At 39.3% G+C, this 72,089-nt stretch overlaps 2 protein-coding genes across 3 annotated transcripts; one reads left to right on the plus strand and one right to left on the minus strand.

Moving 5' to 3' along the window:
* Window positions 1–777: 777 nt before the first annotated feature.
* Window positions 778–57,581, minus strand: ZMPSTE24 (zinc metallopeptidase STE24). The gene is made up of 10 exons (XM_044668025.1): window positions 57,313–57,581; window positions 50,744–50,890; window positions 37,248–37,334; window positions 33,348–33,464; window positions 31,519–31,671; window positions 26,443–26,584; window positions 16,968–17,152; window positions 12,151–12,255; window positions 4,985–5,128; window positions 778–2,547 (listed from the first exon to the last, which is right to left on the minus strand). Exons 1-10 carry the CDS (start codon window positions 57,430–57,432, stop codon window positions 2,323–2,325), a joined length of 1,425 nt encoding a protein of 474 aa, XP_044523960.1. The 5' UTR covers window positions 57,433–57,581; the 3' UTR covers window positions 778–2,322.
* A 9,750-nt stretch (window positions 57,582–67,331) lies between these two features.
* Window positions 67,332–68,268, plus strand: LOC123243239 (ubiquitin carboxyl-terminal hydrolase isozyme L3-like). 2 transcript variants are annotated; one of them, XM_044671456.1, is made up of 2 exons: window positions 67,332–68,069; window positions 68,182–68,213. In XM_044671456.1, exon 1 carries the CDS (start codon window positions 67,332–67,334, stop codon window positions 68,022–68,024), a length of 693 nt encoding a protein of 230 aa, XP_044527391.1. In that variant the 3' UTR covers window positions 68,025–68,069; window positions 68,182–68,213. The 2 variants fall into 2 exon arrangements, 1 of the variants encoding a protein (XP_044527391.1); XR_006505851.1 differs by having other exon boundaries at window positions 67,332–68,078; window positions 68,191–68,268.
* Window positions 68,269–72,089: the final 3,821 nt, after the last annotated feature.

Below are 72,089 nucleotides of genomic sequence, written 5' to 3' on the forward strand. Positions count from 1 at the left end.
AACCCACTGTGATGGGTAAGGTTGAGATGCAGAAGGGATACCAGGACTTAGTTGGTTGAATGCAGCAGCAGATCAATGTGCCGGGGAAGAATGGCCCAGTTTTAAACACCTTGCTTGGTGTGGGCAGCTCAGGCCCATACTGTAATCATGGGCCAAATGAGGCCAAAAGTCTAGAGATCAACCTTTCCCTGGATTGAGGGAGGGATAGAGATGTTGAGAGGAGCAGTCAAAGACATAAAAAAGACAGAAGGGCTGGCACTTGGTTGAAGTGACATAACACATTTGATGTTTTCCTCAACCTCCTTCCCCCATTTCTTAAACCTGAACCCCATTCACCCCCTCTCTTCTCATCACAGGATATTTCTAACTACACACTAAAGCTAATCTCTTTGCCTGAAACCATTGGTCTCATCTCCCTTACTACCACCACCTCCCCAAAGCTCTGCTCTGGCTGTCATCGCTCTGTCTCATGATTATTTAATCCTTCTATCTACTGTTAGTAACTTTGATGTTTTAAATAGTCAGGCCCATGATCATATGAGCTGCATAAAAGCGGAAATAATACAGTCAAAACAGATCAAAAAGAAGTTACAGAGCAAGAAAGGGGCTAGGGACAACCTCAAGTTTGTAAAACCAGAAGGAATAATATTTTCTCCTTAAAAATCAGAGCCACCTCTTTACATACCATTAGCCAGTCCCTCTGGTGTTCAGAGAATGAGTCCAAGAAGTGGATAAAACATATATCCTATCCAACAAATTAAAGACAGAATAGACAACTTTCCATTGGCAATTTTTTAATGATTTGACTTGTGCTGGATTTAAATGTGAGTTTAAAGGCACAGGAGGAAGGGAAGGCCATCTCAGCAAGAAGGAAGAGATATGGGATAAGGGAGGCTGGAGGAATAAAACTGTAAAACTCACCCTCTCTCATTCTGCCTAAGAAAATAAATAAAGCATTACAACAGATATTGACTTTGATCCTATTTTCATGAGGAGAAGTCACCCCAAACCTCAACTGTGCCAAGTTTTACCTGCAGAAATCTGCAGGATGGTTCTGTTCCTGTTTGGAGCAGATACCCAAAACGCAAATGTAGCAAAAGGGACACCAGACACAAAAACTTCTCAGGCATTGTACGTAATTATAAGGCAATCATGTGCCCATTTCTTTTAAAATGTCAAAAGGAACCTCAGGGTAGAGGACTGCTTTGTAATAAAAGTAGCATAACCATTGACAACTACTACAACTGGTCTAAGTGGATGCTACTATGGGCTTGATTCATAGCATTGGTCATTTCTTGGAGGAGTGGGCAAAAATCTAAATTAAGGTTTTCTCAAAACAGGAATTTTTTTTTTATTTTTTTTATTTTTACTTATTTCGCCTAAGTGTGAAAAGAAACCTGTCATCTTGGGGTCTCTAAAAATTATGTTCTATTCATCCTTTTTCAAATTTCCCCCTTGTATAGATATAGAAGCCTACATAATATGGCTATTTCTGGCAGAAAAAGGAATCCATACTTCCTTTATTGAAGGCCTGGCTGAAATCAGGGATAGAAAGGGATTGCAAATTCAAAAAAACTAACGGTACTATTGATTTGCCTAATATGGTCAGTCACACAGGAAGTAAATGGCTTTGCCCAAATGCCATTAAATCTTTTATGATTTTCTTTATCATGGAACAGATCCTAAAGAATAAAATCCAATAAAAACACAATGAACAAAAGTCTTCAATTACTCATCTAAATGTAGAGACGGGGGCAGGGTCAAAAGCACATTTATAACCATATTTCATCAGAATACCAGCTGTAATGGCAAGTACCTTCCTCCCCTTTTAAAACACTGATTGGCTGGTCAGATTAAACATGAAAAATTTAACTACTTAAAGATTAAATTTGGTATGAGCACAATGATTCAGGACAATGGTCTTAGCCTTATAGAAAGGTCTCAGAGGATGAGATGCTCCCTCCAAAGATGTGCCCAAAGAACCCGATGAACAGATTAAATTATGGGTATGCAAATGAATACTTTTGTGTTTTTTCAAATAAGTCAGGGGTAAATTATATCATCAAAAATAAAGTAAAAATACCTTTATATACAATGGTTTCTAAAGCTCATCCAGTGTTTTCCTTTTTCAAAAAATGGATTGCTCCAATCAATTTTAAAATGGGAAATTAAGTGCATTCAAATCTGGGCACCCATCTGCACTTAATTTTTCTTTTCCAAAAAAAAAAAAAAAAAAAAAAAAGAAGGTAAAAACATCAAGAGCTAAAACATGCTGCCAGGATGGAAACTTTCCGAAAGTGTCTTTGAGCAGTCCCAGATGGTTCAGTCTTGTTTTGAATCCTGCAAAGCTTGGAGTCTCTCTAATAGTGGAGGATGGGAATAATGCCACATTGAAAATAGCCAGTCAGAAACAGGAAATCCCAAGTTATCTTTGTTAAGTTTGATCAGAGCAGAGTATAAGTCTTTAGCCTTCCCAAGTTTCTTGGCAAATGCATCTGCTTGGAACTCAAATCTTCGGCTCAGGACTGTGAGACAAAAAGAAAGTACCTAAGGGAGGGGAAAGGAAAAAAAGTTACTGAAAAGAAGTACTTTTGTTCTCACCAAAGGTTTAGTGAAGCTGAGACCAAGAAGGAAGTATAGAAGTGGGGACTGGGCATAAGGAAACAGGCCAGAAATAAAAGTAAAGTTCAAATTCAATGGGATTTTAGTGGATATCATCATCGCTGTTTTTTAAACCCTTACCCTTCTGTCTTAATATCAACTTTAAGGCAGGAGAGTGGCAAGACCTAGGCAATCAATTAAGTGACTTGCTCAGGGTCACACAGATAGGAAGTGTCTGAGGCCAGATCTGAACCAGGCCTGGAAAGGGAGGTCCTGGGTTCATCTGCAAAACATCTTGATTGTCCTAAAATCTTGCCAATAGACTGTCGGACATGACATTTTTGCCTTCTGGAATGCTTCAGTTATGTGGAGAGTTTTATACAAGCCATTTGTTTTTCCTGATGTTATCTGGCTAAAACTACGTTTTTAATATCATCTGAATGCCCAGCAGGCATATGGGCTATATGAGAACCTCATATTCACATCTTGTTCTAAGTTCTACCAATCTATGTAGAAATGAGTGAAATATCTAATATTACTCAAGCTTGCTTTGAAATTCTTTATCTTTTTAACATTTCCAGCTTATTATCCTTATCATAATCAAGTTGCCTAGATTTTTGATATTATTATTATTATAAACCCCTACAACACTGTATATTGGTTCCAAGGCAGAAAAGTGCTAAGGGCTAGGCAATGAGGATTAAGTGACTTGTCTAGGGTCACAGCTAAGAAGTGTCTGAAGCTAGATTTGAACTACCTTTTCTAAGCCTGGTTCTCCTCCATCCACTGAGCCACCTAGTCGCCCCTGATCTCATTTATTAAGTATGAGATTACATATTACTATTAAATCATGATGTGAATAAAACCCCAATGGGCTCTTGAAGGCTATGCCAGTCATTCTAAGTTCTGGCAGGTTCCTATCTGGTAAGAAAGTCTATAAGTATGAGACTGTGTATCTGTCCTGAGAAGTAGCCTAGTAAAGTGTGGAGAAGCTTAATCACTAGAAGGTTACCTATCATATAATTTCTTTGGGGGGGAGGAGTAACAGAACCACTTATGAAAAGTATATACCTACCACACTGGGGCCTATGTTGGTGAAGGCAGTGTAGACTCTGAGGAAATCAAAAATATGTACAGGGCTGAATGGTATCCCACTTTTGTGTCTAGCCCATAGTACTGCCTGTGACCAATAATAATTCCAGATGACTGTTCATTGTATTGTGTGCCTCACATTCATTACTCCCTCACCAATCCCCATCCTTATACCCTTGCCAGTGCTATTTCTCCTTGTGACTTTCCACTAAATTCCTGGGATGCCAGTCCCATTAGGATCTGTATTCATTGTATGTTCCCCAATTCATTCAGGTAGGTTTCTAAGCTGAGGTCAAAAAGGACATTTCTGCCTTGGCTCCACTTTTCTGCTGGGTTAATTATTAATTCCAAAGGTAGATTTTTTACTATTGCCACCTTCTTTAAGCAGAGCATGCCTTCAGGGAAACACAAGGTCACAGCTCCAGGGGATCTCCAAAGGCATCTGGTCTAACTCCCAGCTAAGCAAGAAAACCCTCCCCCAAAAGGGTACATTTAGCCTCCACTACAAAAATTCTCACAACCTTGCCCCAGAATATTCTCCTTAAATTGGGCTGGAATTTGCTTCTCTTCAAATTCCATTCATTAGAGGTCATAAGGCTTGAAGTCAAAGGGTCTAGGTCTTAATCCTGCCTTTGCTATTTACTATTTAGTCTAATAATGGGCAGGTCACCAACCTTCCCTGAAGGGGAAGAGATTCAATTAATTGACTGATGAGGTCATCAAGGATCCTAGTTTTACCCTAACCAAGCTGTCACTCCATTTCCTCAGGTTTGGGATCTTCTTTTATAGAAGGTTTCTTCCTATTTCCAGAGGATCAAAAGCTTAAAGGCCTGTCTCCTGGCCCCACCCACAATTTCCTGAGGCGCCCTTCTCATCCCTCCCAGTAAAGGTGTCCTTGCCCTCTTTCCATAGCCTTGAGAGTAATTATGAAGTTTTCTTTTCAACCACTTATGGCAGGGCCCTTGGCCATCCAAGGGTCATTTGGCACACCTTCTCTTTTCTCAGATTTAACCATCATTCTGTAGTCTTTTTTATGTTTAGTGCCAGCCTCCAGTTACTACTCTGGTCTGGATGGGAGCCTGTTAACTAACAGGCAAGTCATTCCACTAGTGATGAAGAGTCCCCAAGTATCTGAGAAATCATCCTCCTTCCTCCCGTCATGTGTTAAATAAACATAGGTTTGCTGATCTTTCAAGACCTTCCATAGAGAATGGGATAGTATTTCAAAGACTATCCTAGAGACCCTGGACTTACTGAATTATGTGAACACATTTAAAAGACCATACTTTACCTCATTGTAGGGTGAAAAAATAAACTGGAAGATGATCATTAGTCCAATCAAAGTGGGTTGAGAATCATAAAAACCAAATGCAGCAAAAAGTTCTTTTCGACTAATTAACATGGCAAACAAGAAAAAACAAAGGAAAGAATTCATCTAAAATGAAAAAAAGAGATACACAAATATGGTTGGAATAATTTCAGAACAGGGAAACATTCAAAAGCCTAGATTTTTAAATTCTACCACATACTCATTTTAAGAATTGCATTAGACTTCATTTCTCAAATATATAGAGACATGAGTCATATTTATAAGAATATAAGTCATTCTCCAATTGATAAATGGTCAAAGGACATGAACAGTTTTCAGAAGAAGAAATCAAAGCTATTTATAGTTATGAAAAAATGCTCCAAATCACTGTTGCTTAGAGAAGTGCAAATTAAAACAACTCTGAGATGCCATCTCACACCTATCAGATTGGCTAGTAAGACAAAAAAGGAAAATGACAAATGTTGGAAGGTGAGGATATGAGAAAATTGGGACATTAATGCACTGTTGGGATTTGTGAAATGAGAGCAGACAGGAGAACAATTTGAAACTATGCTCAAAAGACTATAAAATTGTGCATATCCAGGAATACCACTATTAGATCTGTATTCCAAAGAGATTTTTTAAAAAAGAAAAGGCCTTTCCCCATCCAGTTGTCTTTGATTACTTTTAATTTTAAAAATTATATAAATTTAAATAACAAAATTATATACCACCAACAAAAAATTTAAATAAACAAATGCATAAAATTATGTGCAAATCCACAAACTCCACATTGTTTACAATTTGTTTGAAAATACATAAATTATATATGTGTACTAATATAAACCTCATTAAACCAACAAAACCAACGATCGCCTAGTCTGGAAGATTGTAGCCTAGTCTGGAAGATTGCTCACCAACAAAGTCCATGACGCATGCTGGCAAAAGCCTTTGGGAAGCCAGTTCGTCGATAAATCTTCTGACGACCAAGGCAAACAGAGTCCGTTGGTGTGAGATGGTTGCGGCCCTATGCTCCTCTGGGAGCCCACAGGAATAACTAACTAACTAACTAATATAAATATAAACATCCTCTGCTTCTGCATTCCCTTTGGATTTGTTTTACTGTAATACTTTTTCTCATGATTTTGTGGCTGCTATTTCTTTGAAAGTAAGTATAGTATGCATTATTCTTTTTCTTTTCTCCTTTTATCTCTCCATATATTTCTCTTAATTTCTTTATATTTCCAATATTTGTCATTTCTAATAATATAATCCATTATATTTAGATACCACAATCTATTTAGTCATTTCTCCCAATTGTTGGGAGAAATTTCCAATTATTTTGTCATTACAAAGCTTCCACGAATATTTTCACTCATTTTTTCCCCCTATCAATAATGCCCTTAGGGCTTAATCTTAGTAATGGGATCCATAGGGTCAATAAGCATGAACAGCTTTACAGCTCTTAATGTATATTCCCATTTTTTTTCATAAAAAAAGCCAGAACTGCTCTAGCAAAGTAATATTAAGTCTGTTTTTTCATGTTCCTATCGGCTTTAATTTGATCAACTTAACCCATCTGATTCTCAATTAACATAAATTATTTGACCATATTTAGCTAGATTGGTCCTGAGGTAGCCAAAACAAACTTGCCAGGACCATACTCTTTCCAAAATCAAGTCTTTCCAGTATCATACCTCTTCTCCAATTCATACTCCTCAAAAATCTTCCAATATCCTCTTCCCTTGCCCTCCTAGTTCCAAATTAGCTCACCTTTCTAAAGATCCCTCTCTTGTCCCTTTCTCCCTTAGCTTTTAATTCTTATTCATTCCACTTTTCCAAAAATGCCTTTTATTCCCCTGATCTCCTCTCTCTTAACCCACCCTTCCCTTCTCTTATTCCCTCAATCCCCCAGTGGGCCTCCCAGTTCATCCTTTATTCCAGACCTCTTCCCTTTTGTTTCTCTGGATGTTAAGAACATTTCTAACCTTCAAATTGGGGATGCTGTTCTCTCTTTATCCCAGGTCTGATGAGAATAGAGTTCTAGTACTACTGGCCCTCCCATCCACTCCTACCCTCCTCTGTGGCAGTTCCTACACTCATTCTTCCTCCATATGAAATAGCAATCCCACCCTATCTTTTTCTGGTCTTACTCCACTACCATTTTGACTCATTATATTACATTTGTCTCAACCTTGAGTCTTCCATCCATACATGCCCCTTCAAAATATGCAGGCACTGATACTAATCCTGGGCTCATATGTGACATGTTCCCATACAGGAATCAATTTGATGTCTTGGGTTGCTTTCAATTAGTCTTTCATTACCGTTGTATGTTTCTTATAGATCAAAATTTCTGCCAATTCTGGGGTTCCTTCCAGGAATAGTTGAAACTCCTTTAGTTCCTTAAATAACAATTGTTTTGCCTTTTATAATTATGCTTATCTTTGCTGGGTACATTATTCTTGGTTGTAAGCCCAATTCTTTTGCTCTACAAAATGCTGTGTCTCATATCTTGTATTCCTTTAATGTTGCATCAACTAAGTCTTATGTTATCCTGATTGTAACTCCAGAGTAAACTTTCTTTTTCTTCCTGCTTACAGTACTTTCTCCTTAATCTGGGAGCTCTAGGTCTTAGTGATGATGTTCCTGTGCATTTTCATCTTTGAGTCTCTTTAAGGTGCTGACAGGTAGATTCTTTCAATTTCTATTTTACCCTCTCTAGAATTTCTGGGAAGTTTTCCTTGATGATTTCTTGAGTATGGTATCTAAACTGTTTTTGATCATAAGTTTCCAGACCAACTATTCCTACATTGTCTCTCCATGATCTATTTTCCAAGTCAGTTGTTTTTGTAATGTTTCCTATTCTCTTCTATTATTTCATTCTTTAGATTTTATTATTTTTTGGCTGTCTGTCTCAGGAGCTTCTCCTTGTCCAATTCTTGTTCTTAATTATTTTATTCCGTAACTGAATCTCTTTTTCCATTTGGGTGATCTTTCATAATTTTTATGATTTTCTTAGATTGCTCTCCTCCCCCCACCAATTTTTCCTCAATGTCTTTCATTTAGGTGTTTTTTTTTTTAATCCTTAACTTCTGTGTATTGGCTTATAGATGGAAGAGTGGTAAGGGTGGGCAATGGAGGTCAAGTGACTTGCCCAGGGTCACACAGCTGGGAAGTGTCTAAGGCCGGATTTGAACCTAGGACCTCCCATCTCTAGGCCTGACTCTCAATCCACTGAGCTACCCAGCTGCCCCATTTCATTTAGTTTTTTAGGTCTTTTTAAAGCTCCTTTTGAAGTTATGGCCATTTATTGTGTTTCTTTGTATGTATTTATTTGTTTTTGAAGTAGATGTTTTACTTCACTGTCCTCCGAGTTTTGAGCCAAGGTCTTCTCTGTCCCCATAGCAGCTATCAGTAGTTAGGTTCTTTCTCCTTTATTTGCTCATTTAAAAAAATTTTAGCAGCCAGCCAATAGACTTAATTATTGGCTTTTTGCTGGAGTCCCACAGTTCCTATGGTACTGGGTGTTACCACAGGTTTCAGTATTTTTTGTTTTTTTTTTTCTGGGTCCTATTTAGTTATTCCAGTTCTTATAATCCAGAGTCTGATATACTCCCAATCCCCTGCTCAAATCCTAGTCCGTGACTGACTTCAGGTGCTCCAATAAATGCCTGCAGGCAGTTCTGCCACTGTAACTCTAAGCACCCAGTCAGTCTCCCTCTGTGGCAGCAACCAGGGACTCCACTCTTTTGGGAGAGACCCCAGCTGATGGGGTCCTAGTTCCTCAGCAACCATGTTAAACAGTGCAAGCTCCTTCCTCACTCCTCTCCTCCTACTGCTGTCCAGGACAGAGCAGGTGTCTAGTTGGAGATCCTCAGGCCTCCAAGTTCCTTCTTTGTTAGCAGTAGAGTCTGGTGCCCATAGGCTCCATGGTGTTCACTCCATTCCTCAGCTGTGGGCCAGTAGAGGGTCTCAAAACGAGGCCTCAGCACACACAGAGATACTCCCAGGGCCCTCCTCCTGTGATTTCCAGTGATATCCCTCCTCAGGGATGAAAACTCAGGGGGGCTCAGCAAACAAGTTGAGGTTGCCACTTGCCCACAGAGATGACTTGTTCATTCCACTATTTCCTGCCCCCAGGGCCTGCTGTGATGGGACTGAGGCCAGGGAAATCAGAAACCTTCCACTCTAGTTGTCCCTAGCTGTTCAGCTCCACTCCAAACTCCTGCTTTTGCCACTTTTATAGCAATATTACTGTGGACTCATTTTGGTTGTTTGTGGGGAAGTGTTAGGAAGGCAAGAAAGCTCTACAAAAATATTTACAGTAGTTCTTTTTGTAGAAGTTAAGAACTAGAAATTGAAGGGATGTCTCTCAATTGGACAAATGGCTAAATAAGTTGGTGGAATGTTACTGTGCTATAAGAAATAATGATCAGGATAATTCCAGAAAAACCTGTACTTAAATGAACTGATCCAAAATGAACTGAGCAGAACCAAGAGAACATTTAACACAGTAAAATAATACTCTATGATGATCAACTGTGAATAACTTAGCTATTCTCAGTAATACAATGGTCTAAAACAATTCTGAAGGACTCATAATGAAAAATGCTATCCACCTCCAGAGAAAGAACTGATAAAGTCTGAATGTAGATCATATTTTTTTGGCTTTATTTTGTTTGGGGATTTTTTTGGTCTGTTTTCTTTTATAACATCACTAATATAGAAATGCTTTTGAATGACTACACATGCATAACCTATATCGACTTGCTTTCTGAATGAGGGGGGAGGGAGAGAGAGAGAATTTGGAATTCAAAAAATTTAAAAACAAACATTAAAAATTTTTACATGTATAATTGGAAAAAATATCTTAAAAAGAAAATAGAATAGCATTAAATGTAATCACAGAAAACGTAGTTTTCCTTCTGTCTGAGATATAGGAAAGGTAAAATTAGGTTTGAATGGATAGTGTATCCATCCCAGGCCTATGATTGGAGATATTTTTAACTAAGTAATAACTAAAATGTTCATAACACTCCAAAACTGAGTGTTACATATCCATAATTTTACATGATCTATACAGTGACCCAATGAGAAAACTAGTTTAAGTATAAATCGGGCCACCTTATCCATGGTTTCACTTTCCAGTTTCAGTTATCCTTCTCAGAAAGCACCAGAAGTCCACTTATGGGAGCAGTCAGTCCCTGACAGCAGTTTCTTTGCTTCCACTTTCATCTTTTTAAAAATTATTTTGGAGGGATGGAGGAGGGAGGAGAGGCCACAGACCACTGAGCTGAGAAGCAAGAGCAGTTTCGACCACATATAGAAGGCTTTGGAATATATACCTCATAGATATGGGGCCCTACTGAAGTAGTCTCATTTCAAATGGGAAAAAAAAGATGTAGAGCAGTAAGATGACTTCCAACAGGGGCAGCTGGGTAGCTCAGTGGATTGAGAGCCAGGCCTAGAGACAGGAGGTCCTCGGTTCAAATCCGGCCCCAGACACTTCCCAGTGTGTGACCCTGGGCAAGTCACTTGACCCCCATTGCCTACCCTTACCAATCTTCCACCTATAAGTCAATACACAGAAGTTAAGGGTTTAAAATTAAAAAAAAAAAAAGAAAATTTTATTAAAAGGTGTAGATTTTACACCTTTTTATTGTAGCAGCTGGGTGGTTCAGTATATAGAAAGCCAGGTCTGGAGATAGGAGGACCTGGATTCAAATCTGACCTCAGACACTTCCTAACTGTGTGACCTAGGCAAGTCACTTCATTCCCATTGCCTACCTCTTACTGCAAAAGCTTTGGAACCAATGACAGAAAGTGAGGTTTAAAAAAACAAACAAACAAAAAACAGTGTAAAATGAATCCCCTTGTGGCCAAGGGCAAAACTGATCAAATGAGGATGTTTTTGCTGTGAAAAGCTGTCTGGCAGAATGACAAAATGAGTCAGTGACTCATTAAGTAGTGCTTTATTTCTCACATCTGGAAGACAGTAAAATGACACAAAATTAGTGATGGAGAGAATGAACCTGTGCTCCCAAATTACTGGTCTTCTGCCTAACTGTCATGGCTTATAAGTTGATAACAGTTTAGTAAACTTGAAGCATGTGTCTATCTCTTTTATCGAGGACTAGGAGAAAGAATATTAAAAAAAGTATGTAGAAAATGCTGGATTTTTAACTTGGATTCAAGTACTGCTCTGTGACCTCAGGCAAGTGAAATGACCTGGGCCTTTCTCTTCAAATCTGTAAAATCAAAGGCTTGGTCCACATTGAGGGTTCTCAAGAGGATTTTTTCGATGGCCTCAGTGGCAATCTGGTGAAGCTTGTGAAACTCTCCTCAGAACAATGGGTTGCTTGTTTTAAGGTGTAAAATAAAATACGTAGGATTACAAAGAAAACTAGAATTAATGAAATAGTTATAAAAATATTTCTTAAACTTAAGACTCCTCAGGTATTCCCTGTACTGGAGGATCTCTCAAGCCCATTTCAACTCTAAGTTATATGAACTCAACTTTGGGATGAAGAACCAAACCCACCAAGAATTCCCACACCAGAGCCAGCTGCCAGTTAGGTATGGTAGCACATGCCTAGAAATCCCTGCTATTTGGGGAAGTCTGAGACTGGTAGATCCCTTGAATTCAGGAGTTGCAAAAGAACTAAAATCAGTAGGGTGTCTTTACTAATTCTAGCACTAATACAGTGAGTTCCCAAGAGCAGAAGACCACTAAGCTTCCTAAAGGAGTGAAACAGTCTAGGTTAGGAAAAAAAAAAAAAAAGCTTTAATTTTAAACACTTCCCTATGATCATCAGTATCAGGACTGCAGGCCCATGAGTGGCCAATGCACTTACAATCTGGGTCAGACAGGGAGACCTCATCTCTAAAAGAAGAATGCCCACTCCATAGTTTGCTCCTCTCCCTTCTATGACTTCCTTTAATGACTGCATTTGATAAAAGATTATACCAGTAACTTGAAAAAGAATTTGGAGAAATAAGGAAAAATGGTGGTTCCTGGCTGTCCTCCCTCAGGAAAGAATTACTTGTTTATGAGGAGAATACAAATATCTATTTGATTTGTACTGGGAAGGAGAGAAGCTGGAATAGCAAGTCCTCTAAGCAAAGCTGAATGCTCACATACTCACCTGACTGATAACGATATTTTTGACAGTGTGGCCTAACTTCCAGTGTCCCAGTTCATGGCCAAGAACAGCAAGAACTTCTTCATTCTTACAGCCTTGTTTCTTATTCTGAGTAAAAAAAAAAAATAATCATCAGTATAGGAATCTATTTTTAGGGATATCTCTCGAATCAAGAGAATGAGAATGGCCAGGTGGAGAGCCTGACCAAAGTCAGCCACTGCTTATGAGAAACCCAAAGTTTTCTGTTTGTATTCCCAAGGGACAAGCCAGGGGCGTTTATTTCAGACTGTAGACTTTGTCTTAGGTGTTTGTCACCCTCAGCAACATCTGTTCATCATATGCTCTCTTTTGTATTCAACATATACTTAGGCATCTGGAGCACAGCATTTATGTCTGTGCTCCACATTTTAAGAAGGACTGATAACTTGAGGACATCATCCAGGAGGGCAATAAGGATAGTGGCAACAAATCAGAAATGAGAAATGAAGCCTGGAGAAGCTGAAGGGGAACATGACAGCAGCCATCTACAAGTGTTTAAGTGCTGTTACAGAAGGGATCCATGCAGAAGTATAAGAAGCAGCTTTGTAAGAGAGTAGATTCTCATTCATTCAATCTCTTCAAGCAAAGAAGGGTGACCCCGTTTGGGTGCACTGTGGAGGGGTATCTTGGTCAGGCACGTGTTGGCCTAGATGCCCTCTGAGAGCCTTGTCAACTCTGGAATCCTGTGAGAGCAAGGGATGATGATGACGTCTCCATGATAATAAGAGCTGGCCTCAAATATAATGCTTTCAGATTTGCAGAATGTGCACATTCATCATCTCATCTGAGGCACATAACATGAGGCTGTGTGAAACCACAGAGAAAGGAGTGATGGGCACATTCAACTCCATAAAGTATATGCACAGTATCTGGCACAGAGCAGTCACTCAATAAATGTTTGCTGGTGAGGATGGAGAATATGAAGCATATTAGAAAGTGTACAAACATGGCAGCCACATGAGAGCTAGAGATCTCCTTAGGAGACCACAAGGAGCTATTGAAGGGCTAAATGGTGGTATGACCCAGTCAAAGCTATTCTGAGGAATGTCAGGCTAGCTATATGATGGGCAGGTGTCTAGAGCCATAGCTAGCACAAGTAGAAGGCACTTGGGATATGGAATAGGGTGGCAGAGATAAAGAGGAAAACATGCTGGGCTAGATTCTGGAACTGCAGGTGGCACAAGGAGGAGACACCCAGCAGCTATTACTGGGCCTACCACTGTACAGAAGCAAAGGAGCAACTGGGAACTATCTCTGCTGTACCATGAAGCCTTGGGTGCTTTCAGGGAGCCTGCGAGAGGGCAGTAGAGAGAACAGGGAACTAACAGGGTTTGAAGGAGGGGAAGGGACAGCTGGCACCATTCACTGTGGAGAACATCCCTGGGATGTCTCTGCCAAGCTTTGGGAATAGCTGAACTGGGTAGTTTAGGATTAACGTGGCCTACCCTTCAGGGGATTTAGGAAAGCCAGATGTGGAAAGAGAGGTATTGGGTACTTCGGGATATAGAGAAGAGGCAGGTGGCAAGAATGAGCACAGGAAAGAAGTGCTGAGGCTGGTGGGGGCAGTGTGGTGGTTGTGCCTCGCCATTTGGGGCCTGGGTCTTTCTTTCTTTTTGCTGTTATGGATCTGGATCATGGTCCCTACTGCTCCAAACCATATAAAAAGTTCATAGAGAATTCAAGAGAGAATGAAAGTGATCAAAGTGACTGCTTTGGATTATACCCACTGATGCCATCCCACCCTTCTGGCCTTAGAGAAGGGGTGCCTAGGAGTACTCAATTGCTGTATGACAAAGGCCTGTCCCAAAATCATGAGATTTCAGGGGAATGATCCAGAAGCTAACAAAAGAATCACCACAAAGCTGGAGTGGAATGTACAAGGGTAAATCCAAGTAGCCCCAGCTATTCTTTAAATTTCTCTAATGGAGAAAAAAATCTCCTAAAGTCTTCCTCCAATGCCTCCTTTGTGGCTCACTGGTGGTTCCTTAGTCTTCAGAAGCATAATCTCTGGAAGATTCCACTAACTGGGGAAGAGATGTGAGAAAAGACCCATTAAAAGGAACTGGGGGAAGAGGGAGCAGGGAGGAGGTGACAACAACTACTAGAAACAACCTTCTTTTACTTAACAAGCAAGCCAAGCAGAAGAGGATCAGGACTATGGTAGAGTAGAAAGCTTGTGGAATTCATTCATCAGGCAAAAAGGGGACTTTGGATCCCAAAACTGAAGGAGAAAGAAGTAATAACAGAAAATGGATCTCAAGGAGCTCTAGCTGGGCCAACCCTCCACAATCTACCCCAAGGAGGAAACTATTGTGATCTTGGTCTCCATTGTATAGTAAAAACCATTATTCTTCAAGACAAAACAGGTGTTCTATGGTAGGCAACAACACAACATATGGGGAATGTTGACAACAATAAATAAATGGGAAGGGAAGAGAATAATCATTTATGTAGCACCTACTATGTACCAGGCCCTGTGCTAAGCTAAATGTAATCTAAAGCTACTACAATTCTCCCTTTCTCTTCTCTTATCAATTCCTTGCTTCACAGAGTTAGAGGTATCACTAGGAAGCTCTGTGGGTGTGTACGCACGTGTGCACGTACGTGCGCAAGCTTACATGTGCAAAGGCTTACCAAAGGGGGAAAAAAAAAAAAACAGAAAACCAGAAAGGGCAGACCAGTAGGACAGCTGTGAAAGGAGGCTGATATTATTATATATCTTAAAAGCAAACTACACATAACAGAGGCTGGCCATTCCAACTACAACCCTCTTTTTTTCTTTGACTATCTAAATGTAAAAGCTTATTCTACATGCAATTTGTTAACTTCAAAGTAAAAATTTAAGTTAATAAAAAAAAAGTAGGTAGCTAGTTTCTCTTTAAAGTTTTAGAATGTGGTCTAAAGGCCATGAAACTGAGAGCAGAGGACCTGGTGTTTTCTGCATTCTTACAGGGCTAGAAGCCCTGCAAGCAGGCAGAAATTTTACGTGAGTTCTTTCTTTAAAACTCTTACTACTTTCTGTTTTAGAATTAATACTAATATCCAAGACAAAAGAGTGGTGAGGGCTAGGCAATGGAAGTTAAATGACTTGCCCAAAGTCACATGGCTAGGAAGTGTATGAGGCCAGATTGAAACCCAGGACACCTCCTGTTTCCAGGGCTAGTTCTCTATCTACTGAGCAAACCTAGTTGCCTCTACAACTGAATTCTGCTAATTACTACATACATAGCCTTGGAGAAGCCCTTTCTCCTATCAGGAACCAGTCACATTCCTTCTGTAATGGCAAGGTCAGACTACATAATCCCTAAGGCTTCTTTTCTTGCTTTAAATTCTTTGATCCTGTAGTATTTACAAACTCCCCCTTAAACCTTAATCTGGCCAGGCTTTGAGTAATACTTTAATTTCACCCTGTTATTGCCTTGACAACAGCAGTAGGGAAAAAAATGTAGAAAAAGTTTGATTTCTTCCTAGTATATGTGGAACATGGTGAGGAAAACACAATTAACTGTGTGAAGTATGTCCTCACTCCCTCTTAGCTGCTAGATATGGTCCTTCTGTCTGTGTGAGGGAAGAGTTTCCTTGAATCAGTGAGCAGGCTGCTGCCCCTTCTAAGCATCTTGTGAACCCCCAGAACCACTGAGCAGGCCCATCTCACTGAATGCTAACTTGGCTGGACTTTGCCTCTTGTCCCTAAGCCAATGGGGTGGAGACTCAGGCACCAGCCAGGCTACCCTCAAATGGTCTTATCACAGGTTTGGCCTTTCCTGAATACTATCCCTTGCCATGGGCAAAATTCCAAGTGCTTCCACAGGAACACAACATCCTGCTACTCCCTCAGCTGGTCAGCACCAGGAGGAGAAATGCCAAGATGGGCCTCTAGACCCTCCTCCATCAGTGTAAAGCCTGAAGGCACTAAAAAGAATGCCAGGAACATAGCAGGGGAAAGGGAAGAGAATAAGCATTCACAGTGCATACTATGTGAAAGGCACCCTGCTAAAAGTGTTCTAAATATCATCTCATTTGATCTTCACAATATTCCTATTATTATTCCCATTTTGCAGTTGAGGAAACAGATAGTGACCTGCCAGGGGTCACTCTGCTAGTATGCCTGAGGCCTGATTTAAATTCAATTCTTCCTGACTCTAAGCCTGGTACTCTAACCACTGATCCACCAGCTACAAAGCTTAGACTAATGATTTTCAAGGAACCAATAACAACATTCCTCCTTCTCAAACATTCCAATTAACAATGCCTCCACTCCATGCTGATGTTGGCTGCCTAGTCTCCATTACAGGCCTGAGGGTTATGCTAAAATGTAGGGGGGTGGTAGGGGGGTCCAGGTGGCTCAGTAGATTGAGAGCCAGGCCTAGAGACAAAAGGTCCTAGGTTCAAATCTGACCTCAGACACTTCCCAGCTGTGTGACCCTGGACAAGTCATTTGACCCCCATTGCCTACCCTTACCACTCTGCCATGGAGCCAATACACAGTATTGAGACAGAAGGTAAGGGTTTTAAAAAAAAAAAAATTAAAAGAGGACCCTCTATTTGAAACCTAATTTGCTCTTAATGGACTGTGTCAGATGAAAATAAACCACTATAGCAAGCAGCTCCAATGGCCCAGGGAGCCTCTATCCTTGCACTAGAGATACAAGGGGTTCTATATATAAGCAGTGGATAGGTATAGGAACACTCAAGGGATTTCCATTTTTTCTCATCAGGGGCTGCACTCCTGGGAGTGACAAAGGTGGCTACAGTTACTCTAGCAGAGGACAAAAACTCACTCTCGCTTTGGCCTTTGTTTCAGGATTCTCCCCCTCTCCAATACTCTGGGGTTCCGGGGAGCTCTCCTCCTGATGATCTTTGTTCAGTATCGAGTAGTCTTCCAGCAGCGTGTCAAACAAAACTATCCGCTTGTTCTTGAAGAATCCATAAAAGTAAGCATTGCTGTGGGAGGAGCGCTTTGAACCTATTGGGAGAGTTCAAAAGAGAGAGAGAAACAACTTTCAGGGCCTGAAATGGCTGGGTTCTAATTCACTGTCGCTAACAGAGGAATGAAGAAAAACATCTTTCTGTCATGCTAACGCTCCATTTAAGGGGACTCAGTCACCTACCTAAAATCACTGTTAAAATAAGCCACAACAATCAATACCTTTTGTTGAACCCTAGGATGTCATTGGCACAGAAATCATAAAGCATGTTAGAGGGAGCTCATGGTCAGTGAGAAGTTAAACAATCTGCTCAGAGTCACAAGTAGGCCTTAAAAATCAAATGGTCTTCCTGTTCCCAAAGCTGGTGCTATCTCCCTTGGTAATATAACAGGAAATAAGGATGGGTTTAAAGTTTAACATCACTGCTAATGAGAAGCCTGATAATACTCCACTCAAATCTCATTTTGACTTGTCACATGGGTACCACAGCAATCCTGACTCCTCCATGCTTTAGAAGCACAGCATGAACTCTGTTCCAATCTGGTAGGCCTAACAGACAGGCCAAGTGACAGGCCAGAAGCAAATAACTGTATGAGACCAGCTTGGCTAGAAGAAAGGCTCAGCCTGGGACAATTAATCACCAAATGGTCGATGTTCGGGCCATGGCAAATCATAAGGTACACCCGCAAAGGAGTGGAAAAGCTGTGCTCTATATAAAAGAAGGGACCTGATCTGATGAAATAATGATCTTTAGAAGAGAGAACTTAGGAGATAAATGGAGCTTTTAGGCCTCCAAAGTCTGACCCCTATACACAATGAAAGAAGCAGCTGACTGGTAACTAACTGTCTGTCTAATAGAGGGCGGACTAGAGCCCAGTGAGGTCACATGATCACTAAGTGTTGGAGCCAGGAGGGGAGAAGACAGAACTAGAGGGGAGGAGACAAGACCAGCAAGGTTGAGTCAGGTCAGGAAGAGAAAAGATAAGATGGGAAGGTGTTAGGGTTCTGAATCCTGACCCAAGAATGAAGACCTAGAGACAATGCAAGTTACAGAAGACACTTTATATATTACTAGCATGCACACTAGGACAGCTCCCAAATAGAGCCATGTTTGGGGGGAGGATTACAGGGGTTATATAGACTGTCCGAAATGTTTGCATAGATAACAGGGTATCCCAGAATAACAGGCTTCAGACTGTTCCAGGAAGGCGCCCAGAGGGGGTCCTGGTTCTCTGACTGCCATAAATCCATATTCTGCATTTGCTATCCAAATTCCTACCTTACCTGCTATAAGTGTCACTGACTTGCTATATAATCTCTGTGACTTGTTACTACCTGCCATAAGTCTCACTGACTTGCTATGAATTCCAAATTCCAACCTTACAACAGGACAGGACAGGGCAGGACAGGCCAAGACAGCCTGGGCTTGTCACTTCTAGGACCAGCACTCTTAACAGTGTCATGCTAACTCTGTCTTAAATTCTTCTTCTTTTTTTTTTAATCTATCAGGTCCTTAAAATATTTTTATCAGAAAATATTGAAGTATTTTATTCAATATTCTTTGACTTGTACTGGTTATTACTTAGATATTTTAAGTGTAGGAACACTGAAGTTATTGGGAATGTTATGCTGTATGTTTGTAAAATTTAGAAGACTTTTGTGAAAACTTTTAAACTGTTTTTGATCCTAACGAAGAGAATATACACAACATAAATTAACCTTTAATCAAAAACTCAGTCATCACTCTGAACATCAGATTTTACAACTCAGATACAAATGGCAAAGGGCCATTGGGCTGAATACATACTGATCCAGTAAGTTGTTTTCTAGGCAGCCCAGGAATCAAGGAAAGGAGGAAAGGTCAATGATGATAATTAGCACTTACACAGTAACATTTTAAGGTTTGCAAAGAATTTTACAAACATCTCATTTGTTCATCAGAGAAGTGCTCTTATTCTTCTCATAAAGGCAAACAAAGATGAGTTGTCCAAGATCTCACACTAGTGTCTACGCCATATTTGAGCTTAGGTCTTCTTGATTCTGTACCTAGAGCTCTATGCTCTTTGCCATCTAGCTGCCTATCTACATACTACAGATATATATAAGAAGTTGAGGTCAGAGGGTCAAGTTAATAGATGAAGGGATAATTTAAATAATTTCAATATAGGCAGAGGAGAAAAAGAGTATAAAACATTGCTGAAAGTAGGGAGGTAATAGGAGGCAGAGCCAAGATGACAGTAAAAGCAGAGAAGCTCAAAATCATCATGAGAATCCTCTCCAACCAATCTTAAAATAACAGCATAAAATAAATACTGGCATGAAAGAACCAATAAAGAGACTGAGTGAAGCAACTTTCACACCAAAGACAACTTGAAAGATGGGCAGAGAGCATAAAGTTCACTGGGGTGAGAGGGGAGCACAGCCAGTAGGAGGCTCTAACAAGGAGCAAGCCAACAGCAAGCCCCCTCCACCCCTCATATAATGTTCCAGGTTCTGAGTCCCACCCAAGCAGAGATCCAGACCCTGAGCCTCTGCCTAAGCCAACAGCAATACAATCCCATAAAGTTCCAAGCAAGCCTGCAGTAAGGTCCAGAATTCTAGCCCTGGGCAGTCTATACTTAATCTGTGTAAGTCCAGAGCAAGGTCAAGAGTCCCAGGCCAAGCTTGTAGTGAAGACCTGAGTCCCAGCAGTTTGAGGCAATCTGTGTAGTACTCCAGGTCAATGAAAACCCAAATAGGCCTCCAGATTCCCAGCAATGACAGTCTCTGAAAGAATTTTAGACCTCTTGTGCCAACCTTCCATAAACAAAAAACCTTTTATCATTTTGCAAGCTGTCTCACCAAAATACATATATCTTGATATATGGTAATTGCCTAACAGAACTCTCTCATTATAAAAGCTTGCCTTTTTGTCATAACAAAAACAGAATGATACGAAGCTGCCCAGCCTGACCCCACCTTATTGATTCATTCACTTCAGCATTTTGGACCCTAACAAGCACAGATCAGGCATCTGGCATCAAAATTCTTCCAGAGACAGAACAAAAACATCTCTAGAAGGAGCCTTGAACATGTCCTAGATAAGACACTTGTAGTTTATATTAAACAAGGCCTTTGCCTTAGAGAAAACATAGAGGTGTCTTCTGTGAGAATTATCTGTGGTTTGTTTCTCCCTGATTCAGACCCCAACATTTATTCCTGGTTCTTTTCTCCCTGGATCAGACCCTAACACAGGGGTCGGCAATGTATGGCTCTTTTGAGGGCCAAATATGGCTCTTTCTGCAGGAGTATAAAGTCCATTTTTTTTTCAGGCGCTGTTACAGGAGCGCACAAAATTACATTTTTAAAAATGTGGCATTTATGGCTCTCACAGCTAAAAAGGTTGCTGATCCCTGCCCTAACATATCTTTGACCCAATCAGGGAAGAGAAATGAAAGCAATAGTGGGCCAAATGAAAAAGGAAGATCAAAAGCTCATGAAAGAAAATAATTCCTTAAAAATAAGAACTGGGCAACTAGAAGCTAATGACTTCATAAGACATCAAGAAATAATAAAACCAACAAAATCAAAAGAATGAAAAAACAGAAGAAAATGTGAAATCTTTCACTGAAAAAAAAAAACTGACCTGGAAAACAGATCCAAGAAAAAGAATTTAAACTGGACTACCTGTAAGCTATAATTAAAAAAAAAAAAAGAAGTTTGGACATAATAATAAAAAAATTATCAAAGAAAAGTGCCCATATATGCTTGAACAAGAGAGCAAAATAGAAATTGAAATAATCTATAGATCACCTCCAGAAATAAATCCCTGAATGACAACTCCTAAGCATATCATAGCTAAATTCAAGAACCCCTAAGTCAAGGAGAAAATACTGCAAAAGCAGTCAGAAAGAAAAAAATTCAAACACCATGAAGCCACAGACAGAATCACACAGGACTTAGCAGCTTCCACATTAAAGGATCAAAAGGTATGGAATATGATGTTCTGGAAGGTGAAAGATCTAGGTTTACAAACCAGAGTCACTTATTTAGCAAAGCTGAGTACTACAGGAGTCCTCTTTCATATATCAGTGTATTTATGGTTTTATTTTGAGGTTTTGGTTATGTGTGAGTTTTCTCTATGACAATGACCAATATATGGGAGTGTGTTTTGCATGACAAAAAAAAACAAAATAAAAAAAAAGTAGGAAGGTAATAAAGATCTAAACTGGTGAACATAAACCAAGATATTCTCCTCCATACTTAAAAATTAGCTGACACTAAAAGGCAGGGAAATAATAAAAAATAAAATAAGACCCTGAGTATTTTCTTAGGTTAAACTCTACAATTATTTAGCAAAATAATCTTGTTGGTGTCAAGTAAGCCTATAGTTCTATATTGCCCTTGCCCACAGATACACAAATATGATGGAACTAATCAGAAAGAAATGCTTTTCTATCTATACCTGAACTGGCTCATGTTTTGTAAGCAACAAGAAAATGTCAAAGTTTTAGGACACTGTTGTTTTATGGGTGCCAGTCAGTACTAGGCACACAAAAATGAGGTGGCATCAAGGAAACAGAACAATTTCATCATAGACTGTTAATACCAGATTACCTAAGACTTATGAACTTTATCTCATTTGATCCCATGAGAACAAAAGATACCAGTTGAGAGACAACACAAATATTATTATACCCATTTAATAGATGAGGAAACAGGAGCTCAGGGAGATTACATCACCAGCTCCTGGTCAGTCCCATTGCCAAGAAGAAACATATGAGGACCTGACACCCAGGTTGAGGTTCTTTTGGAGCATGTTCTTTTGACTATTCTTTAACATATTTCAATTTCTTTGGGGGAAAAAACAAACAAAATTTTACTGCTTCACTTCTTTATGATTCTATCACTGGGAAGATTTTGTTTTCTAATTCTAACTAAGAAATACAAATTCCATCTTTAGCTTACATGTGGCTCCCATGTTATATGTGTTGGCATACAGAATTCTCCTACATTTCTCTAAGACAATCCATGGCCTAGGGGTGCTTTAACAGCACACTTAGGTCTGACCTGCAGTTTGTTCATCCCAAGAGGATCAAATGAGATAATTTAAGTGTTTTAAAAACTAGAAAGTACAGTACCACAAAGGAGACAGAGGAAAGAATTTTAAAACATAGACATTAATATGGACTCAGTCCAGGATGACAGTGTGTACCTAGCAATGGCTTGTAAAAATATATTTCCCTAAAAAAATTTTCCTAGAATACTATGAATCTAATTAAATAGATTTTAAATTGAAAAGGAAGTTAAAAAACTTGCCTATAAATGGCTACCACACTATAAACCACCAAGTAACCTTCAATGTAAGAATAGTAGTACAAAAATGCCCCCAAATTCACAGAAGACAAAATCCAAGAAAAGACAGCAATGAAACTCGTACCACCTCAGATGTTTATTGGCAATGCTCAAAGCATTAGCATTTGAGCAAAGTCAACTAAGGCCAATAATGTAAGAAAGTAAATTTGGACAAAAAAGGAATCAATGCAGTTAGTTACATAGGAAACTCAATGAAAAACACAAATCTAAAGAAGACACACAGGCAGATCAGAGTCGGTGACTGTCCTATAAAACAACTGCAGACACACCAAAGCTCACAAAAGGTTGAAGCTGGTGGGGAAAAGAGGAGGGACAAAAAGGAGGTAGGACTGCTAACTCTCTAGCTCAGCGATGGGCAAACTACAGCCCACGGGACAGATTGGGTGGGGGGGGAGAAAGAAGGGAGGGCCTGAAATGCTCTATTCAGCACCATGATATTATTCCTAATCTGATGAATACAATGAATAGGATACCATATAATGAAACTTCAAAAGAGTTGCCTTAGAAGCAGACTGACAGATGAGCATTTCCTTTCCTTTGGGCCGCTCTTTAAAAAGTTTGTCCATCACTGCTCTAGGTTGTTGTCACTATATATACAGCACCATATGCATGTTAACAACTGTTCTATAAACCTCAGAATCATGTCGTAATGTAGAGGCAGAGGGCCAGCCTGCAGCCAGGAAGATTTCAGGTCTTACCTGGAACCCATATACACTGGCTGTGACTCAAGCAAGTCACTTAACTTCTCAGTTCCCCAGGCAAACTCTAACACAATAAATTGCAGAAACTGCATTTGTAGAGTTGACTCACCAAGAGTTTCCCATAGGTCCAAAGTGCACCAAAAAATGCATAGACTTTACTGATATTTTCTATGACACGCCTCCCCAACCCAGCCAGGCTCTCAGAAGCAAGGCCAAGGCACACAGGCTCTGCAGGCCCTACCAGTTTGCCTAATGGCAAAACTTATCGGTGGGCTTGTCTTTTTGTCTCAGGGTGAATTTAAAGGACAACCAAAAGGATCACCACCAAAAGCTAGATTACCAGATGATGAATTCCCTTGGGCCACAATTCAAGAAACCATTGCCTATGGGGTTGGGATCAATACTGGTAAAAGAATATCCATACTGATAAAATCTTGGATCTTTTAAAGTACTAAATGAAGGCACAGACTGTATTATACTGTGTTATACAACATATTCTGTTATGGTTTAACATGCTATTATCATACTAGGGCTTCCCTGAGCTTCTTTATGGATGCCTTTACCTTTATAAGTGAAATAGTATAAGAAATCATTCTGAAAAAAAGCCCAATTAAATTCAACAAATGTTAATATTGTTACTATTTTCAAGGTATTTACATATCAGTCAACTAGCATTTATTCAACACCAACGTGCCAGGCACTGTGCAGGGGATATAGAAAAAGTTAAAAGATAGTCCCTGACCTCTAGGAGCTCACAGTATGATATGAGGGGACAACATGCAAATAACTGTGTGCCAACTATGTGCCAGCTATAAACAGTATAAACTGGATCTAATCAGCAGATAGAAGGAACTAGCATCAAGGAGAATTCAAAAAGGATTCTTGTAGAAGGCAAAACTAGCTGAGCCTTGAAGGAAGTCACAGAAGCAAGGCAAGAAAGGAGAAAATTCCAGGTATGGGAGATAGCCAGGGAAAACTTTCAGATATGGAGTATCTAGTGTGAGAAATAACAAGGAGGCCAGTGTCGCTGGATCACAAAATATATGAAGGGGAGTTATGGCATAAGCAGATTGGAAAATAAGAAAAGAGCCAGGTTATAAAGGGTTTTATAAGTCAAAGAGAGGGTTTTATATTTGATCCTGGAGGTATTGTGAAGCTAATGGAGTTGACTGGGATGGGAAATTACATGGTCAGAATCATACTGGAGGAATATCACTTTGACAGCTGAAGAGGATCGAGTGAAAGAGAAAAAGACTGGCATGCAAATCAACTAGCAAGCTATTTCAATAATTTAAGCATAAAGTGATAAGGACTTACACCAGAGGTGGCAGTGTCAGAGGAGAGAAGACATACTATACTTGAGATGTTACAAAGGTAAAAATGGGCGGAACATGGCAACTGATTAGATGCAGAAGGTTAGAAAATAAGAAGTTAAAGATGACACCAAAGCTGTAAGATGGGGGAACAATGGTTGTATCCTCAATAAGAGGTAAGTTAGGAAGAGGAGAGTTTGGGAAGAAAGAAAGATAACGAGTTCAGTTTTGGATGTGCTGAGAGATATCTATGAGATACAGTTCTAATATCTAAAAGACAATGGGAGAGTAAGTGATGTGATATTGGAAATCAGTAGAAGGTTTGAGCTAGACAAATAAATCTAAGAATCATTGACAGAGATGATAGCTGAATCTATGGGAACAGATGAAACCACAAATGAAATAGTAAAGAAGGAGAAAAATGCTCAGGACAAAAGAACTGGAGGATATCCAGAGAGTTAACAAGTGCAAACTGGATGAAGATCCATCAAGGAGACCAAAAAGGAATTGTTACAGGCAGGTAGAAAAGGGAACCAGGAGAGAGAGTGCCATATAGACCAAAAGAGAAGAGTGACAAAGACTCAGAGGCTGCAGAAAGGTCAAAAAGGATGAGAAGAGGCCATTAGACTGGACAATTAAAAGATCACTGGTAACTATAGAACAGTAGTTTCAGTTGAATGATGAGATTGGAAGCCAGAATCCAGAGACTTAAAAGGAAAGTGAAGAAGAGAAACTAGAGGCACCTATTGTAGATGATCTTCTCACAGGGTTTAGCCACAAAAGGGTCAAGAGAGCTAAGATGAAAGCTAGCAGGGATGATGGCTGCACTTATCTCATTCCACTCTCCATGACTTCACTTATGTTGTTCCCTTTTGCTGGAAAGTCCTCCTCATTAAACTAAACTCTTGAAGATGGAACCACATCCTGTAATTTTGTTTTTCTTACAATGCTGAACACAAAGTACATATTCAATAAAGACTTGTTGACTGAACAATTAGTTCTGAAGTGAATAGGATTCAATTTCTCAGTTTTAGATTATATTCTTTTTTAAGTGCTTAAAAATATCTGTAATATTACTTATTTATTTTGAATTCTAAATTTTCTCCCTCCCTCCAGCCCTTTCCCCACCCAACTGAGAAAGTAAGCAATACAATAACCATTCTATATGTGAAGAACATATTCTTTTAGCAAGGCAGTATAAGGAAGGCTACAGTTTGATCTGGATAGCCTTTTCCCTGAATTAACTGCAAAGGGGTCTATGGTTCTGGGTGTAGTATGATCTTGATAAGCAAAATAAAGCCCTCAAAATGTGCTACTTAGTGTTATAATCTCTTTGGACCTCAGTTTCTCTCCTTATACAATGATCATAATAATACCTGTATTCCCTACCTTAGATAATTATTTTTTAAGAATCAAATGAGATTGTGGTATTATTTATTATTCGGGAATTGAAAGAGTGTGGTATAATAGAAAAAAGTATTTGGAGTCTAGAGACAGGTTTGAATCTTGATGCCAATGCTAGTAGTTAATGTGACTGGACAAGACAACACCAATTTTTTTAGGACATAATTTCCTCATCTATAAATGGAAATTTAAAATGCCTTCTAAATAAATGTTAGTGAAGTCAAGGAAAAAAATACTTCTATTACTTATCTTACAGGAATGCAGTAAAGAAAATGTTTTGGACACAGGAGCAAATTATTATTCTCTTTATAAGCTGACATTATCCTGAAGATTAAATCACATTCCATCTATATTTTTTTATTACATTAAGAGAAATCTTGTCATTATTTCCCAATAATATTGGTGTTCTGCTATATGCCTAATTCTTTGAAAACTCAAGATTCAAAATTTTAAATCTTAACTGTAAAAAAAGTTGGGACATTCCTTCATTTGCATCTTAGAAACTTAATGACAAGGTACAAAGCTAAGACCTTCTTACCCTCAGTAAAGCCTTACCTTCCACCACATACACCTTAGTCAGAGGAAAGTCAATATTCTTTGCCATTACTTCAATTTCTTCTTTGAGGGTTCCCTCAGGCAAAGGAATGAATTTATCAAATAAAGGGGCGATGTAGTCAGCATAGATAGTGACAAGCACCTGAAATGTAAAAGTGAGAACAACCTCTAAGAAGTTTCTTGAAGAAGGATGAACATGAACAGGTTTTACAAAGTGTTTCTAGGTTCCCAGAAATGTTCTGGATTTTGTTACAACTCCTTAGTCCCTCTGACCAGAGCTCTGTGATGGATAAGATCCCTTATCTCTTCCTGCCTTCAACCTCTCCAGGCCACCCTTCCTTCACATACCACTTGAGGACTTTTCCTAATTGACAAGTAGGATCAACATCACTCCTCTCCTTAAAAATCTATCAGTGATTCCCCACTGCCTACTGAATAAAGTCTAAGTTCCCACAACCTGTCTCCAATCTGGCTTTCCAACTTTATCCCCTCCAATATTCCAGCAGATGCTGTCCTGAGCTCTCCTGTTTATTGTGTCCCCATGCCTGGAAAAGTCTGCCTCCCATTCCAGTCTACTGAAGCTCCTCCCTCCCTTCAAGACTCAGATCACGAGTTTCCTCCAAAACAAAGAGATCACCCCAGCCCCAAGCAGAAAGAATCTTTCCCTCAAGTTTTCATTGTGTGGAGAATTTAAATGAATAAACTGTAAGTGACTATCTAGTATGTTATATGGACAAAAAGAAATATCCCCATTGTCAGGGAGCTTACAATGGGGAACAGGAGAAAAGAATCCATATGTACACAAAAAAATAAGGTTAAGAGAATTCAAGGGAGGAAGGCAACACCAAAACCTGAGGGGGAGGGGGCCTGGAGTGGAGATCAAAGAAGACTTCACAAAAGAGATAGTACCAGAATTGGGTCCTGAAGAGAAACCAATTCTATGGGGCAGAGATGAGGAGAGATTATATTCAAGACTAGTGGGAATAGTTCATGAAGAGATAAAGAAGTAGGAGATGGAAAGCTGAATTCAGGAAATAGTTGTCTGGTTTGTCTGCAACAGAAAAAGGGAAGAGTTGGAAATCAGAATGGAAACGCAGGAGGGATTCAAACTGTTGAAGATCCTAAATGCTAGCCTAAGGAGTATTTTATCCTCTAGACCAGTGATAGGCAAACTTTTTAAAGAGGGGGCCAAAGGAAAGGAAATGCTCATTTGTCAGTCTGTTTCTAAGGCAACTCTTTCGAAGTTTCATTGTATTGTTTCCTACTCATTGTATTCGTCAGATTAGGAATAATGTCGGGCAGCCGAATAGAACATTTCACCCGCCCCCCACCCCCTACTCCAACCATAGTTTGCCCATCACTGCTCTCTAGGCAAAGGGGAATAACTTAAGGTTTTTGAGACTTACTAAGAGAAGAATATTTTAGCAACTATATTTGGATGGATTGAGGAGAGGGGAAAGAAGAGTCACTAATCAGGCTATTACAATACTTTGGGCAAGAGATGATGAGGGCTGGAACTAGCATGTTAGCTTCTTGACCAGAGAAAAGGGGATAGTTAAAGAGACACAGACTAGATAAAACGTGACAACTGAATGGGGTGGATTGGCAGTAAGAAAGAAAACCATCAGAGATGACTCTAAAGTAATGAATGGAAAAGATGGTAGTGCATTTAACAGAAACAGGGAAGTAGGGAAGAAGGCTAGAGGAAAGAAAATTAATCTGTTCTTGCTCATTAGTGCAGGGCTCTTTGGTTCTGCCAATCCTGCACCTTTTTTAAAGGTAAGTAAATATTACAATATTATTAGGTAAAATTAACAGATTTACATGTGACACAATCAAATGTTCTAGATGAGATGGCAGTCTCTGACAATAATGCTAAGTGACTAATAAAAGCCTGTGAGTGGGGCTGAAAAATTAATGTGGGACTAACTGACAATCCTTGAAGAGCAGGAGGGACTAGGCAATTGAGATTGTGACTTGTCCAGGGTCACACTACTAGAAAGTGTCTGAGGTCAGACTGAACTCAGACCCTCCTATCTCTAGGTTTGGCTCTCAATCCACTGAGCCACCTAAGTGCTGTCCCACACCTCCATCATTTTTTAATACTTAAAAAGTGGATCACTGTTTTCCAGGACCCTGAGAAACTTTGCTGAGAACTTCTCCAGGCCACTTGTCTTGCTGGTCTGTCTTCTGATGCTATTACTCCCCAGGTCACAAGCACATCTTAGAGTTGGAAGAGGTCTTGTCTTCCAGTTGAGTTTCAAAGGAGGTGGGGATTCTAAGAGGGAAGTGCATAGGAGATAGGAGATAGGACATTGAGTTCAGGGAGCAGCTAACTAGAAATCTAATTGGTCTGCAATGATGAGTATGCATGTGAGGACAGATGATATAAAACATCCAGAAAGGTGACAGCCAAATTGTAGATGGTTTAAATACCAAGCAAAGTGATTTGTTTCATCCTAGAGGCAATAAGGATGCTAGCCACATCCAGCCAATCTGGACCAACATTACTGGTGAACCTTTTTATGTTTATTAGGACTCATAAGTAGCAATAGAAAAACTGTTCCAAAAGTTAAGATATGGCATCTGTTCAAGCCCAAGCTGTATAGCTTGATGGTTCTTCAGCAACTGAAGGCTGAGAAGCGGCCCCAGAAGGCAGAGCAGTAACAATACACAGACACACGTGACCCCTAAGCCTTGTCTCTAGGATAAGTAAGTATGAGACGAAGGGAAAAGTGCCTGTGCAGACACTAATGTGTCAAAAAGAAGGCTGCCATCCAGGAGACAAGGCAGAGTGCAACAATGAGTCTAAGACAAGAGTCTAGCAGAACTGGTAGTGATCCAAAGATCTTTTCCCTAGTCATTTTTTGCAAAGTCATTTACTTTTACATGTGACCCACCTATATCTGACCATCTTCTCCCAATGAGAGCCCAAATAGAAACTGAGATGTACTGAGTTCCCTTTTTGGGATCTTCTTTTCAGTGTGTCACTGAATATAGTAGTACTTACTTTAGTCACAGGAAGTTCACTGCCTGTTTTTAGATCTGTCTTGCTAATTAAAGTTCCTGGCAGCTCTAAGAGCTATCCTTATACAGACTAGTTCAGGGCCTCCACTGTTTTTAGACTAAACTAGACCTTAAATGATGCAGTGATTGTGCAAAATCTCATAATCAATGTCCTTCAAGAAAATCACCATACAGAAACTTCTTTCCTGAATCTCTAGCACTGCAGATGTTTCTAAGCCTGATGAATGAGAAGTGCATTTCAGAGGTGTAGGGGAAAGGGCGAAAGAGAGTGAAAAGAGAAAAGATAGTAGAGAAAACAAGTGTTTCTCTACCATACCACCTTCATTCACACAATACTCATGTACATTGCACTATCAAGGCCCTGTGGGGAAAAAGATGTACAGGCCAGAATTCCTGAGGATGATCTGGTGATGGAGATAATTAACACATTTCAAGTAAACTAACCCAAGAATGATGAAAAACAGCATGATCTAGTGGAGAGAGCAATGGCTTTAAGAGTCAGAAGGCCTAGACTTCAATCCCAGCTCCAGCACTTAGTACTTATGTAGCCTTGGGCAAATTTCTCCCCATCTCTGTGCCTCACCTTTTTCATCTACAAAATGAAAGGGTTGGTTCTAGATGACCTCTGAGGTCTCATAATTTTTTTAACCATTTATTAATATTCATTTTTGACATGGTTACATGATTCATGCTCCTACTTTCCCCGTCACCCCCCGCACCCCTCCCCACCCATGGCCGATGCGCATTTCCTCATAATTTTTATAAATGCTAAGAACCCATGATTATACTGGCAAAGATCACTTTCACAAAAGACTATTTTATGATTCTAAATAAAAATGAGCATGGAAGCATGCAATTAGGTGCCAGGTAAGTGACAGAGAATGACAGGGAGGCTTCCTAGAGGAGGTAACTGACTTGTCACTTGAAGAATGATTTGGAACCACACAGAAGAGAACCACACTCTCAAGGTGTATCAGCAGAACAATAAATAGATCGGTTTGACTGAGACATAGATTAAATGAAGGGAACTGGTGAGAAATAGTTAGAAAGTATATGTAATTGTATGGTTATTACATGTATGCATATAAAGGTTATACAAATACACACTGATTACTTCCATACTTTTCTCCCAAATCTTCCTCTCCTCAGACTATTTGTCTGACTATTCTAGGTACCAAAAGGACCTGAATCCTTGCCTCCAATATGAAAATGTCACCTCTCCACTCACTCACACCTTACTCTTCTTCCAAGCTGGCTTTTCTTTTTACCATTCTACTGAAAGAGCTTTCCGTGAGGCCACCAATGATCTCTGAGTTGTCAAATGTAAATGACCTCTTTCCTCATTCCTCTTCTTCCCAGGTGACCTCTGTACAGCATTTGACATGATTAACCATCCCTCCTTGATACTCTACCCTCCCTCAGTTTCCATGCTACTAACCTCCTTTGCTGGCTTATTCTCCTTCCTAGAAAGAAAAGAACTAACAGAAAAACTCAAAAAGAAATTTCTTAAAATTCTAAGATTAGTTATGGTAGTCCTAGTATTCCAAACAAACATGAGTCAACAAGGCAGTTTAATAACATTCACTTGAATTTCACCTGTTCCTTAAGGATAATTTTCGTCTTTTACAACATGACTAATATAGAAATACATTTTTTCAAATTGGTGCATGTATAATATCAAAATGCTTGCCTTCTCAAGGAAATAGGAAAGGAAGAAAGGAATCTAGAACTCAAAAATCATAAAAAAAATGTTAAAAATTGTTTATAAATGTCATTAAGAAAAAATAAAAAGCATTCTTTAAAAAAGAAAGTAATTTTTTTATTTTTTTAAAGCAAGTTGTACATAGTAAAGATTTGATTTTTTAAATGGTAATGTTCTCTCTAAGGTATTAGTCAAATTCAGAATAAAAACTAAAATTTAAAAATGTGTCAGTGCAATCACATTAAAATTATTCTCAAAATAAATGGTAATTTTCATGCTAATTAAAATTATAGTAATTATTTTGTTGAATGTCTTTTTTTTTAATGAAAAACAGACACTTTACTCACCAAAGAAACAACTAATGTGAACAGCCAGGCATAGATGAAAAAGTAGTCACCTCCAATTTTAATGATATAAAGCAGTAGTGAGGTAACGGGCAATAAAATACACTGAGTCACGACAAATTTCTTGAGAGCATCCTTCACGAAGAACCCTAAGGTCTGAAAAAGAAATCATGACAGAAAGCTGCTACCTTACTTTTACTCCTTAAATAACCAAATGAATACAACTATTTGTTTAAAGTACTGTCAATTACTCTCCTACTCAAGTCCTACTCCAATGGCTCACTGAATTATTAAAGTTCCCCTAGGTTCTAAGGCCATAGCAGCAAAGTACAATCTCTGGAAGGTCCAAACAAGCAGGAAAGGATTCTGGCCCAGAGGAGAACTACCCACATTTGTGTGTCTGAGGGGCAGTCTAGCTTTAGGGCAGAACATTGGTCACCAGATGTTGAATATACATGGCAACAGCAACTTTTTAAGATCTTTTACAAGTTATATAAGAGAATGCCCACACTGCTGAAACCCAGAATTACTGAAGTACTGAACAGAATATTAAACACTAGCATGCAATGATCCTACTTTACCCTGAGGGTACCTTCAACTTCCTGGGTGATAACCCCTTTCCTCTACTTTGTAACTGTAATTGTACAATAACCAGAATACTGTAAAGAAATGACTACCTTCTTTATTTGTAGTAGTGTCATGAGAGAGGATGCCACTCCATAGTAAGACTCAAGTAGGATTGGTTCTACAGAGCAGACCTCTCTTTTCTGACCTGAGTTCTTTTTTTTGTTTGTTTGATTTTTTTGCTTGTATCTCCCCTTACACCTTAAAAAATAAGCTGGTTTGAAATTCATCACCTGAGAAATTTTTAAGCTTATTAATGAATTTTTACCAAAAGGGGGAAAAAAAAAAAAACCAGGGGGCAGGCAGTTAGGTAGCTCAATGGAACAGTGAGCCAGGCCTAGAGACAGGAGATCCTAGGTTCAAATCTGGCCTCAAGACACTTCCTAGCTGTGTGACCCTGGGCAAGTCACTTAACCCCCACTGCCTAGCCCTTACCACTCTTCTGCCTTAGAGCTAATACACAGTATTGATTCTAAGACTGAAGGGTAAGGGTATTAAAAAAAAAAAAAAAAAAAAAAAAAAAAGGAAAACATCAACATTTGTCACACCTGCTATGCATTTTTCCTTGGTGTAGTCAAGCAACAGAAGTGATACATGTAAAAGTTAAGTGATGAATGTTTAAATTGTCAATGTGGATTTTTGGATGACTCAAGTTTACCCCCCTTAGCTTTGAGAAATTCCAGTGCCAAGTACCCCTATTTTGGTTTGAATGTTAAACACCTTTTTGTTTTGGAGGCTTCTCTATTGGATGAAAGTTTGAATGAAGCCCAGGTTTTTAGTTTGACCTTTGCCTTTGTTACAGCTGATGCATCTTAAGACCCTAATTGCTGGTTGCGAAGAGGTTTACAAACCTGTTTATAATTAGTTTCTGTAGGTTTCCCATGCTTAATTACCCAGAAGATATAAGGACTCCCAATCGCCTTTCCTCTTTGGAGAAAGCATTTAGTGTGTTTTCTCCCAGGGTGGAGGTGGCATCTGGTACGGTGTCTTCTCCCAGGGCCTTTGGTTTTATATGGTATTCGATGTATGACTCTGTGTAATGACCAAATACCTTAAATTTATCCCTTTTTCCTGATTGAAGAGTGAGTTCTTTTGATTACTTGGTAATTCTGTGTTTTTTTCCAAGTAAAACTGAAGGCCCCTGGCACAAAAAAGAAGAAAAGTCCTTTCCAGGTGACAATGAACAGTGGCAAAGCATTCTACAATACCTGCTGATTGAAACCATGCTTTTCTTCTATGACAAATGTATTGTAAAGACTCCAAGGCAAGCCAGTGAGGGCACTGAAGAGTGTGGCCAAAAACAGGAACATCAAGGACTGAGTGATCTAAGAACAACAGGAAAAGACAATGACTATTTCTATAATGTATAAGCAATTCAATTCCCCTATGTCTCAAAAAATGAGTTGGCCATTCTCTTTGCTAGTTAACTACCTTCATTCATGTTCTCAATCCTATCCCCCACCCCTTCTCCTATGGGAACTTTTCCCAACAATCATTTCCTGGCCCTGCTAAACTAGTCTCTCTAGCACACTAGCTCACTTTCTTGACACTTCCTCCATTCTCTGAAAGACTTCCCTTGACCCTGTTATTTCCTCAGAGTATCACCCTATATCTTTCTTTCCTTTCAATACTAAAATCCCAAGAAAAAAAAAACTCATCTATTGTCACTGCCTCCATTATCTCACCAGCCATTTATTCTTACCAAACCTCTGCAATCTATCTACCCCTGACTACCTGAAGATCATTGATGGTCTCCTTTATCTTCACTTTCCTTTAGCTTTTCTGCAACACTCAGCAGTGCTGATTGCCCTCTCCTCCAGGGAGAGCTTCTCTTCCCTGGGCTCCTATGTTCTCTACTTGTATGTATAGTCTTCTTGGTACCTTCTGCTGGTTCATCTTCCTCCTACTATGACCAAGGCTCTGGCCTAGGCCCCATCTCTCATCTTTGCCACGTGCTCAATTATGCTTTTACACAGATGAAGTCCAAATCTATATATCTGGCCTTAGATTCCCCCCTGAGTTTCAATCTTCCATTTCCAACTGCCTGCTATGTGTTTCCACCTCTGTCCCATTGGCACTTCATTCTCCTATGCTCTGCTAAAATAGCAATTTCTTCCAAACTTCCTTACCTCTACTGATACCTGGGAGTCATCTTCTGCCACCAATATCCAATCACTTGCCAAATTCAAGTGAATTTTATTTGATTTCCATAGTACCTCTTGCATTTGTCCCCTTCTTTCCACTCACTCATAACACTCTCACTCTTGTTCAGGCCTCTAACTCTTCTCTCCTAGACCAGTGATGGGCAAACTACTCCCCCCCAAGGATCAGATCCAGATCCACTACCCCCCCACATCCAGATGTAGTGATGATTAGGGATTTGCTTAAGGCAGTGATGGGCAAACTACAACCTGGATTTGGCCTACGGGGAATAGTTTGTCCATCACTGTCCTAGACTACTGTAACAGCCTCCCTAGTGCTTGAAAGGCCCCCTCCTCACCTCTGCCCTTCAGAATCCTCTTTTGTCAGGGCTCAGCTCAAGTTCAAGCTGGAGGTAAAGGTATGGGATGTGATATATTAAAGCCAATTAAGGCCAAAAGAGGTGGAAAGAAAATGATTGAGGAAAGTCCACACCTGGGGAAGGTGAGGAAAAGGAGAAACTGGCAAAGGAGGCTGAAAAGAATAAGCCAGAGTGGAAGCAAATACAAGAAGGAAAAAGAAATAAAGTCAAGAGTAAAGGTAAGGAACTTAACATTAAAGAGAAAAAACCTCCCTCTCTCTAAAACTAAAGGAGAAATACAGGTAAAATAAAACTGTAACTTAATTCTCAGAAGGGCAGGAGGATAAAATGCAAAGAACAATAAACTGAGGTCAGGAGACTGAGGGTTTAGTTCTAGCTGTGTACTTGCATACTCATGGAGCATCAGGGCACATTCTCTAATAAAAGCTAGCACATACACAGTGCTGTATGGTTTAGAAAGTGCACATGTATACACATACATGAGGCATCTGGGTAATACAGTAGATAGAGTGCCAGGTTTAGAGTCAGGAAGACATGAGTTAAAATCCAGTCTCAGACAATAGTTGGGTGTCCCTTTGCAAATCACTTAATCTATTTGCCTCGGCTGCCTCATCTGTGAAATGGGGATGATAATAGTACCTATGATGCATGGTTGTTATAAGAATCTAACAAGATAATATTTGTAAAAGTGTAATTTTTTTTAAATCTCATTTTCATCCCCACTTATTTTTATAGATATGTACTTCAATTGCTTCACAAATGCAGGATGCTTTCTTGTGAGAAATTACAGATCTCAGTACAAATAAAGTTTATTTCCTCATGCCTCAAAACTACTCAGTTTAACATGTTAGCTTAAGGAGAAACAGAGGCTAAAGATAAGTATACAGATTAAGAAAGTGGTCTCCCCCTGCAAAAACGATCAATGAACCTTACTTCACTTTACTTAAGATCTTATTGTAGCAGTCAGTCCTAAAGGATGGACACACTCCTTTACCTTATAATAAGTAATGCAAATGCATACCCATCCATTTGTAAGGAGATCTCTTTTAATTTTATACTAACAAAAATTGTACACCCTATTGCTTACTAATTTCTAATAACCTGTCTTGCTTTGAAAAAAGATTTGTTTCTGCAGCTATGACTTTGCTTAGATGGAAAGTAGTCCCCCTCAAATGTTACCTCTATCAGTTAACTACTTAAAATAAAAATGTGAGACATTATTTTAAGTACTCTCCCTTATTAAAAGCCTGGATTTATTAGCAAGAGAAGAAATATTTCAAAACCCATTTATTTGTTAGTCTCTCTTGTTGCCCTTCCCTTTTGAGAAAGTAGCTTGAAGATATCTTCTTAGGGAGGATTAAACACCCACACACCCCACACACACCCCTTTGCCCACAAGAAAGAATCTTTAGGATTATTTATTTTTCAAAAATAATGGCATCACAAACTAGATATTTATTTTATACTGAAAGCACAAATACTATCACCATCTCTTTATATCTGTGTATGCTTGTATCTATACTTAAGTATATATGCACAATGTAACTACTTTCTATAAAAATTCATGGTACTTTTACTTATTCCAGTTGAACTATCTAATAATGTCTTAGCTCAGGAGTTTCTCCTCCTCCATCCCTTGCCATTGCCCTCTCTCCTGGAGTAATAGTTCTCTCTGCCAGGATCAGGGAAAGGGAATGTGTCTGGATGTGAACCTGCAGTGCTCCATAGGAATTGCTAAGGTAGGCAGAAAAATTTAGCCAAGATGCCAAATGAACAAACCTCTGTATTTCTTTAATTTTAATTAAAGTAGAATTACAAACTGCTTATAAAATTGTATAACATTAATACCATTTCTGTTCAGTGGTTCAATAATCTCTTTGTTCTTGCTGTCCTTGGATTCCCAGGTTCAGGTATGTCCTCTGACCCAAACCCGGTGAGGTCTAGCTTCTGGAAGTGACAGAGGCTGCTAAGACCCAGCAGCCTCTGTTCCAGATGGGACTTCCTAGAGACTGGCACAGGAAGACTACATGATATGGTGGAAAGGGCACTGAATTTGGAGCCAAAGAGTCCAAGTCCTGCCACTTACTAACCTGTGTGATCTCAGACCTTCTGGCTCTAGGTTTCTTCAAATGTAAAATATGTGGCTTCTGAGGGTCCTTCTAACTTTTGGCTTTGCTATAAATTAAGGAGGAAGTGGGAGAACATTTGGCTGCTATAATCCAACAAGCTTCTTTCTTTTACAAGTCATTTCTTTTACTGCTAACTTCCCTATGCTTCCTGAATCCCAATGTGGTTCTGCTTGGGGAGTTGTTGGCTCTACTTCCTGAAGGCTCCTTGCTCCACAAATTCCTCCCATTCTACTCTGGGCTGATATCCCACATCCCTACACAGCTATGGTGCTGAGCTAATTCAAATAGCTATTTCATGGCAAAATGCCCTACATCTCATTGTCAATCCAGGCAAGGTCCCAACTATAAATAATGAAAGATTTAATTACCAATAAGACAAACTTTAGAATAAGCTTCTGCATGCCAAAAAAGGGGGGGAGGGAGAAGACATGACATTTTTTAGACTTAAGAAAAAGTACCTCATATTCTGGTCCAAATCCAGCACGCCTACAGAACACTCCAGAAAATTTCCAAAGATATGGAATTCCTCCAAAAAGAAGAATAATCTGTAAAAGAAAAGGTATCTTAGCTATTTTTTGAAAGTATATGAAACTATCATTTGATAGTCTAATCTACTTATGACTTAAGTTTCCATGAGAGGAATCATACCTGTCAAATTCCACCAAGGGAGTAAATTTGCATGAAATCAGCAGACAATACATTTAGTTTCAAAATATCTTTGATAAGATCAATCAATTAAGCATTTACTAAGCTAATCATACATACTAGGCACTGTGTTCAACAATAAGGAAAGATATAACAATTGAAACAATTCCTACTCATAAGGAGGTTACTTTCCTGATATCAAAAACACGCACAACACAAAATATTTAAGTGACTTCTGCATATAATACATTGTGATCAGCAATGCAGGTGATTAAATGATTAACTAGGATATAGCTCATGCCTCCATGGTCATTCTAGTATAAGACTAAAAACACCAACCATTATAAATCACATTTGATGACAGCTGCATCAGAGTCTAAAATACAGTGTAATTTCTAAGATTAAAGATCATTATAGACTAGATGTATCTGGGAAGGCTTCTTATATGAGAGTAGGCTGGAATGAGAGAGCAGCTGGATGGCTCAGTAGATAGAGAGCCAAGCCCAGATATGGGAGGTCCTAGGTTCAAATCTGACCCAGAGGCTTCCTAGTGTGTGAATCTGGGCAAGTCATTTACCTCCCACTGCCTAGCTCTTATAACTCTCTCTTCTGCTTTGGAGTCAATACACAGTATTGATCTGAAGATGAAGGTAAGAGTTTAAAAAAAAAGAGAAACCTGTTTAGGTGATCAGTCCCTTAGAATAGAGAAGTTTGTGGGGGAGTGTGAAGAAGTAATGGTAGATGGTTGAAGTACTGACCTCAGTGTGGGGGAACATGCACAAAAGCACAAATTTTTTTAAAAGCAGGAATGTTTTCAAAACCATTAAGTCAGAGAGGATAGTTAGAAGGCCTGTAAGAGATCAATCCAGGCAGCACATTCAGAGAAATAGCACTGGGAAGGAAATGGAACCAGGCCTCTGAGTCCCTAAGACTGGTTTGTTTGGTTTTTTTGAGATTTGAGAACTAGCTCAGATATAGAAAACAAAGTGGGATAAAAAGACATCTCCAAGAATAGGTGGCCTTAGTTAGTGTCCTGAGAAACACTCTGTGAAAGGGATTATGCAGTAAAATGTACAAGCTCACTGGTGTCACTCCAGGTAACGAAGCCAGAAATAAGGGAATAATCTGCACAGACTTTTTTAGGCTAAATGAGTGGGCAGAAAGTGGCAGATGAGTTTCAGTGTAGGCAAGTACAATGTGATGTAGTTGGAAAAAAATCCAAATTATATAGAACATTGAACTCTAAAACACCAGCAATTGATTCTGTCTCTATAATAGTTCTCCCTCCTTCTGTCCAGAGACAGAATAAAAACATCTCTAGAAGGAGCCATTTTAAGGGTTAAAAATTAAGGTTGGACTAAAAATATAAGAGAAATGTGGTTGCCAAAATTAATATATCTCAAGTCAAAATGACTTTATAGCAGTATTTATTTATAAAATAGAGGGGAAAAGCAAAAATAGAGAAATGAGAAAGAGGGTAGAAAAGGTATCTATCCTATCATACTAGATAATTACTCCAGCCCGGTTCAAACCAGGCAGGCTTCGTTATCCCTCCTGATAGCTCATGTTGTTCTTGTAGAAATTATATAGTAATGTAGGCTATATGATAGCATAATTAGATGGATTTGGAACTGAATGAATGGCCAGACTCAAAGAGCAGTAGCATTAATAGATCCATGTCAGCTTAAAAAGAGATCTTTAACAGATGCCCCTGGGATCTGTGTTTGGCCCTATGATGCATTTATAATTTATATCAATGACTTGGATGAAGAAATACATGGCCTTATCACATTTTCAAATAAGACAAAACCAGGAAGGATAGATAACCGTGGCAGGACATTCAATGTCCTCAATAAGGCAGAAAATTGAGTTGAATCTAATCAAATGAAATTTAATAGGAACAAAAATAGTCTCTTGCTTGACTATAAGAAAAAATTGGCTTCATAACAACAAAATGAGGGCATCATGGTTAGCACTTTTGTCCAAAATATCTAAGGGTTTTGGGAGATTGTAAGCTCAATGAGTAAAAATTATGGTGCACACAAAAAGAAAAAGCTCATGGGATCCTGGACAGCATTAAGATGCCTAGCTTCCAAGAACAAAGTGACAGTCCCACTCTACTTGACCATGTTCAAACTGTGAAAATGGAATTAGCTCACCTTTAATCATTCTTTAGACTTTAGCCACCAGGAATATGTCACCCCACCCAACTTAGAATTAAGTGTTGAGGGGGGAGGTCTATGACCCACATGTGCTAGTAAGTGACAAATCAAAAACAACTGCCCACCCACCCACCCCTCACACCCGGGCAGTCTGAAACAAGGTTAAGGCTGCAGTTTGTCCATGGAGGTGGATGCAGGAAGTGACAAAAAGAACTATTTTTTAAATATGATGGTAACTTCCTGTGAAGGGGATTTGGCCATTTGAAGTTGGCCTTGGAGGAGCTCGGGTGGAGACCTCAGACTACTTCCCTTTGAATCGTCACATGGATAAATTAAGGCTAACTCCCTTTTTTCCTTGGTGTTTCTGGAGGCCCTAGCCTCTCTGAAGAGGCCCTCTTGTCTTAGAGGAGGCCTCATGGCTAGAAGCCTTGTTGGTTCAGGCCTTCAGACCGTGTGTGTGTGTGTGTGTGTGTGTGTGTGTGTGTGTGTGTGTGTGTGTGTGTGTGTGTGTCACTGTCACTGTCTCTGTCTCTCTCTCCTGACTTGGATCTTTCATTGGAATTGTGAAAATTGATTCCTGGAAACCAAAACTTTAAATATCCAGTCCAACCATAATTTTCCCCTTTACAAAACCAAATAGGAAGTTTTATGTTCAGTTCTGGGCAGTGCACTGATAAATTAGAGAGCATCCTGAGGAAGACAACTAGAATGGTAAAGTGTCTCAAGTTCATAACATTCAAGGATGGACTGAAAGGATGTCCTCCCGATTGCAGAGAAGAGAAAACCCTAAGGAAGTATGATCTTGGTGTCCAAATACTTGAAAATGTGTCAAGTGAAAAGGAGATTAAACTCATTCTGTTTGGCCCCAGAAGAAAGAACTAGGAGCAATGGGTAAAAGTTGCAAAATAGATAAATTTAGTTTTGATAAAAGGAAAAATTTCCAATAATTAAGCCACCAACATTAGAATGGGTAGCTTCAGGATATGATGAATTCTTTCCCTTAGGAGAACAAAGGCTGGATGACCAATTATGGGTGTGTTATAATAGGGATTTGTCTGGGAGTACGGACTGGCTGGCTGCTGAGGCCCCTTCTAACACTGGAATTCTATGATACAAAGTTAAAACAGTTCTGGCATTCATGCTCCCCTACGATCCCGTGCCACCCTGCTTTTCCAGACGCATGCCCCTTTCTCTCTACATATTCTGAGCTCTAGCCAGAAAAGATACTCATTTGCCCTGAAAACATGCTCTTGCTTCCTTCCCTTTATTCATGTCGTGCCTAGTGATTAGAATGTACCCCCCCCACACACCTGACAATTCCTACCCACACTTTAACAATTAACTCAAAGGCTCCCTCTCTCTCCTCCAGGATGTCTTCTGATTCATCTTCCTGTCATTTTGAGGCACATTTTTTTTAAACCCTCACCTTCCATTTTGGAATCAATACTATGTATTGGTTCCAAGGCAGAAGAGTGGTAAGGACTAGGCCATGGGGGTTAAGTGACTTGTTGAGACACTTTTTAAAGATTGTTTTGGGAAGATTCTCAGAGCAGTTTCAGTTTTTGCTGCTATTAGGTGCCGTCTTCCTTCTGAGTAATCCTTTCCCTTCTCTTGACATGGCACTCACTTATGTCTTGTTTTGCACTATAGTTGTCTGTGTGTCATATTCTTCCCATCAGACACAAAACTTCAAAAGGGCAAGGATCCTGCCTTAGCAAAATCATGGCTATGTGCCTGATAAGCCCTCAATACACTTTTATTTGAATCCATGAGAGACTTAGGAGCCACAATCAGGATATTTCAGTGGACAAGAATTTATTAATCATGTACTATGTGGGGCAGCTAGGTGGCACTGTGGATAGAGCACAAAGCCTATAGTTGGGAGGACCTGGGTTCAAATATGACTTCAGACCCTGCCTAGTTGTGTGACCTTAAGCAAGTCACCTAATCCTATTTGCTTAGCCCTTGCCCTTCTGTCTTAGGAGTTGTTACTGGAACACATATAGTAAAGAGTTCATTGCTGTTGTTGTTGCTGTTGTTTGTTTTTTTATTAATATAAAAATAACATTCTATATGTCTATGCATTATGCCAAGTGCTGGAAATACAAAGAAGTATAAAAAAATAGTCTCTGCCTTCAAATAATAAATGCTTGAATAGAGGAGAAAGTACAAATTAAAATATATGAAAGGTAATCTAAAAGGGGAAGGCAGCTGGTGGGACCAGAAAAGGCCAGCAATGGGGAGAAATAGCTATCTTCCCTTTAGGCCCTAGAGCAGTGATGGGCCACCTTCTGAGCTTGATGTGTCAAAATTCACCAAAAAAACCAACCATAACTTGAGTGGTGTGTCACTTCAAGAAAAAAAAAACCATAATTTTGCGATATTTATAGTTTAAATAACAAAAATGTATAATTGTAATATATAACTGTATTTAATAATCCAAAATAGGTAAATTAATATAGAGAATAGTGTCTACACTACACTACAGCAAATGTTTCATCCTCAGCATGCGGCCCCATACTTCTCTGTATGCGGCCACGTGTCACTAAAAATGGCTACATGTGTCACTGGTTTGCCATCACTGCTCTAGAGCCCTGAGGATCAGGTTTAGAGTTTGGGTCTGTTTTATTTGGTCTTTTCAGTTACAGGCATGGGTGATAGAGCGCCTAGACCTGGATGTCACAGTGACTTTGGAGGCAAGATCCTTGACTGAATGTTGTTTCTAACCCAGAAAAGAAGACTGGAGAAACCAGGATGGCGGGATATGGATATAAGCACAGCAGAGCTTTGGACTTGGAACTTGGTGGAACCATATGCTATGTGGCCCCACCAACTAATGCTCCATCCTTCCACTCTCCAGAAACTGAGGTCGTGAAAAAGGTTATTATGCTCCTAGGTGTTAGGGGGAGAAAGTATGTGGTTTATTCTTAACTCTACCTTTGAAATAAATATTCCTTTACAAAATAAAAAAAGAAAAAGAAAAGGCCAGCAGAAGACAAGGTTTGACTGAAGCCTTGAAGGAGGCCAGGGAAACTAAGAGGCAGAGATAGAAGGTGGAACATTCTAGGCATGAGGACCAGAGCAAAGTCAGAGACTAGAGAGAAATTACTGTGTTTCAGGAACTGCAAGTAGGCCTTTCTAGACTGTTGAATGTATGGTAGATAATAAAGTGTAAGGTAGGAAGAGACCAGATTATGGAGACCTTTAAATGGCAAACAGGATTCTATATTTGACTCTGAAGGTGACAGGAGGCAGAGCCACTTTGGGGGTTGGGGGGAAGAGGGGAAAGGGCAGGATACATGATCAGACCCAAACTTTAGAATCGTAGCCTTGGCAGCTGGGTAGAACATGGATTTGGAGTGAGGAAAACATTTGAAACAAGACAAGTAAGAAGACTATTGCAATAGTCCAGGCAAAAGATGATGAGATCCTGAACTAGGATTGTGACTGTGTAAGGAAAGAAAAGGAGACATCTATCAGATATATGAAGGAAAGTGCAATAGAGAATAACACCAAGATTGTGAGCTTGGGTGACTGGTGCCTTCAATAATAGTTGAGAAATTCCTGAAAGGGGGAAGGTTTGGAGGAAATATAGTCAGCTCTGTTTTGAACATCTTGAGTTTGTAATACCCAAGTTCAATATGTCTAAGAGACCCGAGACTCTTCTGCATAGAAACAATAATGTTGTTCACCAATTGAGACAGTATAGAAAGAAAAAAAAGAGGATTCAAGACAGACCTTTGAAGAATACCCACAGTCATTGGTCATGACATGGAAGAAGAACCAGCAAGGTATTGAGGAGCAGTCAGACAAGCAGGAGGAGAATCAGGAAATGCAAGAGTGTCACAAAAATCTAAAAGGAGATGGTGTTCAACAACATCAAATGTTGCAGAAAGGTCAAGAAGGATCAGGACTGAAAAAAAGGTCACTAGATTTGGCAAGAGATCACTGATATTTTTGGAGAGAGCAGTTTCTGCTGAACGATGAGGGTGAAAGCCAGATTAAAGAGGTTTAGGAAAGAGCGATAAGAGAAGCACTTGGTGTAGTCAACTTTCTTAAAGACTGTAGTAGAGTGGAAGAGATAGAATGACAGCTATCAAGAAAAGTACAAATAATTGTTGAACATCTTTAAAAAGGAAATAAACACAAAATAAAATACTTTTCTACCCATGAAAATCCTGTTTGTTTGCTGGAAGTTCTAATACTTAATGTGAATCCAGATGCCACACCTCAAAAAATAAAATAAAATGCAACTAGAAAAGCTCTATGGATGTCAACAAAAATGGCCAAAGAAAAGTGAGGCTTGTTATCAAAGGAATGAGCTAAAAATTTTAAGAGTCTATTAAAAAAAGGCCAGAATTTAGAGTTTGAATACAACCCTATTCCAAACTTCTTTCCTCATCTCTCCTGGAATTACCACTAGTCTTTCAGTTCCCTGGGTTCATAATGGTACTCTTTCCTTGGACTCCTCTCTTTCCCTTGCCCCACATACCTAATCAAATGCCAAATCTTGTCATTTCAATATTCACAACATCTTTTAAATTTGGTCTCTCCTCTCTACTCCCACAGCTAGCACCCAAGTTGGGTCCCTCATTAACTTTTTTTTTTTTAAGTCCTTACTCTTCTTAGTAACAACTCTTAAGACAGAAGGGTAAGGGATAGGCAAAAAAGGGTTAGGTGCTTTGTCAAGGGTCAAACAGCTAGGGAAGTGTAGGAGGTTAGATTTGGACTCGGGTTCTCCCAACTCCAGGCCTGAGCCTATCCACTAAGCCATCTAGCTGCCCCCTCTCATTAACTCTTGTCTAGATGATTACAACCGCCTCTTAATTGGTCTTCCTGACTCAAAACTTCCTATTCAGGTCCATTCTCCCCACTGCTATAAAAGTAATTTTCTGTAAGTACATTCTCACCACATAATTTCTCTAGTCAATAAACTCCACTGGACTCCTTTTACCTCTAAAATGAAATAAAAACTCCTATATTTACCTTGACCCCAACTTATCTTTCCAGTTCATATTCCTCGCTCCTACGCTCTCTTTTTCCAACTCATGCATCTTCCCCATAGCCCGAATGCTCTTGTTTCTTAACCCTCCACTCCACCTTTTTTTGGGACTTCTCTGACTTCTTCACTAAGCCCCAGAAAGTCCATCATTATTTTGGAAAACCTCATTTGTCTGCATGATCCAATCAACCCTGGTATTCACATCTTTCTTACTATTTGTATCCCCAGTTTAGCACAGTGCCTGGCATATGGCAGGTGCTTAACAAAAGTTTACTATTTGATGCCACCTCACAGAATCCCTGTCTTCCTTTAAGATACATGTGAGGCACCACCTTTTATGTGAAGGCTTTTTTGATTTCCTCAACTGCTAGTGTCCTTCATCTCAAACTATCTAGATTTATTTGGATTTTTTTCTTTTTCTTTTTACTCTGTATATCCTTGAATATGTACTTATTGTCTTCCTCATTAGAATGAGGAGCACCTTGTAATGGTGCTGAGATTCAAAGCCAAGGGACATACTATGTTCCAAGTCTCTTAACCCAGGAAGGGTACCCATCTGTTTGCTTGGCTACAGGAGGTGGGGCTAAACAAAGGCAATTCATTCCATTAGGGAGTATGACTGAAATGTAGAAAAGTGAGAGCTAAAACCAGGTCAGGAACCAGCAGTCAACAACTCAACAATGGTGGGTATAAATGGGGCACTCAGTCACCAGCAATTGCTTCTAGCAATTGTTCTGCAGAATGAGATCTCTAACCCTGATGAGGCAATGTACCATTCATTACCAGAGGAAAGGACTGGCTCTAAAGTCAGAGCACACAGTCATTCTGCTATGCACCAGACTAGCACCTCTAGGCTGTGGATTCCTCACCTGTAAATGAGCAGACTGACATCTGAGGCCTCTTGGCCAACTCAAGGGTACTGAGGGAAGAGAAGTGAAACTTTCTCCTCCTAGAAAGTTCCAATCAGCTCTGAAAGTTTAGGTCATCCATTCAAGATTTAATATGCCTGCTCTGGAAAAGTCTCCATTTGCTGGATATATGATTTAGATACAGAGTGATACCATAACTAAATTAGGGGAACACAGAATAGTTTACTTAGAAGATCTTTTGAGAAAGGAAGAATTTATGGCCAAACAAGAGATAGAGTATTATAACATGTAAAATGAATAATTTTGATTATGTTAAATTAAAAAGCTTTTGTATAAATGAAACCAAAAAATTTTTATAACAGATGTCTCTGATAAATGTCTAATTTCTCATATTTATAAAGAACCAAGTCAAATTTATAAAAATACAAGCCATTCCCCAACCAACAAATGGTCAAAGGATATGAACAAGCAATTTTCAAATAAAGAAATCAGTCATCAATAATTATGTGAAAAAATGTTCTAAATCTCTCTTGATTTGAGAAAAAGAAATTAAAACAATGCTGAGGTACCACCCCACACCTACCAGATTAGCCAATGTGGCAGTAAAGGAAACTGGTAAATGTTGGAGGGGATGTGGCAAAATTGGAACACTATTGCATTGTTGGTAGACTGTGAACTGATCCAATCATTCTGGAGGACAATTTGGAACTATGTCCAAAGGGCTATAAATTGTGCATACTTTTTGATCCAGTAATACCACTATTGGGTCTACATCCCAAAAAAAAGATAATAAAAAAGGGCAAAGGATCTACTTGCACAAAAATATTTATAGCATCTCTTTTTGTAATGGCAAAGAATTGGAAATTGAGGCAATGTCCATCCGTTGGGGAATGGGTGAACAAACTGTTGATGCATGTTGGTAATGGAATACTATTGTGCTATAAGAAATGATAAACAAGATGATTTCAGAAAAAAACTGAAAAGATCTGTGGAAACTGATGCAGAGAAATGAGAACAGGGAGAACAATGTACACAGTAACGGCAATATTGTACAATGATTATCTGTGAAAACTTGGCTACTCTCAGAAATGTAATTTTTTTTTTTTATCCTGGGTCTCCATTCAGGAGCATAGGGCCACAACCAGTAGGCAATGGGTCCACAGTCGCTCAGGGTCACCCAGTTGGGAAGTGTCTGAGCCCGGGTTTGAACCTAGGACCTTTCGTCTCTAGGCCTGGCTCTCAATCCACTGAGCTAGCCCAGCTGCCCCTACTTTAGGTTGCAGTTTCTTTAGCAGATGTAGTTTTTACAGGGTGGGGTTGCTAGCCCCATGCCTAACCCTCCTCCTTTTTCATCCGGAGTGGTAAGGGTGGGCAATAGGGGTTCAAGTGACTTGCCCAAGGTCACACAGCTGGAAGTGTCCGAGGCCGGACTTGAACCTAGGACCTCTAGTCTCTAGGCCTGGCTCTCAATCCACTGAGCCACCCAGCATTACATTCAGAAATGTAATGCTATGAGACAATCCTGAAAAACTCAAGAACCATAGGAGTCATCTTTCACAAGTGTATTTTTGGTTTTATTTAGGGGTTTTGGTTATGTATCGGTTTGAGCTTACAACAATGACAAATATGGAAGTGGAGTTTGTGTAACAATAAAAAATGTCTCCATTTGGGAGAAATGGATGACAGCTTATAGAGGGGGGGCTCCCAATAGGAACACAGCCCACTTGGAGTATTGCCTATGGTCATGTAGATCCAGTGTTAGGCAACCATGGGTATGGAATGGACTTGATCTCTAGAGGGGCCATTAATCCACCTCCCCAGCTCACAAATGTGATGCAATTTCCTCTACTTCCTCCCATCATTCCCCCCAAGTTGTAAGTGATCTTTTCCTCTTCCTAGAGGACTGTATCTACTTTGGCCCAATTAATTTTCTCTTATACTTACTTGTTTATCAGCTCCCTCCATTAAACTCTAAGTTGCTTGAGGAGAGGGAGGTGTTTTTCATCTCTAGAGTCTCCTCAACATAAACAGCTTATTACTTAATTAAGCTATTATTGAAATCTAAGTTTTTTAAACAACTATCAAGGGCAGTTTAATGTGAGTGATTTTTTATGAAGGAGTACGTTTCAAATCCTGAATGTTATAAACCTCAATGTTATAAATGTTTTTAAAAACCCACCTCATTTTAAGTGCACTATGAGGAAATAAAAGGCAAAATAAAGTCAACTTCTGGTTACTTACCTGCTAGGATTCACAAATCATAGGATTTTGAAGGAGATAAATTAGCTGGTAGCTTTTTTTTTTTTTTTTGCCCTGAGAACTAAGACTGTTTGCTTTTTAAGTAAGGTTTACTGTATTTAAAAAAATAAAAGCCATTCTTAGCTCACAGACTATATCAAAACATATGATAGGTCAGATCTGGCACTCAAGCCTTGGTTTATATAGACTGCTAACCTAGTCCAAACTCCTGGTTAGCTACATGCTCTGGGTGTGACACCCCAACTCATCAAGAAGTTTTATGGCTCCCTAATCCAATCTTTAGGCATTCTTTTCCATTACATGTCTTACTGTTTCCTTTCATTCATAGTTATTGTTTTTTAAAGGTTTTTAGGGTTAGGTTTGTATTTCCTCCTGAGGTGCTGTCTCACCCCTGGAGTTTGGTGGCTAATACTAAGAAAATCAAGCTGATGTGGTCTCTATTTTTGCAAATGAATTCTATTCCTGTCAGGTTTCTTTGTCGCAGAGGAAGTTTTGAAGTTCACAGTTTCAGTTCAGTCTTCCCCACTGAGTTAGTTTAAAAGTTCAATTCCCTATAAATTACTTTTATTAGGAGTCCTTGGCCAATTAGAAGAAATCTGTTATCTATTAGTTAGCCATGCAGGTGGACACCACAATGTGCTAGCCTAGTATAACTGATAGCCAGCCAATCATATCATCCCCCACATCTATGATGCCTCTGGCTTTATAACTAATCATATTGTTTTCCCCATCTAAGATGCCTTCTATTTCTTTTAGATGCTCCTCCTTTTGTCTTTCTTTAGAAATGATCTGTCTGCCCTCTTTTAAGATCTTTTAGCTTGCTGGGAAGCTTTTTAGCCCTTTTATTGATGACTGCAAGCCTTACCACTAAACTGAATGTGCTCAGAACTTTGTGCCTCATTTTACCTTAATTTCAATCACAACAGATCTAGCATTAAGGCTTCCTCCAATAGGAAGGGGGAAAAATATTCCAAATAATACTTTTGTCATCAGTGCTTAACCCACCCCTCATCACAATTATTTAATCAAAACAAATGAGGAATGAATGGTTTTTTTCCTCATTTGTTATAGAGAAACACCCAAAGGGGACACAGTTTTAGTGTGTTAGCTTAGCTACTTGTGAGAGGCAGCCTATTTTGTGACAGGCAGAGTATCAAAAAGGATAAAAAGCTGGACTTAGTACCAGCTGGATGACCAAGGCACCTTCTACATGAAGCCCTTTTTCCAACTCCCCCAATGCTTTATTGCCCACTTTCCCAAAGTACCTTGTAATTAACTACTTGGCAGTTATTTGTATTTATTCTCTTTATATTTATTCTGCATATACTTAAGTGTGTTCTTGTCTCCTCTACTAGAATATAAATTCCCTGAGTAGGGATTATTTTATTCTTTGAGCATCTGTATCCTCAGCTATGAACACAGGACCTGCCACTTTAAAAAATGCTTGTGAATTGAATGACTGCTCCTGGGGACCCTGATCTTCTGACTCTATATGAGGATCTGAGAAAAATATCTGAATTTGGAATCCCAAAATGTTCCTCAATCTGGAGTCAGAAGAGCTGAATTTGAATTCTAAGTCTGCTGCCTTTACTGTGTGAATGGCCTTGGGCAAGTTACTTAATCTCTGTGGATCTCTGTTTCTCCATATGCATGAAAAAGTGAATTAGATGATCCTGAAGGAACCTTCCAGTTCTAAATCATAGCTTTCTCTCTTTCCTCCTTGAGTATGACACCCCAAATGGCATAATAAATGCTTCTCTTATGCCAGATAAATGAATCAACATTTAATATTATACACCTTACTATTATTCCTTGACTACTAGATTGGATAAACAGTACCAGGTTTTGACAACTGACTTTTGAAATAATATGGGTACTTCAGTTGGCCTTTTGCCCTAAATTAATGAGGGCAAAATGGAAAAAACCTCATATATCTGAAAATGTCTCTTTAACCCAATAATCAGTGCTCCCCATATCACCTATATGAATTGTCTTAATTAATGAACACCACACTACTAAGAGCTCCATTTAATAGAAAGATATCAAAGAGAAACCTGACCTGTGGCTCTAATCTCTACCCACCCATTCCCACAAACACACCATGGTTAAGCAAAGACCCTCAGGTATTCCTGGTTTCCCACACAGCCCCCAAGCACCATTATAAATCACCTTCTTTTCCCCCTCCACCATTTTTACATAGTTTGGGGACAGATGGATCTTCTTCCTTTCTCCAGGACTCAAGTAAAGCCCATGTCAAATATCCAATAAAAACCAAACTTTCCCAAAGCTTAGACATATGGTAAGGGTGTCCTGAACCTTCTTGATCTAATCTCCCTCAAGTCCATCAGAAAGTACTTCAGCACTGCCAAATTCATTTTTTGGGGGGTGGAGGGGGCCCTCTCAAGATCAACTCACAGCTGATTATATCATTAGCATGCTAGTTCTCTCTTTTAATCAGGTCTAGAGTCAAGTATAGCATTTTCCAGGGTCCCTCTTTCACTAATATCATGTTTCTGCTTTCCTTGCTCCTGAAGCACTTTTTATGACATTTTATTTGTTACACCATATTTCTAATCTCTCTAGCTATGCTACTTGACAGTAGTAACAATTTTAAGTTCAAGAGGTTAAATGTCCCAGTAATCCTAAAAGGAAAACTCTCAGGATCGAGTATCAAATAAATTTTAAAAGTAACTGAAAATATTTATAGACAATTACCATTAGCAACCTGACTTCAGGGTACTATAGGAAAAATCTTCCAGAAGCCCTATTTGGAGAGGAAGTAAGGACAAATTAATAGGAAGAGTACACGTCTGGTGATTCCTGCAGTTTCTGATTGTCAAGGATTAACTGTCCTAGGGAAACACTAACCAAACTAGCTTAGGAGTTAGCACTAAAAAATCATCTTCTGATTTATACACTCATTATTTGCATTTGTGCTACATAAATGTGAAACCAAACATATTATAATTAGGCTAAAATTATTTGAGATTAGTTTTTCTTAAATAATGAATACTCACAGTGCCTTCAGCTTCTGAATACAGTCCTGACCAAAAGCTAAAAGTACTTTTGTCCAGCTGATAAAGTCGAGATTTTTCAAACGTTTCTGAATCCATGATTTGTCCTAATTCTTTTGGTACATGGGTAGTGGTTCTGTAGACACGTCTCTGAAATAAATGTAATGACAAGAATAATGAAACATTCAAATCTCAGTTCACCTACTTACTTCAAAAATAATCTTTCTAGTTTTTTCAGCAGTTTTTGTGAAAGAGGTTCACTATTACTTTCCTAGATAATTTGCGTTTTCTGATTTTCAAACTACTGGTTATTGAATTTCATTTTCTAATTATCCTTTGTGTGGCTTCTTATATTAATCTACTCTATTTTCTAAACAATACCAATATTTTTGATACCCGCTGTTTTTATAATATCATTTGAGGTTTGGAAATGCAATTCACCTTTTTTTCATTATTTCTCCTGATATTCTTTTATTTCTCCAAATGAATTTTGGTGTTATTTTATTATGTTTTGTAAAGTATCTCTTCAATAATTTGACTGGTATGAGTACCTGAACTGTCCTTTCTCTTATACTAGTGTAGTCCAATCATGAGCAATGAATATTCCTCCAGCTATTAAAGCTATTTTTAAATTTCTTTAAAGGAAAACTTATAATTAAACTTATAAAAGCATTTTGTGTGTTTTGATAGATTGGTCCACAAACAATTTACATGTTTTGTAATTATTTTAGATGGGATTTCCCTTTCTATTAATGCCTCTCAGATTTTGTCATTATTATACAGAAACACTTTTGATTTGTATGGATTTAATTAACCTGAGCCTCTGCAAAAGCTATTAATTGACTCAATTAATACTATTGGTAAGTAAACCATCATCCCATCAGCAAAAAGGAACAGATTTATTTTACCTCCTCTGCCTAAATTACCACTTTCAATTTCTTCCTAATGTCTTACTACTAGAACAATACCAAATACCAAGGAGAGCAGACATCATTACTTTACTCCTGTACTTTTTTAGAACCTCTTTACTCTTTCAGAAGGGATCAGAATATTGAGAGCAAGAGAACCCTAGAGTGGAATGATCAAAGAATGAGTATTAGGAAAAGATTAAGTGACTATTATTCTATTAGGTGGAACAGAATGTTAACCTAAAACTGAATTGAAAATATTATGACATTTTCCTGGCTCAAGTCCTATTCTTATAAATGTTAGCCTAAATTGTGGGAGCCATGGGACTATTGCAGTCTGGGCATTTTTCTAAGAATAAATATTTGGATTTAAATTAATGTTAAATTAATGAAATTGTTTCTGGCAAACTGCTGCCTAAAACACACAGTATTTTTTTTTTTGGACAAACAACTGTTTCATTTACAAACTGAAGGGGCTAGACTAGATGTGTTCTAAATTTTATGAAGTAAATTCATAATTTCACAAAGAAATATTTTATTAAGTGCTAATATGTGCAAGTTGCTGAGGATAAAAACAAACTAATATGTATTTATTAAACACTTACTATGCAAAAGACCCTGTACTAAATGCTGGGGAAACAAGAACAAAACGGAAAAAGGCTCTGTCTAAAAAGAAATTAATTTTACCAGAGTTATATATTAATATAATATATAAAGACAGAAAAGGGGGAAGGAGGGGACTAACTGGAAGGGCTTTGTGTAGGAGATACTAAACGTGGAATGGAGTCATAAATATAAATCCGAAAAGATGAAAATGAGGAAGAACATTGCAGGAAAAGGTTAACAACTCTTAAATGAACATAAGTGAGAAGATGGGAGATGGAATGCCCTATGTGCTATATAAAGCAGATTGACAAATTTAGCTAGAATATCAAAGTGAAATACTATGAAACCAATCTAGAAAGAATTTTAAATGCTTAACATAGAAGCCTATATTTTTACCTAAAACCACTGGAGCTTTTTGTTTTCTTGAGGAAGAAAGTAACATGGAGACAGCTAGATAGCGAAGTGGAGGGAGTACCAGGCCTGCAGTCAAGAGGATCTGAGTTCAAATCTGGATTCAGACACTTTCTAGCTGTGTGACAGTAGGCAAGTCACTTAATTCTAATTGCCTAGCCCTTCCTACTTTTGTCTTAAAATCAATATTAAAACAGGAAAATAAGGATTAAAAAAAAAGAGAGAGAGAGAAAGTAACATGATCTGACTAAGCATGCATATCATTGGGCAACCATGTGGAGAGACCTGGGAAAAGATTAGCTATAAAAAGCCCAATTAGGAAGCTTTGAGAACAGTCCAGGGAAAAGTTGACAAGGCATTGAACAAAAGTAAGGTAACAGACCAGAGAATTGTTGTGGAGGTAGAATTAACAAGATTGGCAACTAGATATTGCAGTAAGGGGGAGGGAGAGTGAAGATCTGAAGATGACTCCAGGATTAGGAACCAGAGTAACTGAAGGATTTTTTTATTTATTTTTATTTTTTTTATTTTAAACCCTTAACTTCTGTGTATTGACTTATAGGTGGAAGAGTGGTAAGGGTAGGCAATGGGGGTCAAGTGACTTGCCCAGGGTCACACAGCTGGGCAGTGTCTGAGGCCGGATTTAAACCTAGGACGTCCCGTCTCTGAAGGATTTTGACAAAAGTTTAAGTCTGGAGAAAAGGTAGTTGTAGATAATGAGTTCTTTTTCAAACATACTAATTTTGAGATGCTTATGGGTTATCCAGATAGAGATATCAAGCAGGAAAATTAGGAAGTAAAGAGTAGAATTATAAATCTGGGAATGATCTTAATCAAAATAATCACTGATGAAGGGGAAAGTAAGAGCATAAATCATGTAACCATGTTAACTTTTCTAAATAATAAATATTAATAAATGTTAAAAAAAAATAAATAATCACTGATCTCATGGGAGCTAATATGATCATCAAGAAAAATGTGTGTAGAGAAAAGGAAGCCCAGAACAGAGACCTATGCAAAGAAGCTGGAGAAAAAGTGAAATAATCCCCGCCCACTTGGGGTTTACATTCTACTGGAAAGAAGCAGACAGGAAGAATGTAGCGATAGCCAAATTCAAATTTATTATAGACATATATATATTATATGTAATCAAGGGGAGGAATTTGAGGAATGTAATTAGCTGTCACCTGCAGATATGTCTAAGTGCAAGAAAAATGTGTCTATCATTAGTTAAGTCCAAAGATTCTATAATATTTAATGAAATACAACTTAATTAAACCCCTATACCTCTAATGTGACATGTTAGTCAAACATAACCTACATTGACCTCAGGATGTGGCACAGGCTGAGATTTTTAGTGAAAACTTTTCCTACATGTTCATGTCTTGGATGCCTAGGCATAAACTGTCAAGCCACTATGGCCAAAACTCTTGCACATCACTGCACTGCTGGGAAACATGCCACCAGAGATTATATAAGTAAGGCCAGACTTCTATAGTAATTGTAATACATTCATGTACCCTACACATACAGACTTCTGGAAATACAATCTACTCTTAAAAAATATATTTAATGAGAAAAACATTTGGGATGAGACAAGGCTTTGACAAAGAACCTAATATAGAGCCCTGAATAGTTTACAAAGAGTTGCTCTGGTACCAATTGACACTGGTTTTGCCCCTTGCTACCCAAGTAACCTTGGGTAAGTCATTTAACTATTTGAGTCTTAAATTTCTTCATCGGAAAAACAAAAAAACAAAAAAACAAAAAACAAAAACAAGACAAGACAAGGGGATCAGACTAAATGATCTCTAAGATCTAGACTAGCTCTAGGGGGAAAGGAATAAGCCATTTATATAGCACCTACTATGTGTTGAGTGCTTTACAAATGTCTCATCTGATCCTCATGACAATATCTTGGGAGGCAGATAATACTATAATCCCCATTTTACAGACGAGGAAACTGAAGCAAAGAGAGGTTATGTGACTTATCCAGGGTCATACAATTAGGAAATGTCTGAAGGAGGATTTGAACTCTTTGACTCCAGGCCCAGTGCCCTATTCATTGTACCACATGATCTTGAAAATTTGAGGTCTTGGCCCTCCCATCATCTGACTCCAACCCTATCTTTCCATCCTTATTTCATAAAATCTTTCTTCAAATACTCCAGGCAACTTTAACAAGTTTGTTCACTAGGCTTGGAACATACCTTTCCTTCTTCATCTCTGCACCTCAGAATTCTCACCTTCCTTGAAGGCCAAGCTCAAGGCTCTCTATCTTCCATGAAATTTTTACCAATATTTCCAAATGTTATAGTAACCTACTTCTTCAAATTAATTTGTATTTATTTTATATGCACAAAGATGCACATCTCATCTCCCCAATAAAATGTAAACTCCTCATGGACAGGGGCTATTCATCTTTGACTATCTACAGCACATTGTAAGCTCTTAAAAAATGTTGGCTAAATTGAACTGAATAGCAAAGTAGCTAGAGCACCTGTAATCTCCTGAAGAAAGTGAATTTGAAGGACAACAGAGGAACTACCTAAAGATAAAAGGTGTGGCAGAACCAGGAATCAAAATCAAGTCTACTGACTCAATTCTAATGCTCTTTTCACTAAACCAGTTAGTACCTAACTCTTTCCCTTCCCAGATAAAAGACACAAATAAGACTCATATAAAAATGATAAGGGAGAAACTGAGAGGAGAGACACCAGAAGAAAATGGTAGAAGTGTTTTCACACTTTAAAAAGGAAATTTCCAAATATCATAGATAGAATTGCCATTGTTCACTAATAACCTACATAAACCTTCAAAGAAAATGGTATATATCTCACATGAAATTTAAAGATCCTTTCAAGTTCCTGAAGTCTAATGTCCTTTCACCCACCTGGCTCAAAAGTGACCCTGGAGGGCAGCTAGGTCCACTGTGGATAGTGTCAGACCTAGAGTCAGGAGGGCCTGTGTTCAAATCTGGTCTCAAATACTTCACTGATGTGTGACCCTGGGTAAGCCATTTAATCCCAACTGCCTGACCCTTACCACTGTTTTTTAAGGGACTCTGAGTACTTAAAGACTGGGATAGCAAGATACAAGCTCTGGAAAGCTCAACCAGAATGAAAAGATTCAAGACAAGTCCTGGTGAACCACTCTACACCTGTCATCTGAAGCCCAGACTAACTAAACTCTGAGAGGACCCTCCACAGGCTGACTACTATTTATGAGTTTTTCAGTCACAACATCTCTAAAGATATCATCTAATATGTCAGAGAAGGGTTATAATCAGCTTCAGTAGACAGAGTACCCCTACCAATGAAACTGTGCATTCCCAAAGTACTGATGCTAAGAAAGTGAGCTCCTGAAAAAAGCTGAAAGGCATCAGGCTTTAGGAAATATTATCTAATCTTAAGACTTCACATTAACAAATAAAGGTGCAAAGAGATGAGACACAAAAGAAATCATAGGAGCATAAAACAGAAAGGAGCTGGAAGAACCTAAGAGATCATGCAATCACAATACCAAGGGCTATACAGCCCCAAAAACTTGGAATTAAAGGACCTGGTTTCAAGTCCTGGGTCTTCCATTTTGTTTCTAGACAAGTCATTAAATCTTTCGAAGGTATGATTTTTTTTTATTTTAAAAAGTAGGGGGATAAACTAGAACTAACAAGGTGCCTTCCAGCTCTAAATCATTAATTATACAATTTTCCCTTCCCATACTTTACAGATGAGGAAAATGAGATGCATAGATAGGAAAGAAATTGTTCAAGATTAAAGAAAGTAAGTGGTGGAGAAAGGATTTAACCACAAGGTTTTCTGGCTCCCAGGTCTGGGCTGTAAATCTTCTAGTGACACTGTTTTATGGCAGAAAGATATTCAGTTCTTAAAGAGTTTCTGCCTTACACCAGCGATAATTTTTCTGACCTCAGTTTCCTCATCAGCAAAATGGGTCTTCTATTCTTGACCCTACTCACCTCATAAGGTTATGGGAGAAAAAAAAAACATTTGGGGGAAAAGTATATATTTCTGATATAGAAAGAACATAAGAGTCGAGACTCATAAAAGTGAAAATATTCTCTTTAACTACATGACAAAATAACTGAGAGAAAGCCAAAGTCCAAAGTCCAAAAAAAGCCCAACAAAATGTGAATGATGACTATGCTAGATAAGGTAAGGGAGGGACCATACTGGAGTTGCTCGGAACCACAGACTACAGCTGGATATGATTCCTCGGAGAGTGTTTTGTCCAAACCTCTCATTTTATAGATAAAAAAATGGAAGCTCAAAAAGAGAATGGCCAAGGTCACATTAAGAGTGAGCAACATGACAGCTATTCGAACCCAGGTCTTGTCCCTCAATCCGAGCATTCATCGAATATTTACAGTATGCTAACTGCATGCTGATGATGGGGGTGACAAGAGGCAGAAGCCTGAGCAGTCACTCGGTGGGAAGGTGAGTGTTGGAGGGGGAGGTCGGACTGCAATGGGTCCTAGCGCTCGGTGATTCCCTCCCGCCCTACGCCGGGTGCGGCCGGCCTAGAACTTGGGCCCACGTGGGCAGGGCAGGCCCGGACAGCCCTAGGCAGAGAAGGGCGGGCGGCCTTCCTCCCTCCTTCTCCCCTCCTCCTTCTCGCGGTTCCGCTCACCTGCCGCTGGGCCAAGAAGGTCTCCCACAGGTAGACCGTCCAGGAGAAGATCAGCACCGCGGCGAAGATGCGCTTCTCCAGCGGAAGCGCCCATAGGGCATCCAGCAGCGGCGCCCACATCCCCGCGGCCTCCGGCTCTCGGCTGCGGCGCCCCCACACGCCGGCGGCGTCCCGGTCCGTCCCCTCCGCGAGCACGCCCGCCGGGGGTGGGGGTTGTCACACCCACATCCGTCCCGTCACCGGCTCGGATGTGTCACAGCCACATCCGTCCCCAGGGCCTCAGCATGTGGACGGTATAACAACCAAATCTGTCCCCGTCTCCTCCGTCTCCAGGGCCACGCCTACATCCGGTCTCCGCAGCCGAATACCAGCGGTGTCACAAAGAGTCCCGGCTCCTCGGCCAGGAGTCAGGCTCACATCCGTTCCCACATCCACAAGGGCCTACAGCAGCCCTCTATTCACCCAACCCCACTCCCCTCGGATACTTGCTGTGTTACATCCAACCCCTTCCCCATAGCTTTGGAAAAGTCCCGGAAGCCGAGCAAAGAAAGCGCGGGCAGACCCTCGTTTCCGTTCAGCCCCACCCAGTCCCACGTTCTAAGAACAGCTGCGCCTGCGCGCTTTTTGGACTCCTGTGCGCTCCCGAATTCCGCCTTCCTAGTGGTACCTACGCTCTTGCTTCTGCTTCTGCTGCTTCTCTGTGCGCCCCCGTTGCCTGCGGCGTTCGGGCCCCTACCTGGGGCCGTCTCTGACACCGCAGTAATTCCACTGTGGACGGCTGTTCCATTCTCGGACCTCAGTCAAGGATGTGGACGTGAACCCTGTCCCTCTTCCCCAGGCCCAGGGCCCTTGTGTTCTTCCAGGCGCGAACCTTGGCTCGGGACCTCACTCTTGCCATTCATTCAGCCCTATGTTCGTTCATTCACTCATTCACCCTTACAGGTTCTAGGAGCTCAGTCCCTGCTACAGTCTCCCTCTCTAGCTCAACCCCCATCCTCATACCCAGAAATGTCCACATTTAGGCCATTCCACCTCCCTCCATCCCAGCAACTGCAAGGGAGGGAGGTAGCACCACAGACCTCATTCTTACCCAAATTGTGCCATCGCCATGAATGACCTCTGAACTCCCCCTCTTCTCGCCCCCATCACTATCTCCTCTGTCTGCTTCACAGACACTTGCACTTGTAAGCCAGAAACCTAATGAACATTTGTTGAGTTCATTTCAGAGGGTTCATTCCTCCTCAACCTGTTCTTGTTCACAGATCATAGATTTAGAGCTGGAGAATCTTTTAAAGACAAACTGAGGCTCCAATAAGTTATATATGATGGATAGATAGATGGATGGATAGACACAGACAGATAGATGATAAATAGATGAATGATAGAAAGGTGATAGATGATAGATAAATAGCTGCCCCTCTGTGTGTGAGATAAGTCTTTCACAGATAAATAATTAGATAAGTAGTAAGGGAGAGGGGGCCCTACATGTGTAAAGGAAGGATCACAAGTATAGATGACAAAGAAGGCAGAGGATATTTCTAGTGTCTCCCCCATTTTTTCTCTAGGGGCAACTTCCATTCCTTGGGGAGAAGGAATGGAAGGGGATGGGGAGCAGGAGGTTGGGAGGAGGCTACTTCTCAGAGAGGGTGGGGTTCCAAGCAATAAGTTTATCTATGTTTCCCTTTAAAAATAATGGGAATAGAATCAGATTCAATCTAACTTTTCTGATCACTTATTCATGGGGAGGTGAGGAATGGAAAGAGGACTCAAAGTTCTAAATCCAAGGCTTAAGCCATTTCTCACCAAATAAAAGTTCCACAATGAACACATATAGCAAATAACAACAACAAAAATCCATTTATCCAAATTGTAGCAAAATAGAAATCAGAGAAGGTATATATAGGTGAATATGTCAAGCAATATAGGATAAAGAAACTCTCCCATTGAGATAGAGGTAACTCAGCTCAACTAAGAATGTCTTAGATCTCACTTAAGGAGAAAATCTTTCTAAGTTTCAATATAGCAAGCAGGAGATAGGTACATGATGAAGACTCCTGGCTTCTCTCATGTATCCCCAGAATCTTTTCTTTCAGCAATCTAAATGGGCTTAACCTCTTCTATCTTCCCTCTCCAATTTGGAAATCACTAAGCAAACAGAAGAGACCCGACCTTTGAAGAGTCCCTAGGGGCACTATCAGTTGAAAAATCCTAAAGGAGACTAGCCAAAGCCAGAGTTATCATCTGCCTCTCACCAACTACACTTGGCCACTCACACAGGACAAAGTCTTCATCTCCATCAATAAGCAAAGAGTCCCATACCAATGGGCTTTTAGATAGTTGAATTCCTCTCCAAGCTGCACTCTTGACTCAATAAACTTTCTTTATCATGCCATAGAAACCTCTCCACTCTAGAAGCTCACATGACCCCCAGACTTCAAACACTGGAAATATCTGCCATTCTAGAAACTTCGATCTCTGGTTGGCTGGTTGATTCTTCAAACCTGTGTTTAAAAAACAAACAAACAAAAAAAAAAACCCACTGTTACCTTCCATACAATACTGTATATTGGTTCAAAGGCAAAAAAATGGTAAGGGCTAGAAAATGGGTGTTAAGTGACTTGCCCAGTGTCACACGGCTAGGATGTATCTGAGGTCAAATTTGAACTCAGTACCTCTCCTGTCTGGGCTTGGCTCTCAATCCTTTGAGCCACTTACCTGCCTCCACAAGTTCATTTTATATGGCCTCAACTCATCCCTTTCCTACTCAAAAGGCAATTCTTTCATGATTCTGTCCTCTCCCATTTTTGACACTTGCTCTTCCAAAGCCTCTTTTCTTCTCAAACAAGAAATAAGAAACACCAACTTCTCCTGACTCCCAGCATTTACATTGGCTACACCCCCACACACACACACACACACAATTTCTAGAATGCTCTCTCTCCTCATTACCTCCTGACTTCCCACCTTCTATAGGAAGCCTTTTTCAATCTTCCTTAATCCTAATGCTTTTTGTTCAGTCAAATTTTCCAATTTATCCAATACATAGCTTGTTTCATACAGAGTTATTTGTATGTTGTCTCTCCCATTACATTGTGAGTTACTTAAAGGTAGAATCTGCTTTTGTCTCTCTTTATATCCTAGCACTTAGAGCAGTGCCTGGCACATAGTAGTTAATAAATGTTGCTCAACTGCTTATCTGATTACTTGACTTTGTATATAATTGTTTATGTTTATTAATTATTTTATAGCTTATAATAAAACACATATTAGTAAAAATGGAAGTTCAAGATCTGTTTGGTGATCCATGGAAAGTAGAAAAGGGGTGATTAAAATTGGATGCCTTTTTCTGTGTTTGGTGTGAATAGAAGTGGGGGTTCTATGTTCATTTGGAGATTAAGAATAGGTTGAGCCTTACTAAAGAGGTACTTACTGCCAATAAAAAGAAAAAAAAGAACATGATAATGGAAAAAATAAACTTAAATGTGACCTTGAATGTGAAAGAACTGAATATACAAATAAAAAGAAAGCAAATGACAATGTTGCATGAGCCTTCTTTTCCTTGGATAATCCAGCCAGTTAGTCAGTATGAGACAAAAACAGGAAACTGCAATTAATTCACTCACAGCAAGACACCTTCCTTTTTTTTTTTTAAATCCTTACCTTCTGTCTTAGAAACAATACTAAGTATTGGTTCCAAGACAGAAGAGAAGTAAGGGCTAGGAGCCAAGTGACGTGCCCAAGGTCACATAGCTAGGAAGCAAGACATTCTACTAGAAATTGATGGACATGTGTGTCCCATAATTCAGCTAGTAATATCATCAAGGTGGCTCAGTGGATAGAGTGCCAGGCGGGAGTCACAAAAACTCATCTTCCTGAGTTCAAATCTGGCCTCAGACTCTTACCAGCTGTGTGATCCTGGGCAAGTCACTTAATCCTGTTTGCCTCCATTTTCTCCTCTGTAAAGGAGATAGAGAAGAAAATGGCAAATCATTCTAGTGTCTTTACCAAGAAAGCCTCAAATGTTGTCATGAAGGGTCAGAACTGTAACTACTCAACAACAACAACAAATACCTATACTATTCTGTCAGCTATCAGGCAATGAGAGGGCTTATTATAAAATAGTTTGGTCACTACAGAGGAAAGGTAAATCTTGACACAACAAAAGAGGATGCTTATCACTCATTATAAAAGCAAACAGGAATATGTCCCTGTTAGCATAACAGTCTAGCATAGATCAAAGGGAACCAAATATCCTCTGTGAGACAAGATGAAGAAAAGGGGCAGACTTCCTGGGGTTATCAAAGTCTTCCTATCCAATAATAAAGCAATTAGAGGCTGCAACAAGAGACCAAAGGAAGCCAGTTTGTTGTAAGCTGATCTTGCTGTATGTGCTACAGCAATACTTTGCAAAATGGTGAATATAAAACAAAGGGGAAGGGAGTTAATTATATTAACACTTTAGAAACCACTCAGCTCTTGAAAATCCACTTTTAACAAGAGAAAGGAATGGGGGTGGGAAACAACACAACAATTTTGTTGCCATTGACAAAGGCAAAGAGATAAAATAAAATCTATTATGTGTCAGCTGAATCTTAGAAATAGAAGTTCTAATCCTGATTCCAAGTAAGGCAATAGCGAACATAAATGCCAAGAGAAGAAACAAAGATGGAAACTACATCATAGTTGATGAAACAGTATCAATGTTAAACATATAAATTGAAGAACTGAGTAACCAAGTTGTTAAAGGGCAAAGCTAATTGAAATGAACAAAGACTGAACTAGTGATTCACTGATTTAATTTGACCCAAATGCCATTCTGAGCACAATAAATCCAAATGGAAGATAAACAAGAAAGATACTACAGACTTGAACTATATTGGAAAAAATAAATTTTATAGACATTTGGAGACTAAAAGTATTAAGACAATCCAAATCTTTATAGACATTCTAAGTCTCAAAATCTTAGAGAATGTATGTGTATTTATTAGATTCCCATTGAATCTATGCAAAAATTGGTTTTGTGCTAGAGAAATTAAAAACATAAACAAGTGTGCAAAGGTAGAAATCCTAAACACATCCCTTAGAGACCACAATGTAACCAAATTGTAATCAACAAAATATGAAAAGATGTTGACCGTAATGGAAACTAAAATAACATCTCAATGAGTGGGTCAAATACCAAATGTTTAAAAATTTTCAAATGAAAGGGAATGACAATGAGACAAAATGCCAAAATGTACGGTGTTAAAGGAATCCTCAAGGGAAAAAATATATCCCTGAATACTTATATTTTTTAAAAGAAAGAAAAAAAGACTAATAAAATTTAGTATGCAATTAAAAAAACACCAGAAAACCAAAAATTAATTCTCTCCAAAAAAGTACAATAAGCTTGAAAAATCTGAAAATAAAAAAGACTTGCTTTTTGAAAAGACAAACAAAATTAACCAACAACTAATTTGATTAAGAACCCATGTTCCAGAACATAAGTTCTGGATTTATTCAGACTAAACTCCATCTTGGGGACTGAGTGGGATTTATTGAAACATCCAGCTTTACTTTACAATTGTAACAACTCCCTGCCAAGCCAGGTGGGATAGGGATAGCCCTGTGCTGCAGACTGCATATGCTAAGAAAGATATTACTATTTGGCAAAGAGCATGTTGAGAATGAGGCCGTATACCAATTTAAGAGTTCTCTTGAATTGGTTTGAGGTAGACTTTGGAGACACACATGGAAAGAGAACCTTTTGGAAGGTAGTAGAGAAAGAGAGAGACATTTAAAATGGTTCCTCAGAAGCTGGTCTCATCCTGTTCCTGGGCTTGTTTGAAATTCTAAAGAATGTTAAGAATGGAAATCCTCAGTTTAAAATTGTTCCCTTTCTTCTGGGTGAGCTGAGATCTTATCTCATTTCCAGCTGTGTAGAACTCATTCACTTTTGTGTATCTATTATTATAATTTAATCTGTATAATTTCTACAAATTCTTTTTGCTATTTTGCTTGGATAGTTGAGTTTACTGGACAGAGGGTGATTTGTGATAGACTTTTGTGAAAGCAACATTTGGTGAGAAAGGACCAATTTGGCAGGTATAAGCTTGGGGATTCCTTGCCCCTCCTAAAAGATCAGACATGTGTTTGTTTGTTTTCTGAACCTACTATATCCCTAGACTAGAGATTTTTGAGGGACAGTAAGTTAGATATAATTCTAACTCAATATCCCTCTCAGACTATGGAGGAGATTTCAAGCCTTAGCTATCTTAGATTTTGCCTATCCCTCTACTCTCATCTAGCATCATGGCAGTGAAGGGATAGATGGCCCTTCTCAAATTCCTTGATGAGTGGGTGAAACTTTAGATCACATTTGTCATGTGTCATATGGCTATCAATTAATTAGTTAAGCTAGCAATAATCAGTGGGGCAGCTAGGTGGTGCAAGAGAGTGCCAGGACTGGAGTCATAAAGACTCATCTTCATGAATTCAAATCTGGCCTTGGATACTTACTAGCAGTGGGACCCTGGGCAAGTCACTTAACCCTGTTTAACTCAGTTTCTTCATCTGTAAAATGATCTAGAGAAGGAAATGGCAAGCTATTCCAGTATCTTTGCCAAGAAAATCCCAAATAGGGTCAAGAACAGTCAGATATGACTAAAAACTAAAATGAATACCAATAATAATGCTGGTAGGCTGTCAGAAAACAGATACCACAGTATGTTACTGGTATTGCCAATAACAGTTGGATTTTGAAGAACATTATAGGAAGATATGATGAGACAGCATGAAATGATGGGTTATGAGCTGATCTCAGAGTTAGGGTAAACTGTGTTCAAGTCTTTATTCTGAGAAATGCTGACTAGTGACACTGAATAAGTCAGCTTCCCAATGTTCCCAGAAGACTCTAAGGTTAAAATTTCAAAATAGTTGCTGATTACCTTTGGGTGGAGAGAGTTTCATCACTAGGAGTTGAAGGAATGGATTTCTTTTCTTTTTTTTTTGGAATGGATTTCTGACACAAATATACCAAGGAATACAGGAGGCAGTGAGAAGAGGCCAAAGATCATTTGGAACCCTCAAACATGGGGCTGCTGGGAAACTTAATGGACTTTGGGGGGGGGAGGGGAGTCTGGTCTTGGATTTGAAAGGAGAGCCAGTTCCCAGAGACTTCTGGAAGACTGGAAATTTCCCCAATAGCTGTGATTCCCAACTGCTCAGAGAAACCATTAGCCTGAAGGCATCTTGCTGTGCTAGGCTGAGGGAAATATCTGTGTAAATCAGATCAATGGCCAGTTACCTCAGAGGGGTCACCCTGAGGGGGACTGAGCCAAGCCTGAAAGACCCCTCTCTTTTGTACCAGCTAATTCTAGAGACTATACTCTTATATTTAGCCTAGGTTAGCCATAACAGATTTCATCATCAGACAGAAAGGCTTAGGCCAGCCCCGGCTTTTTAGCCAAAGACTGAAAGACTTGGACTACTGATCATTACCTTCAGTGAGGGAACCCCTATTACCTTCTTCCCCAAACCTTGTCCCTTGTTGCCCTGTCATTAAAATTCATCAAACATATTTGGAAAACAGTCAGATTTATTAACAGAAGAAGGACAAAGGGGAGATTGGTGGGTGAAGGTTTTCCCAGGAGGGAGAGCTCAGACTCAGGTCGGATCAAAATTCCTGAGTGGTCTGTTATTGCTCTCCCTCTGGCAGCTCTGTTCAAAGGATACTAAAGTTAAAGCAAAATCCCCTAGCCAAACGTTTATTCCTTTCTCCTGAAGTATTCTTTTTCTGTCACAGACTGCTGCAACACTTTGCCCATCATTCCAGTCTAACTAGTAACAGCAGGTGGAGAGGGCAGCTGGGTAGCTCAGTAGATTGAGAGCCAGGCCTAGAGACAGGAGGTCCTGGGTTCAAATCTGGCCTCAGACACTTCCCAGCTGTGTGACCTTGGGCAAGTCACTTGACCCCCATTGCCCACCCTTACCTCTCTTCTGCCTTGGAGCCAATACTCAGTATTAACTCAAAGATGGAAGGTGAGGGTTAAAAAAAAAAAAAACAAAAAACAGCAGGTGGCCATTTGCTCTCTGTTCTAAAGGAGGGAATACCCTGACAAGTCAGGTTACCCAAACCACTTGACCAGTCATTCATATCAACAACACAGGGTTTTCCCTACCTTTTTACATTTGGCAGAGCCAGTTGGGTTTAAAATCTGCCTAGTTTAACAACTTTAGGGGTCAAGAAGACAGCGGGGAGTGCCGAGGAGGTTGGGGCCTACTCACAGGGGCAGAGCCAGTGTGGGAGTAGGAGGTCGCCATCTTGAAACAGTTGTTCAGTCAGTGGGGGAGTCTGCCCAGCAACCAGCTGCCCAATCAGAACACACCACTCATTCTGGGGGGTGGGGCGAACTCTTAAAGACAAAGAGTTAAATGACAACCTTAACTGTGCAAAGGTTTCTAAGCCCAACAAGGGCAAACAAACTCCCAATAGCCACAGGGTATATGGCATATGTATCCCAGTTTCTCTATGTGTGTTACACCTTCTTTTTCGTCATGATACCAGATTATATCTATTTCCTCTTGAATTTGTATGATAGTTTCCAGTGGTTGAAGAAAGGCCTTGACAGATGTATCTCATATATACCAGTGCTGGCAGAAGCAATATTTTTATTAATTCAATTGTACTATGCCATAAAGAAATGTGTGAGATTGGTTTTGGGGAAAAAGGCAAAGGACAATGAACTAAAAATAATGATGCATGGGGCAGCTCAGTAGCTCAGTGGATTGAGAGCCAGGCCTAGAGAAGGGAGGTCCTAGGTTCAAATTTGGCCTCAGACACTTCCCAGCTGTGTGACCCTGGGCAAGTCACTTGACCCCCATTGCCTACCCTTACCACTCTTCTGCCTTGGAGCCAATACAAAGTATTGACTCCAAGATGGAAGGTAAGGGTTTAAAAAAAAATAATGATGCATGCAATGAGGGAAGAAATCACACAATTGAGACAAATGGTGAAGGAACTGACTGAGGAAAGAGACAAAAGCAATACAAATGATAAACAAATAAACAATACTAAACAAAATAATGTAGCTATGAGGGAAAGAAAGATGAAACTGAGGGGGCAACACTAATCCTACCATTGAGGGACCAGACAAGTTTACAAGCAGACCAAGGCATAATCCAAGTAAAAATCCATAAACCTTTTGAAGCTGGGGACTTAGAGAACCTGAAAAAGATAATGCCAAAATGGTATGATAAAGGAGTTCAAGTGTGCAATTTGGCTATAAAATCCAACCTTTGAGGACACTGAAATCCTGTTGTCAGAGCTGATCTCTCAAAGAGAAAAAGATCAATTCATAGGTGAAACTAGAACCAACCATAATTTATTGTCTTGGTCTGAGGAGGGAAGACATCTTGAACTATCCAGCAACCAAAACTTAACTTATCTCTGTAGAGCTAGGGAAGATCTTATAGAAGCAATGGAAATCTATTCTAAGTGCCCTGATACATGGGGACATTTTGGGAAACTAAAACAAAAGAATGGGGAACATCCTTCAAAGTTTCTGGATAGGGTTTTTGAAACAGCAAAGAATGTCCTTGACTTTACAGACCTCTCAGAACAAAATCTCCAGCATATCAGGAGACAATTTTTGTAAGGGAGTAGTCTGCCAGTAAGAACTTACTTCTGTCTCCATTGCCCTGATTGGGAATCCTTGGGATTAGAAGACCTCAGACATACAGTTACTTACATTTTCACAAGAGACAAAGAACAAATATGAACACAATGAATTAGTTCTGGAATTAGAACACAGTTAAAGGAAGCAAACAGTAAACTAAGGCAAAAGGAAATAGATGAGGTAAAAAAATCTGGCAATGTTACAATCATACAGACCTAGGAGAGACTTCGCACAAAATAGACAAACACCTTGCCTTAATGATTTTTATGTGGGAAATTGGGACACATAGTAAGAAATTGCAGGGCGCCTGTGGCTGTCAGAGGCGGAGTGGGGAGATGGATCTGAAACCCTAACAAGCTGGCCATGGAGAGTCACCACTGGCTGCCTCTGGAGGCCAATCCCAAGGTCACCAACCAGTTTCTTAAACAATTAGGTCTGCACCCCAACTGGCAGTTTGTTGATGTATATGGTATGGAACCTGAACTCCTTAGCATGGTGCCATGGCCAGTCTGTGCGGTATTGCTTCTTTTACCAATTGCAGAAAAGTATGAAGTATTCAGAATAGAAGAGGAAGAAAAAATAAAATCAGAAGGACAAGACGTCACAGAATCAGTATATTTCATGAAGCAAACCATCAGTAATGCCTGTGGAACAATTGGGCTGATCCATGCCATTGCTAACAACAAAGACAAAATGAATTTTGAATCTGGATCAACATTGAAAAAATTCTTGGAAGATTCCCTAAGTATGAGTCCTGAAGAAAGAGCCAGATACCTAGAAAAATATGAAGCTATTCGAGTTACTCATGAATCGAGTGCCCATGAAGGTCAGACAGAGGCACCAAGTATAGAAGAAAAAGTAGATCTGCATTTTATTGCATTAGTTCATGTAGATGGGCATCTCTATGAATTAGATGGACGCAAGCCATTTCCAATTAACCATGGAAAAACTAGTGATGATACTTTATTAGAGGATGCCATAGAAGTTTGCAAGAAGTTCATGGAACGTGACCCAGAAGAACTAAGATTTAATGCAATTGCTCTTTCTGCAGCGTAGCTCATGCATAGTGACAACACCATTACTATATAATTTGTAACAAAAATAAAATTCCTTCACTTGACCCCCATTGCCTACCCTTACCAATCTTCTACCTATAAGTCAATACACAGAAGTTAAGGGTTTAAAATTTAAAAAAAAAAAAAAATAAAATAAAATAAAATTCCTAATGGCATACATCAGCAATCACAAATTTTGATATTTTTCCTTGGTATTCACCAGTAATAGTTTATGTGTATTAAACTTTGAATTAATCTGTAAAAAAAAAAAAAAGAAAGAAATTGCAGGCTCAAAGTTCAATTAGACACAGCAAATGATAGGAAGGGATCCTGGAGAAATAACACATCATACAATAATAGACAAACACAATGCTGTTCCCATAGCTGCACAAACAATCCAGCTCAAGCAACCTATTTAGAGACAATGAAAAAATACATCCAACAGGAAGAGAAATCAAAATATTTGCTCATAGTTTCAGGGAATGCAAAGCAAAGTCAATTATGAAGCCATATACTAAGGTTAAAAAAATAAATAATGATGGGAAAAGGAATGGAGAAAATGATATTGAGGGAAAACGCATTGAAATAAAGCCAGTGGGTACAAAGAGAAAATATAAAACTAAAGAATAAGAGGAAGAGGAATTGTAAATGCAAAAAGATGTTACTGAAATAAGGTATAAGTTTATGGAACAGTGATAAAAAAGACAAGGAAAGAAGGGGATGAAGATATTATTGCAATGAATAGAGCACAAACAATACAGTTAACAGTAAGCAACAATTTAGAAAACAAAGAATACAAAGAAACAAGTTCTAATGATAGGGAGTTATAAGAAATCTCACCACAAAACAAAAGTAGCATAGCAAAAGGGGAAAACTGTAGGTTGGAACTGAAATTCTAGAACAAAAGGAACAAGCAAAAGCAAATATAAATGATTCAAAAATCTTGTGGTGCTCTAATGCCTCCAAAGAAAAATCTGTAACTGAACTGGAGGAAAAAAATATCCAAGCAAACTGTAGAATGGCCCAACGGGTTGGAACAATCAATATCTCCAATGACTCAAAAGAGCAGACCCCCTGGAGATATAACCAATAGGGATAATACACCAGAGGGATATATCAATGATATACTGATAAAAATCTACATTGAACCCTAATGTAAAAGAGTTCAATCCATTTAACATCTAAAGCAGTGGTTCCCAAACTTTTTTGGCTTACCACCCCTTTCCAGAAAAAATATTACTTAGCCCCCTGGAAATTAATTTTTAAAAAAAATTTTAATAGCAATTAATAGGAAAGATAAATGCACCTGTGGCCATCACCTCCTCCCTGGATTGCTGCAGCACCCACCAGGGGGTGGTAGCTCCCATTTTGCGAATCACTGATCTAAAGGGTCAATGACCAACACAGACATCCCGATATCCCCAAATCTCCATGCTCATGCAACCCTAATACTGAACCTCATATAATAATAAAAGTAGGAGAGGAAATATATCCAGCATTAATAGATATAGGAGTAACAAGGTCAGTGCTAAAAACATCTCCTGAGAACAGTAAAATAGTGGTATCAGGGCAAGTAATGGGATCTACAGGAAAAACTCAAAGAGTACCAAAACTAAAATCCAAAATGGTAACTTTGGGTCCCTTGACCATTGATCACACCTTTTTATTGATTCCTGAATGTCCTTTGAATTTCTTAGGCAGAGATTTTTTATGTAAAATAGGGGCCACTATCCAGTGCAATCCATCTAGGAAAATTTTTCTATACTTGCCCAAAAATGCACTGAAATTTTATCTAATGCTTTTCCTGGAGGCAATTAGAAGAGGGACAAGAACAGGAGACAAATGAAATTTTTGTGATTCCCAGTGAAATACCAGACAGGGTGTAAGCTAAACATTCAACACATGTGGGGTTGTTGAAATCTGCAACACTAGTGAAGGTTAAAGTAACAGAAGGGATATCACTAAGAATTTCTCAATATAGACTTAGCAAAGAAGCCACAGATGGAATAAGACCAATAATATAAAGCTTAATTGAACAAAATTCCAACTACATCTGAATATAATACATAAAGCCATTGAAAAAAGCAAAGCTTGGGGGGGGAATTATGGGAAGATGGTGGCTTAGGTGCAGCAAAACTTCAGATCACCAAAATCCTTCCACACCGAGATAAAAAACAAAGGGCTCCAAGGGAAAGAAAACCAAATCTAAAAACAGAACAGAGCTGGAGGATCCTCCTATTTTATGGTGCTCAAGACTTAGCTCAAGAGGTACACCAAAAAAAAAAAAAGCCTGAATTCTTAAATATAGGGAGCTAACCCCCTATTTGGTTTTGGGGTCCTGAGTGGTGTTAGTGGCTTAGGATTGTTAAGGCAGGAGAAAGAAAATGAGAACAACCAGACTAGTGGTTAGCCCATGTTGCTCTAACGCTAAGGGATTTGGACTTTATTTTATACTGGTTTCAAATAAAGAACACAAAGAAAGAGTAACAGCTGTGAAGGGATTACAAATCATACACAATCCATTAAAGTCTAAAAAGTAGAGATATGGGTGCAAGGACAAGGGCCAAATTCCAACCACCAATTAGTAGGGGTTTACTTCTGGGAGCAGAAATAAATTTCATGGAGATGTTTACTAATTGCGTTCTGCCTTGATTTACAGATCTGCACCTGGTCAGATAGTCTGGACTAAATTGTCTGGCTCCAGTCCTTATCTAAGTAATATATTTTTTAGGGTTTAGGCTTCTTAATTATCAAGGAGAGAAATTGTCAAGGAGAGAAATTGTTAACTCAGTAGCTTCTGGTCTGGTTATGGACTCAAAGCTTTCCAATAAGTCTATAATGTTTTTCCAATAAGAAAAGGTATGGATCATAAGAGGTGTCAAAAGAGGGGTCTCAAATTTTTATCTATTCTCTTATTGGCTTCCCACACTTAAAATATTGGGTTTGAGGGTAAGGTAGAAGCAAGATCCTAGGATCCCTCCCCCACATGCTGTACTGAGTCTCTAGTGGTTCCTGGAATCTCTGAGTGGGCAAGGGCCCTAGTCCAGAGGGAAAGCCTTGCTGGCACAGCTGTGCCAGGCTCAGGGCTCTGACCACAGATGGCAGGGAAGCAGCTGGAGGTGAAACGCAGAGAGGGCAGCCTAACTGCAGCAAAAACGCTCCATCTTAGGCCCCCCTGCACTCCCCGCCCCCCGAAGTTTTGGTCTCAGAGCATATCTAGCTCTGCAGATCAACTCTGGCTTAATCCCATCAACAGGGCAGATAAGAAGTCTTCAGAGGGCAGGGAAGCTCCAACACCCCTCCTCCATAAACTACAGAGAAAGTAGCTACAAACTTCTGTTGCTAGCTGAGGAAGATCTTATATCAGAGCTCATTAAAACTATCAGCTTACCCTAATAAGTCAGCAGAACAAAGAAAAAGCACATTCAGCACAGAATAGACCAAACCCACAGATCCAGCAAATAATCAGAGGAGCAAGATTACAGATAATTACAGGGGGGAAAGAAGGAAAAAATATGAGCAAACAACAGAAAAAGAAAAAAGAAATTACAATTGACAGCTTCTATTCAGAAAATGAACAAAGAGCAAATGAAACAGAGGAAGACCAAGGAATTCCATGTAAAAACACAGAAACTCCAGTGAATTGGACACAGACTTTGGAAAAACTCAAAATACAATTCAAAAAACAATTAAGAGAGGCTGAAGACAATTTGAAAAAGGAAATACATAAACTAAAACAAGAAAATAGTGTCTTAAAAGCCAAATTTTGCCAGCTTGAAAATGAGGCAAAGAAGGTGAAAGACGACCTACAAAGGAAATCAGATCAGAAGGAGAAGGATGAACAAAATGCCAGGGATGAAATTCAATCTTTAAAAATTAGAATCCAACAACTAGAAGCAATGACTTCACAAGGTAGCAAGAATCTATAAAACAAAATCAAAAGAATGAAAAATATGAGGAATATATCAAATACCTCATTGACAGAACCTCAGATTTTGAAAACAGATTGAGAAGAGATAATTTAAGAATTATTGGACTACTGGAACATTATGACAAAAGAAAAAGC

The sequence above is a fragment of the Gracilinanus agilis genome, chromosome 3 (assembly GCF_016433145.1).
Source record: "Gracilinanus agilis isolate LMUSP501 chromosome 3, AgileGrace, whole genome shotgun sequence".
Classification (NCBI taxonomy): Eukaryota; Metazoa; Chordata; class Mammalia; order Didelphimorphia; family Didelphidae; genus Gracilinanus; species Gracilinanus agilis.

Bases quoted from the DNA above. Each gene is read 5' to 3' on its own strand.
- ZMPSTE24 (XM_044668025.1), bottom strand. From the start codon at position 57,432: ATGTGGGCGCCGCTGCTGGATGCCCTATGGGCGCTTCCGCTGGAGAAG. The intron at 31,672-33,347 runs GTATTGTAGAAT...TTTCTTTTTCAG, and splicing joins AGCATGGTTTCAATCAGCAG to ACCTTAGGGTTCTTCGTGAA. The intron at 26,585-31,518 runs GTGAGTAAAGTG...TTTACATTTCAG, and splicing joins TCACATTAGTTGTTTCTTTG to GTGCTTGTCACTATCTATGC.
- LOC123243239 (XM_044671456.1), top strand. From the start codon at position 67,332: ATGGAGAGTCACCACTGGCTGCCTCTGGAGGCCAATCCCAAGGTCACC.